The sequence below is a fragment of the Larus michahellis genome, chromosome 18 (genome assembly GCF_964199755.1).
Source record: "Larus michahellis chromosome 18, bLarMic1.1, whole genome shotgun sequence".
In the NCBI taxonomy this organism is placed as follows: Eukaryota; Metazoa; Chordata; class Aves; order Charadriiformes; family Laridae; genus Larus; species Larus michahellis.
The window spans coordinates 5807142-5862253 of NC_133913.1; the positions used below are offsets into that span (position 1 = coordinate 5807142).

The 55112-nt window shown below is 55.0% G+C and overlaps 2 protein-coding genes across 8 annotated transcripts; one reads left to right on the forward strand and one right to left on the reverse strand.

Moving 5' to 3' along the window:
* Nucleotides 1-368: 368 nt before the first annotated feature.
* On the forward strand, nt 369-27892 carry MAP3K14 (mitogen-activated protein kinase kinase kinase 14). 2 transcript variants are annotated; one of them, XM_074561647.1, is made up of 16 exons: nt 369-436; nt 7858-8122; nt 8698-8767; nt 11399-11609; nt 11725-12333; nt 13403-13540; nt 15637-15766; nt 16478-16609; nt 17217-17321; nt 18037-18200; nt 18574-18724; nt 19376-19729; nt 20904-21010; nt 22367-22511; nt 23081-23181; nt 24540-27892. In XM_074561647.1, the coding sequence occupies exons 2-16, from the start codon at nt 7870-7872 to the stop codon at nt 24702-24704; spliced, it is 2835 nt and encodes a 944-aa protein (XP_074417748.1). In that variant the 5' UTR covers nt 369-436; nt 7858-7869; the 3' UTR covers nt 24705-27892. The 2 variants fall into 2 exon arrangements, with proteins under 2 accessions (XP_074417748.1, XP_074417747.1); XM_074561646.1 differs by lacking the exon at nt 369-436 and adding an exon at nt 1052-1071.
* A 2262-nt stretch (nt 27893-30154) lies between these two features.
* Nucleotides 30155-50757, reverse strand: FMNL1 (formin like 1). Of its 6 annotated transcripts, none has more exons than XM_074561640.1 (27): nt 50400-50757; nt 43219-43302; nt 42709-42947; nt 42034-42117; nt 41614-41754; nt 40615-40740; nt 40249-40357; nt 39926-40002; nt 39748-39841; nt 39330-39404; nt 38717-38827; nt 38455-38604; nt 38260-38361; nt 37885-38146; nt 37395-37694; nt 37153-37274; nt 36461-36663; nt 35947-36181; nt 35779-35847; nt 35553-35633; nt 34131-34260; nt 33857-34020; nt 33507-33608; nt 33144-33236; nt 32873-32996; nt 32511-32602; nt 30155-31657 (listed from the first exon to the last, which is right to left on the reverse strand). In XM_074561640.1, exons 1-26 carry the CDS (start codon nt 50562-50564, stop codon nt 32511-32513), a joined length of 3534 nt encoding a protein of 1177 aa, XP_074417741.1. In that variant the 5' UTR covers nt 50565-50757; the 3' UTR covers nt 30155-31657. The 6 variants fall into 6 exon arrangements, with proteins under 6 accessions (XP_074417741.1, XP_074417742.1, XP_074417746.1 ...); XM_074561641.1 differs by lacking the exon at nt 32511-32602 and having other exon boundaries at nt 42709-42782; nt 42864-42947; nt 50400-50756; XM_074561645.1 differs by lacking the exon at nt 40615-40740 and having other exon boundaries at nt 50400-50756.
* Between the last annotated feature and the right edge of the window lie 4355 nt (nt 50758-55112).

Genomic DNA, 55112 nt, shown 5'->3' on the forward strand with positions numbered 1-55112 from the left:
CGCTCCACCGATCACGCTGGGCCACCTCCCCCAGGCCCCGCCGCCGCTCTCAGGTCCCCGGCACCGGTCGCGACAGAGACGACGATCGTGAAACGACCGGCGGCCGCCCAACGGTCGCCCGACGCGCGCGCCCCGCGCCTGCGCACGAGGTGCCCCCCGCCTCCTTCCCGGAGCCCCGCGCGCATGCGCAGTCGGGAAAAGCGTCGGCGCCGGGAGGAAGCGGGGAAAATGGCTTGTCAGGAAGCCCCGCCCACTTCTGGGAAACCCAATGGGCGGGGGACGGAGGGCGTGGTCTCACCTCAGGCGGCGCGGCGATTGGCTGAAAGGCGGTGGAAGGGGCGGGGCCAGGGCGGGGAGGGGAGGGGCCGGGCCGGCCGCAGCCTGTCAGTGAGCGGGGTGCCGCTGAGGAGGCCTGAGGGGCTGCCGGGCCGCAGCGGTAGGTGCGGGCGGGGGACGCGGAGCGGGGCCGGGATCCCGGGGGGCCGGGATCCCGGGGGGCCGGGAGCGGTTGGAGCTACGCACCGTTGGGGCCGGGAACCGTTAGGGCGCGTCGGCGCCGGTAAAGGTCTGAGGGACCCTGCCGGCTCCGCTTCCGCAGCCGCCTCAGGGTGTGAGGGAGCCCGGCTCCGGCGGGAGGGGAGGGCCCCGGGAGTACCGGGGAGCTTTGAGCGGTACCTCTCGGCTAACGGGCTGGGCTGCCGCCGCTTCCCCCACCCTGCACCCCCGTCCCGCTTCCCCGCAGGGTGCCCGGCGCTGCCCGTGCGGTGTCGGTTAAAGCCGGGCGCTCCGTTCCCGCTGGGAAGCTCCTCTCCTCCGCACCCCCGCGCTCGCCGGTGCCGCCCCGCTCCCGCAGCAGCCCCCGGAGAGACGTGGTGAAGCCGCGGAGCTTGGCCTGTGCGAGGGGTCGCTGCCCAGAGGCATCCCTGGCCCTGGAGAGGGGAGAGGGAGACGAATGGGAACATACAGCTGAAAAAGAGCCAAAGTTCGGTTCAACTCTGTCCCTCGCCTCTCGCATCCAGCCGTAGCGCTCATCTTTGATGCGACTCTTTTTTTTTCTTTTGCTGGCAAAAGGTTAAAATGCTTCTTTGCTGATTAATAAGTTGCTGCTGTGGTTGATCTCAGATGCTTCCTGTCTGCTTTAATCGGTTACATTAGAAACATGTGTTCGGTGCTTTGCACATGTAAGAAGCAGCAATCTGAAAGTAGCATCCATAAACAACCTCTAAATTTCTTTTGCATCTGGCTTTCTGAACCCTTTTATGAGTAATAACTCACGCCTTCTTTGCTGTGACATTAGCGATAAGAATAATCGAATCGGGCTTTGAAATATGTCTCTGTAGTGTGCTGCTTTATTGCATTTTAACTGAGTTAAAATCTGTTATTGGCACAGCCACTAGATTCCTTCGGAATGAGTCATTTGCTATTAACTATTAAATTTTAACTGCTATAAGGGAGTGAATATCTTTGTGTAGCATGCTGTGAAGGAGGAGTGTAACAAACAAACATATAACAACCAAAAACCTAAAAGATTTGTGGGACCTGGTGCAACATGGCTGGAGTTAATGAACTTTGTCTGTCCTGAATCTTATTTCAGTGTTAAATGTGAGAAGGTTGAGCTGAGCTTTTGTTGTAACAGTGATGCGATGCCTAATTATTACTCTGGCTGCTAAACAGGAGGCGGCAAATGTGACCGTGCTGTCTCTTTAACTTGCTTTCTGTGACTTTTGAAGTTTGCTGGCAAGTGTCAGTCAAATCTGTCAGGGGAGACAGAGGCATAGAGGTCTGGAAGACAGAAAAATCTCTAATTTCCCAGGAGAGCAGTTGGCTTGGAGTAAAAGAGACCTGGGTTAGGAAAAGGTCTGGAGATGCTGAGGAAGGGAGAGTAAGAGGACGCATGGAGGGACCAGAAGGAGGCCTATGAGGGCTAGACATGTGGGGCTTTAATCTGTAGGAATCTGGGTTTTGCTGGTCACAGTTTAGTGACATCAGGGCCCTGGGGCCTGAATAATATTGACCTCGTCTTGCCTAAAAGGCCGTTCTCTCCTGCAATTAAAACGGGAGTTTATCTCATGGGACGTTGCTCAGGCTGGACAGTTCAAACTACTCTGGTCAGTTCACATTTCTACTTTACAGTATAAAATCATTGTCATTCAATTTGCAGGACCAATCATAAATTAAGATTACATAGAAATGCTTCTGTCTGTACTAAATTTAACTAAACCTTTGGGTTTGACTAGCATTTCAGCCTTACTGCTTTCTTGTAGCCTTTCGTGGCATTTTATAAATGTAAATTTCAAGATGCGAAGCAATGTGTAGTAATAACTGGTGAAAACTCGGTCCTGCCTGCTTGGGCAGAATTGTTTTTAATATGTGTTTGTGGTTATTGCTGGAAGTTGTCCGTTTAGGTGCTTTATTATATCCTCTTGTTATAATTTAGGAAGTAGCTTCACTCCACAAGTGGGCCTTAAAAGTCAGGATGTCCTGAAAGCCTGTGTGGGAGCAGCTGAGCCAGACCGGAAAGCAAAACCTTGTCGGGTTGAAGTTTGTTCTGATGCTTTCTGTTTGCAAAGCAGTTTGGAAAAATTAGCCCCTTCTTTGAATGAATGGGGTTGCGGTGATGTTTATAAACGCTGAGCAAATGGTGCTATTCATATCTTTGTTCAACAACATGAAAAGAATTGTTGAGCGGTGAGTTGTACTTGAGGAAATGAAGATAGGTGTGTTTAGATACTTTTAGAAAGTCTGATGATGGTTAAAGCCAGGCAAATATTTTCCTCCAGACTTTGTAACCAAACTATTGGAATATACTAATGTCTGGCAACTAAAAAGACAGTTGAAGCTCATTATCCTGGTGTTTACAGTAAGCAGTACAAACGGCTGAAACGGGATTTTGAAGTATTTACTATCAAACCACTTTAAAGAAAGCGTTTACATACTTATTATCATTTATAACATAACTTACTCGGAAACATCAGGCTGATAGTGAAATCCTTCAAACGGGCAGTTCCGGGGTGGTTTAGGTAGCAGGTTTACCTTTACCTGGTGATGTTCAGGTAAAGCTGCGTGCAGCGGTACTGGTGGTCCACGAGAGACCCAGAGGAACCAGACAAAGCTGTACAGGAGCCCCTCGTCCAGACACATGGGTAACACTGGTCAAAGAAGAGGAGGTGAAGGATGTGAGCATCCTGGAATAGCAACTGGTGATCTGACTCACCGGTATTTTAATCAGTCAGGCATTCTATTTATTTTTACTTTGGAACTCTTAGATATGCAAGGAAAGTCTTTTTTTTCTCTTAATTTAAAGTGGCATTAAGTGTTTTTTTAATGTAGGGGGGTGTGTTGAGTGCTACAACTTTTTTTTTTTTTTTTTTTTTAAGTCCCTTCTGACACAAATTGAAACTTCTCCCTTGCTGACAGCACTGAGCTTGTTTAAATAACCACCCCGGGCCCATGCTACAATAATATGCCTTAAACTGACACGGCCGAAAACGGAACCGTCTGAATTTCGGTTCCATCTGAAACATGGGCAGGCGAGGGAGATTGTCGATAGCATCCAGCAGAGAAGGACTCCGGTGGGGAGGCAGGGACAGAGGGAAGTGGTGCCTGGGGTTTGAAAGGATTGTATGTGTGTATCTACTCCTTGGGCCCCAAACCAAATCATTAGTGTGATTCGTTTTTTATAACAAGTGTAATCTTTTTTTTTTTTTCCTTTCTTTGGTGAAACGTGGGTTTTTATAAAGTTTGATGCCTTTGTATGATGATTTTCTAGCTAATACTCTGGATAAGGTCTTTTGGCTGCAGACTTGGCCCTTTCTCGAATACCTACCGACAGTTGTTAGGACTGGAAGGTCCCCGAAAGGTGCATGTTCTTCTTCTCAGTTGTCATTCCCTGCTCTGGTGATGCATAAATTCCTGGCTCTTCCCAGCTGTTGCTGTGTTGTAGTGGTCAGCAAGGCAACATCGCTAAAATGCTAGTTGTGTTGTTTTAATAAACCAGTAGCAGCTGCACAAGAGAAGGCTAGCCTAAGTTAATGCACTGTTCATAAAACCCTTCTCAATAAGGAAGTGGGAAACCTCACTGAGACAACATGATTTTTTTTCTTTTTTTTTTTTTTTTTTCTTCAAACTAAATGTCAATGTGAAACTGCTGCTGAGAATTTGCACTCAGATTAGGAGAGGAAATCTGCATACTTTGAAGCTGACTTATGAAGCCTTATGTATATTTTAAAGCTCTTTCCCAAGCCTTTTTTAACCAAATCTATGAGCTGTTCCACAAACTGTTAACCGAAATTCTCCAAAAAGCCATTGGCAAAGGAGATCTGACCCAGGCAGACCGAGCAGGACCCCGTATTATGGTGTGCTGCAGAGTGTTTTAGTGCTGGAGAGGTATTTGCGTTCCTTTTTTCCAGCTATGAGTCTCTCTTTCTGTATACACAGTAACTTCATGAAACACAGAAATGTTCTTTTAAGGTCCCTGCTACAAATAGCTTCCTGTTGAGATGGAAGAGCTGAAGAGGACAAACAGGGACTTGTTTAGAGAAGGGAGGAGGTTTTAGAGGAGCAGAAAGCGCGTGGTATCTCTTATATTAATAATGCTTGAGTGTCTCCTGAATTCAGACTCCCTACAAGTCTCGGCTGAACCTATTCAGTATATTAGTTTCGCACAGAAGCACAGTCGTTATTTGAGGGAGGAGTTGCCACTGCCGGCGGACCAGTGCCTCCACCGCACGACTGGTACCGTGTTTGGCTTTCATTCTGTAAAAACGCACTTTCTTTTTTTACAGCAGTGAGAACTAACATTAGTTAACCAGAGGCGAGTGTAAAACCCTAGTGAAGATAAGGAGCAAGTAGTCTTTAATGCTGCTAGCAAAAGCCCATTGTGGGTTAGGGGTGTAATGTGCACTTTTATCTGCTGCATCGTTAACCCGACTTCCCCTTTCTTCCTTGAAAACAATGAGCCCATACACACGTCTGCAGAGGGAAGAAAGTCAGGGATATTGAAATCAAGAATTACAGTTGAGTCTAAGTGACTTGGGTGAGGGAGAGGTGGTTTTGAAAACTGGAGAAGCAGTTTGGGCTACGAAACAACCACCGTCCGGCTCAACAACGTGAAGCTCCTCGTGTTGCACGTATGTAACTTGTGTCTGTACAGGAAGCTGTGCTCATCCCAGAGCAGTGGCAAGTAAATCGGCAGCTGAAACCGCAGCTCCAGCGTGTCTCATGTGGGTAAATCCCGTTCTTAGTGGTCTTGCCGTGGAACCTCAGGGACCCATTTACTGCTCCCAAGGCTCCCTTTTATCCAGAGCTTCCCTGGGAAGGGCTGCACAGGGGACCTGGGCCGAGAGACCGAGCACCTACGTCCAAATTAACAGGGCTTATGAATGCTTTGGGTCTCTCTGGATCGCCATCCCCTCCAGATCTGAATACGTAGCTTCAAGAGAAGTTATGCTTCAAAAATTATTTAAAAGTTCTGATTTTTTTAAAATTTTTTTTAAATCACAGCTCTTGCCAGCTGCGCTTTTGTTGTTCGTACCATAAAAATAGTTGGGTTTTTGATTCTTATAAGGACCTGAAAATTGTTCGGCAACAGTTAAACTGGGCTGGGCTTGCAGCTTCTGTGCCTACACAGCCTTGTAGACCTGAGTCACACATTAAACCGTCTGAGCGCTGGCGGCTGCTGTGTTTGAGGACGTTGCTTACAATAACTACCTCTTTTTTATTTATTTTTTTTTTTAGTTGGCAAGTGAGGTATGTGCTTTGTTGACTTTAATCTCAGTAATGTTTCCTTGTTATTCTCTTCCATTTCAGAGGGCAACAAGGACTTGCAATTTTGCTTCTCCCCTCCCTCTGTTGTCCTTTAACTAAGCTGAGGAGTGACTGGTAGAATTGGGTATTTTTTGGCGATGGGGATGGGTTCGGGCTGCAGACCTTGAAGGTCCTTGAAGGTGAGGGGAGGGCAAGGAGAGACAGAGTTAATGCAAATCAGGAGAGAGTGAGTATAAAAATAGCTCTGAACTTGTCAGTTTGGTCACTGGTGGCTTGGGTTAGTCATCTGGCAAGCTCTCTTTCTGCTGCTCCAAGGGATTATTTTACAGCACTGAGATTTGACATAATTTCTGTAGAGGAGAGAGAGCGGGATGGGCGTAATGAGTGGGATACTGTCATCAGCACTTCTTTTGCACAGCAGCTGTTCTCTGTTTAGCCACTGAATGTGGTCATTGTTGACTTTCCTTGTATACCTGCCAGGTTGTTAGGTGACTCATTTACACATCACACCAAGGTTCATGCACTTGGCTCCCAAACGGCTCCCTTTCCCTTTCCTTGGTGGTCCTTTTAGGCACCGAACACCCACTTGTTTTCATTTTCCCAACTGATTTCTGTGTTGCCAGGAGCCTGTTAGAGTAAATGCCCTGTTGTCCCAGGGAGGTGTTCCAGGCGGGGGGAAAAAAGGAAAGGAAAAAAAGGAAAAGAAAATCCCTGGTGCAGATTTAAACTGATGAGCCTCAAAGATGTGCTCCTGTAATAGTTCTGAGATCTTGTTTTTGCTGGCCACTGTTCAAATGTCCCTCCTCCTCGTCTTACACTGGGTTTGTGGGACTTAACACCTGTACGTGTTTGCTAAGGTTTCTGAATTTTCATGGGTCGTTTAATGATGGAAATGTTCATTTTAAGATTTTGCACTTGAGCTGTGAGAGGACTGGCATGAGGATGTGACCTCTACAGTTAAGGGCCAGTAGACCATATTCTAGTTTAAAACATAGAAAACAACAATGTTTTAACTTTTCTGGAATCCAGAGTGAGAGGATCAGGGGCTAAACCAAAGCTGTATTTCCTGGGGGCTTGTGCTCAGTGTGGTTGTAGGAACTCCTAACTCTTCGTGTTCCTAACTTCCACCCCACAATATATCCCTGTCCCGTCCCGCGGTGCCTTGCTTCCATGCTTCTTCATGCTTCTCCCTTTCCACCCCTGGCTCCCTTCCACCTCCCTCCGCGCTGCCAATTGGCCAAGATTTGGCATGTGCTGGGACTTGTTGGGAGCTACATTTACGCTAACTGGTCAGCCAGCAGCCGTGCTGATTGACTCGCCAGCTGCTGCCAAGCCGAGGGGATCGTCTTTTCCAGCACCGTCACTGTCCTCTCGCCACCACCAACTTGCATTAATCCCATACGCCATAAGAGCTCTGCTTTTGCCGGGCTTGACCAAGTATTTCAAAAGTTATCGGTGATTAAGGGCATGGAAGGAGTTATGTATGGGCAGGCTGATTGCCTAGCCTTGTTTTATTGGAAGGAAAAATGAGAAATGGATTTGAGGGCGACTGAGTACAAGGAAGAAAGTAATTAGCAGGATTTTATGGCCTTTTTGTGGTGTGAGAGCACAATGTAATTTCTCCTAGCTGCACTCTAGGAGAAAATCTTTCATGTCTTCTCTTTTTTTCTTTTTTTTTTTTTTTTTTTTTTGGGTGAATATTCTTCCTGTTTAGCGATATGAGAGTTCCCTCTTCTTTATGGTTTCACTGTTTGTGTTTAAGCTAAGGGAATATAACAAGAAATAAATTTCCCTTTGAAACCTGTGTGGTCTCCTATTTTTAGTACTGAGAATAACATTGATTATTCAGATCTTCAGTACAAGAACAGTACAATTATTCAGAAATTCAGGTACGAGTCAGGGATGGAGAGCTGGCATTCTTGGGTTCTTTTTCAGCTCCATGCTCAGAGGTTGGGTAGGACCTTGGTTTGGTTTAAATGATTTAGTAATCCGATAACCTTCAGCAGCCTCCTGTTTCTCAGGAACTTGAAGAGGCCTGTGAAGTTAAGTATTTTAACAAGTGTTTTGCTTTGGTTTTTTGTCTTTACTCAGTGACTCTCTGAAATGGCAGTGATGGGAATTACGTGCCAAGGAGCTCCTGATGCAGCCGTCAAGCACAAGAAGGAGCACACAGCTACGAAGGGGCTGAACGAGACAGTGAGTGAAAAGCAGAGCAGTGTTTGCAAAGTAGAAGATTCAAAGAAGGTCATCTTTGACAGTCAGTGGAAAATCCTGAATGATGTAATCACCAAAGGAACAGCAAAAGAAGAAACAGAAGGAGGCTGTGCATCAATTTCTATTATTGCCCAAGCAGAATGTAAGTAGCAGGGCGGTCTGCTCTTCATTGAGAAAAAGGAATGTGCAGGGCGGTATGAGATTTCACTCACTTTGCACTCCTGGAGAGCTGAGCTGAAATCTATTTGTAATCCCAAGTGGGGTGGAGTTGGTGACACATCCCAGTCTCTATTTAGGAAGCTCATGAAATCTCCTAATAATGTGGCAGCATTCACTGAATAAAGCATAAATAACAGAACAGCATGTGGCCGTTGCACCTAGCTGCTTTGAGAATCAACCTGTGTCCTGCTGGGTCATCTGTTCTTGGCTGACTTCTGAAACGTATTTTAAAAGAGGGGACGAAAAGAGAAGAAAAACAAAATGAAGCTATCAAGTGGGAAAGAGCTAAGGGCTCAGGAGATTGCAGTGCTGGGAAGCTATCTCCTGGTGGGGGAAGGGAGAAGATAGTGTGGATGATGTGGCACGACCGTGTGGTGACCTGTCTGGATCACTGTTTGGTTTAGCAAGTTGGTAGAGTTGTTTCTTAGTCCAGTTGTTACCAGGAGGGACTTTGCCTGATCTTGAAGACATGTGATGATCCTGTTTTCTTTCACACAGGTGAAAACAGTCAGGAGTTCAGCCCCACTTTGTCAGAGAGATCCTTTATTGCTCACAGTAAGCGTTACAGGTGAGAGACTCCTTAACATGAATACCCACCTTCACTGTTGTGTGCGCTGACTTGTTCCAAATCACCCTGTGTGCTTACAGTGTTTTTTCCAAAAGCTCCTGTTTGGATTAGCTTTTCTGTCTGAGGCTCAGGAAGAGTGCGTCTTTTCCCCAAACATCTTCCTCTTTTTGTCTTACGAGAAAATATAAGTTTAAGCACAAACTACTCAAAACACTTTGCTTTGTCTTATTTTCAGTGCCTGCTGATTGTCTTCTACCTCTGTTTCTGGGTTGTCGAATTTGCTTTGGAATGACTGAGCCGTTTTTTGAGGTTGGTGGGCTTGAAGTAGAAGCATCCAAGGGGACATTTTCAGTCTCTTTGAACTGTCCTGATGCTTTTGAAACCTTGTTACACCATCCTCTTTGAAAAGTTGTGGGAAAGGTAGCTAGCAGTAGTCTTGAGAAAAAGGAACTGCTTTGTTTCTGGGGAGGTTAAACAGCAGGGGATGCGAGAAGAACCTTTGCTTAATGACCGCATCAGCAACAGAAATAGAGTTGTGAAGAGAAGCTGACAGTGGTAAAGGGCGAGTAGTGGTTGCGATAGAAAAAATGGAAGCCTGTGTCTTGTTTTTCTGAAGTCATCTGGGAGCAAGCCACTTTTTCTTCATGAAGAATATGTGCCCAATTGGGGCACACACTGGAGCTTTATCAAGCAGCTCCAGCACTGGCTGAAGTGGGTAACTGGGATACAGAACTCAGTGCTGCCTCTCTGCTGGCAGCTTTCAGACACTGGTGAGGTGTATGGCTTGACATCGCCCACTGACTTGATGACGTTGTCCCATGAACCAACTGAAGAAATGGAGAATGAACCATTTCTTAGAGGGTTTATGTGACATGGATGCCAGCTATATGGAATAGAATCATAGAATGTGTTGGGTTGGAAGGGACCTCTAAAGGCCATCTAGTCCAACCCCCTGCAGTGAGCAGGGACATCTGTAACTGGATCAGGTCGCTCAGAGCCACATCCAGCCTGACCTTGAATGTCTCCAGGGATGGGGTCTCCACCCCCTCTCTGGGCAACCTGTGCCAGTGTCTCACCACCCTCAGTGGAAAGAACTTCTTCCTAATGGCTGATCTAACCCTGCCCTGCTCTAGTTTAAACCATTGCCCCTCGGCCTATGGCTACCTGCCCTTGCAAACAGCCCCTCCCCAGCTCTCCTGTAGGCCCCCTTCAGCTACTGGAAGGTTGCTATAAGGTGTCCCCAGAGCCTTCTCTTCTCCAGGCTGAACCCCCTCAACTCTCTCAGCCTGTCCTCACAGCAGAGGGGCTCCAGCTCTCTGACCATCTTCGTGGCCTCCTCTGGCCCCACTCCAACAGGTCCATGTCCTTCTTGTGCTGAGGGCTCCAGAGCTGGACACAGTACTCCAGGTGGGGGTCTCACCAGAGCAGAGTAGAGGGGCAGAATCACCTTTCTGGATCTGCTGGCCACAGTGCTTTTGATGGAGCCCAGGATGCGGTTGACCTTCTGGGCTGCAAGTGCACATTGTTGGCTCATGTCCAGCTTTTCATCCACGAGTACCCCCAAGTCCTTTTCCGCAGGGCTGCTCTCATCACATCATCCCCTGGCCTGTATAGATAAGGAGGATTGTCCTGACCCAAGCATAGGACCTTGCACTTGGCCTTGTTGAACTTCAACAGGTTCGGGTTCAAGGCAATGCAGTAATGCCATCGCCTAGAACTCTACTTGTTGGGTCTTTTAGCACTCAGTGGTGCGCTGAAACAGCAGGAAAAGACGCAGAGAGCAATGCTGGCTGGGAACTGCATCGCTGACCAGTAAGGGCAGATGATATACTGCATGGAGCAACAGAACAATTATGGTTCTTCATTTGAAGATCAAATATCCTGTTTTCTCTTACAACTTGATTTAAAAAAAAAATCTTAACTACTCTGGTTGGTATTAACTGCAGGCAGGTGTTCCTCTTGAGAGTGTATCTCTTTGTACAGCGCCCCAGTAGGTGAGCTGGCCAGTGCTGGTTTGTCTGTGTACGCGTTCCGAGAAATCACGTTGTAGTATTGAGCTTTACACGCCAGAACGTTTTGGCTTTTTGAAGCTATTTTATTTTACTGCACTTAGTCATCCCTTTTCTTTGGCGCCAAGCCTTCTTTTTTTTTTTTTCTTTCCAATAGAGCAGATGTTTATATTATGAGTATTTTTCTTAATTTTAACAATTTTTGAAAATAGGTTGCATTTATACATAATCTTTGTGCTCACTATAAATCATAGACACAAACTGTCTCGGAGCAACCTGGAGACGTTCAGTGCTTTTCCCTCTACTTTGCTGTCTAGTCTGGCTGTTCTTTGCAGAATTTGCAAATACTGGGAGAGTTAACGCCTTGCTTCCACCACACCCTCCCTGTATTTCTTTCTTACGATGTCAAATATACTATTGTTCCTTGATATTGAAGTTACAAATGCAAAAGCTACAAATACAAAATTAGAAGGCAAGAAGTTATGTTATCGTTCTCTATTCTTTAAATCTCAGAAGGCAGAATTGCTAATTCTTGTTCTCGTGTTGTGGGTCGGAATTGTTAACTGGAGGCGTGCTTTCGCCGTCAGATCTAAGAGACTTCATGCATTTTGGTTTCCAATAGCCGGTCAGACAGTCTCGATCAAATCCCGAACAATGTGGCCCACGCAACGGAGGGGAAGATGGCACCTACCTGCTGGAGAGGGAGGCATCGTGGGAAGACGAAAAAGAAACGTCACAAGAAAAGATCCAAGCTGAAAATGCAAACAGTGGCTGCCGGTAGGCGAAGTCCCAGAACTCCGGAACAAGAGAGCTGCACCCCAATTCCCGTCCAGGTGAGAATCCTTAAGCCTTCCTTTCGTACTGTTGGAACCTCTGCAAACTCCTCCTAATTTTGGATGGCTATATTGAGGTTTCTGCTGAGCTGTTTTGTTTTGTTTTATTTTCTAGGAGGATGAATCACACACAAATAGTCTGTACAGAAACAGTTTTTGGGTTTCAGAATTTAACAAGGACTTGGTCTATGATCCGCTGCCATTTGAGAAACCTGAGAAAGGTCTGTCCACGGGCAAACTCCATTCACCGAGGAGCCCATACAAAACAGAACTGCACAAGTTGATAAGCCCTATTCAGTGCCTTAATCACGTGTGGAAACGACACTATCAGAGGGACAGTGTTCCACAGCCTGAAACTCTCCATCCTTTTCCCTACAACATAATCCCCCCCCATTTCCCACATCTGGACAGTCCTCTCCATGCCATGAAACGTAATGCTCTGGAGACGTACTTCCATGGTGATCTCAACTATCAAGACAGTGAGCATCGCTTATCTGGCCTAAATTTAGAATATAGTTTCCCCAAATGCGTCAACCAGTCCATGAAAACCAGTTCGGATAAAATTTCTGTGGAAGAATACTTGGTCGACGCCCTGAAGGGGAGCGTGAGTCTCGGTGAACCGCAGAATTTAGCCAGCTTAGCCAAGACGTGGAGAGGAGGTGGTCTGGACCCGAAGGAACAATTTCACGAAGCGGATGAAAATGAAGGCGTGCTACTTAATGAGGTGATCTTCTGACCCTACGCACTAGTGTCGTGGAAGGCAGTGTTTCTCTTGGGCTTCAGAAGAGAGAGAATCTGCGTCCACGCAATAATAATAACTTGCCTTCTGTAACGAGACTGCGTTTTCTGAATGGTTCTTGATACGGTTGAAGACTGCCAGTTAAAGAGGCGGTTTTGGTTTGTGGAGGATGTAAAGCCGTGTCTTAGCTTGGTGGCTCTAATTTGTTTGCTCATGCACAAAATATGCGTGCTTGTTTCAGAGAAGTGTTTCTGTGCTTAGTCAGTCTTCAAATACCGTTTCTCTCTTTGGCTGTGAAAGAACCCAGTCCATTCAGGTGAACAGCCTGCAATATTTTATTGGCTGTAGATGACCTGGGCTGTGACACAGACAGAAACCAGGGACGTGGAGATCGTGAAGGTGCAAAAAGCGTGTCTGCTGCCTCTGGTAGGAACCCAGCAACTCGCCCGTTGTGCCTTGCCAAACGTAGGGCTTGGGCATAGCAAATGCATGTAAATCTTAGAGGCGTGATTCATTTCTTCTGAATTCAGCTCTCTCTTGCTACCTTAAACTCCTCTTGGAGGACTCTTCTCTGGAATCAGTGTGACAGCGTCAGTATTGCCGGTGGAGTTCAGGGCGTCACTCACCCGCCTGAATATGTTTACTCTGAGATCTAAGGCAAATCTCAGTTTGCCGACTATAAAAAAAGGTTTATCTCGCGCATAAATGCCTACATTTAGTTACGTGAATCTTGCGTTATTTGTAGGATTTAGCTTTGTAGTTGTGCCCCCCATAAGAAGGGAATAGTTTGGAGCTCTGAAACTATCCAAATACTGGTAGCCTTTCTTTGTAACACTCATTTACACCAAACAGAGCCCACAGAAACCAAGTAGGTCTTCCCGCGTCGCTTCATCTCAAGCCCATGACAGAAGTAATTTGGCACAGGGACTTTTAGAGAGGTGCGGTGGTATCTATCCTTGCGCTTTTTCTGAAAATGTGGATCTCTGTCTGTGGAGCTCAACGCTTAAGTGTTTTTTTCCTTGCTTCATCTTGTTTTCTGATTTTTAATTTCCAGAAACTAAAGCCGGTGGATTATGAGTACCGAGAAGAGGTTCATTGGACCAAGTGTCACGGTTCTTTGGGCATTGGCTCTTTTGGAGAAGTATACAAAATAGAGGACAAACAGACAGGATTCCAGTGTGCTGCCAAAAAGGTAATTATGTGTGAGAAAAGGGGGGTTTTCCTGACACAAGGAGGTGTACAGAGGAAAAGTCTTCCCTTTCCAGCTACATGGAGCGTAGGTACCATGTTGTACAGTTACAGTGAAATGCTGCTCTGGTTACGTCCAAGGCAAAACTTCAAGGTGATGGCACCGAGAGAAGAAGCAGGCGGAGACCCTGTCTGTGCTTAGCAGCCAGAAATAGGTTCATTTGGCCTTCAAAGCGTGCCACGAGGCGTCTTGGGTTTTGTGCTGAGACAGGCCAAGAGAGCAGAGATTTCAGAAAGATTGTAAGTGTGTTCCTAGAGACTGCGGGGGAGAACCGGCTGCCTGAGCTGTCTGCTTATCTAACTGTTCTCATCTTCAAACACGTCTAGTGTAAATGGTGACACGGCAGGTGTTTTCTCTGTTGAAAAGGGAATAAAGTAGGAAAAAAATAAGGCAGTTGGTAGGCACTTAAAATGGAGAGAGCTTTTTTTCTGCTCAATGAGCGCTACATGCAATACTGGCACGTTGTAATGAGGTGGTTCTCTTACAGAAGCAACAAAGGATGTGTATTTTTCCAGAAGTTGGCATAATAATCTCTTGTACGTCAAGATATGCCATTGCCGTACGATGTGTGAAGCGTGTGGAACATAACTTGAATCGGGATATTGATTTGTAGGCAGCCCTGGGGGGGTGCTCCGAGGGGAAGGGAGAGCGGTGATGCAAGTAGATGATGAGAATGTAAACTAGTTTGTTGGAACTTAACACTTGAATATGCAAAAAGAATCGGAGATCGCATTTTTCAATATAAAAGAGTTTGCTTTTTCTTGTTTACATTGGTCTCAACTCGATGTATTGCCTCGTGGAAAGATGTAAGTGGCAAGACTGAGGCAGCTTGTCCAGTCTTTTAACCATTTCATTTGTCAGTTGTATAGAAACAAAAGTATTTAAAGCACGTAGAAAACTATTTCCTATTTTGCATCCTTACATTTAAGATGCGGAATTTTGTGGCAACGTGACCGACTTGTTTTCTGGCAGTATGTAACTACTTAAATTTATTATCCATTTTGCAAATACACAGTTTTAGGAGAAATAGCTGCTACTAGTGCATATTTTCAGGAAGGAGAAGTGGAGCGCTGAAAAGACAGACATGAGAGTAGGAGAAACTGAAGTCTTTCAAAATGTCAATTACGTTGTTTTTTTTTTTCCCCCCTAATTGCTGGAGGATTTCAAAGGATAATTCTGTAGATTAGAAATACGTCTCGCACCAAACTCTTAAACCAGGGAGTTCTAACGTGCAAATTGAACGCTTAGGATTTATTTTGTTTTACATTGGTAACTGTCTGGAATTACTGCTGTCTGCCGGTGCTAGAAGGGGACTGCCTGCCCTTCCTTCACCATACTTGGTGTTGTAAGCACCTGCTCGCCCAATTCTTGAGATTAAAGAAAATTTAGCTATGGCTGGATTGCTGACAGTGAAGAAACATGATACATCCTTTTCCCACCAGAATCTTAATGACTCATGTTTTCCTTCTGGTCTTTAGCAAATTCTTGTTTTATTTTGTTTGGCCGAGCTCAGCGAATAGAATTTTTCTTTAACCGTTTTTCTGTGCAGGCCGAGTACCATCTAAAAAGGTGGTGTGTCAGTCACTGCTTGTGGCCGTATTTCATATTCCCTCCTGTTTTGGGAGAGTTCCATTTTTGCCAAGTCCTGCGCCATCCTTAGATATTTTATTTTCCTCTTTCATGAAAGCGGAATGCTGGAGTTGTCAGTATTATCTTTTTAACTGAGACACAAATTACTTTCCTCCTGAAGATTACCGGTACTCAGCCGTAAGCCGGAGGTATTGCAACCTGGCATCTTTTTTTGACAAATGTTAACGTTACTCAGCCACCGAGGGCTTAGGGACTCTCATTGTCCTTGTTCAGAATCGTTCTGAGCTTTTCCACTTATTGCTGTACCCACTGATTTCTCTTAATGAAGGTTATCCTTGTGCCTCCGCTGTTAAACGCTGCGGGACGCTCTGAGCCCAGTGTCAGGGAGGGACGATTCTGTGGGGATTCGTCACAAAAATTTGTTCAGTGCTTCTTCTTTGTTTCTCTAGGTACAAGTTGAACACTTCCGTGCAGAGGAGTTAACGACGTGTGCTGCAATAACAAGTCCTAAAGTTGTCCCCTTGTACGGAGCTGTGAAGGAAGGACCTTGGGTGACCATCTTCATGAAGCTGATGGAGGGTGAGAAGGGAACAACCACAATGGAAGCACCACTGTAACTGTTGAATGCAGTGGACATTGAGCTCCTCTTCCTCCTGCCCCAGTTATAAATCTGTTAATTCTTTGGTGTATCCAGAGTGTTCCTAGCGTTAATTCCTGAGCGGGTCGGGATAGGTATGTGTAACCCCTGCTGGTGTGTAGCAATGGTCTTTCTTGGGGGGAATCGTTTCCAGTCCTGCCTCACGCCAGTTCAGGATGTGTATCTCTTCAGCAGCAGCTGCAAATTCTCACTAAAACACATACCTGGTGCTGGTTTTTGCTTTCATGTTCATTTGCACAGCACCATGTACTGGAAAAAGGGACACTGTATAAGCAAACCTAGGTGCTTCTGTTGCCTGATAGTCTTTTTCCAGCCAGGACTGTGGAAGTCACAGCCTGTGAAGAATCGGCTGGTGATAAGTAGCACCTAGAAATGTCTGATGTGATCACAGAGTAGTTGCTTTTGATACAAAGCAACACCGCTAAACTGACACTAAGCAAAAGACTTCATGAAAGAGGCCAGTTTCTCTGGGCAGAACTCCGAATAAACAAAAGGAACAGACCTACATGTGGAAGATAAGGGCTGTCAGACCTGGCAGTTCTCATTTCTACATCAGAAATGACGAGGAACGCTGATGATGCTGGGAAGACTTTAAAGATAAGCTAACATGGACTTTCTGGATTCTTTTTTAGGTGGCTCACTAGGTCAGCTAATTAAACAGAGTGGCTGCCTGCCAGAGGACCGAGCCCTCAGTTATTTGGGCCAGGCATTAGAGGGCTTGGAGTATCTTCATGCTCAAAACATTCTCCATGGAGATGTAAAAGGTGGGATAGTACTTAAGGTACCTTATTCTTCCCTTTTTCTTGCAAGAGGCAAACTGCTTGGAGATTAAGTTACCGAGTGGCAGAAGGTTATTTAGTAGATTTTCAGCTCTACATTTGAGATTAGAGCTTAACTTGGTTCTAAACAGCTGGGCGTATTATAGAATGGTTTCGTTGGAAGGGACCTTAAAGATCATCTCGTCCCGCCCCCCTGCCCTGGGCAGGGACACCTCCCACCAGCCCAGGTTGCTCCAAGCCCCGTCCAGCCTGGCCTTGAACCCCTCCAGGGATGGGGCAGCCACAGCTTCTCTGGGCAACCTGGGCCAGTGCAAGTATCGTATTTGTCACCTCTTTCTTTCTGTCATCTGGTGGGTCTGGCAGGCTGTGTGCCCAGGCTGCCTCACCACTGGGGTAGAGCAATCTCCAGGACAGATAATTGGGAACTTATAAATAGAGATAATTATAGCTGTGTACTTGCTTAAGGCAGTGACACACCATAGGAGTAATAGACCTTGGTTTGGGCTCAAAAAACTGTAGTTCTGTGGGCTTTTGCCTTTTTACCATCTCGGTGACAAAGGAGACTGACTAATTAAAAACTTCTCATTGCCAGCGGAAAATGTGCTCTTGTCTGATGATGGAAGCAGGGCTCTTCTGTGTGACTTCGGTCACTCTGCTCACCTTCATCCGGATGGCCTGGGAAAGTGCTTGGTCACAGGTAAGGATTTCCTGCTGCGATTCTGAAGAATTGCCCTACTGACTCATTCTTTCTTTTTGAACATTTACATACGGCTAATTTGCAAGCAACTGTAATTTCCAGACTTAACGTTGCTCATAGTGTCACATTTATTGATATTACTGTGATGTATCCCACTGACAGCTAAAATGAAGTTACGGTTGGAAGGTGGTCCTTAGCTCCCAGTCTAGAAGGCCGATGTATTTTTTGTAAGATTATGTCAGCATACTACATTCAGTGTTTTGTCCCTGCAAGACACCACACCGAAACTTAAAAATCTAACTCTGACTTGTCACGTAACCTCACTAAACAGCTGGGGAAGAATCCTGACCTCCACCAAAGCAAAATTCCTCGCCGACTTTTGGGCAGTTAAACTTTACAGTGCTTCTTAGTGCAGCTGTTGAAAGAGAAGGGTATGTTTTCTAATGCCGAGCTCACCGATAGAGTGTCATGTTTTGCCTCCCAAACTTGCTTGGGAGGGGAATTTAATACCTATTTTGTGTATAAGGGATGAGACTGATATGGAGATGTAGCCTTTGAGCAGCTTATAAGAGCACACAGTGCTGCTTTTTGGGTTAAGGTGACCTGTTTCTCACTTTAACTGAAAAGACCAGGAGGCTGCCATAGGCTTCCCAGCAGCTGCACTGGAACAATTCTCTACTTTACACGCGGTGAGTGTTCGTTTGAATGGTTTCAGGGAACTATGTGCCTGGCACGGAGACTCATATGGCTCCGGAGGTGGTCATGGGAAAGCGTTGTGACTCCAAAGTGGATGTCTGGAGCAGTTGCTGTATGATGCTGCACATGCTGAACGGGTGCCACCCTTGGACGCAGTATTACAATCACCCGCTCTGTCTGAAGGTGAGTGGCCCAACATTTCCCCGGTAAAAGGTACGTAAGCCTGTAAAAATCTCGTTATACCCAGCTAGAGAGCAGTCGTTTCAGGAAGGCTGGCTGAGAGCCAGCTGGGCATCTTAAGACGATGCCAACCTTGCTTCATTTCTTACGCCTCTGAGACTGCCGTGTATTACACATATGGGGGCTGTTTCTTTCCTATCCCGCTCATGACTTGGGTGTGACTTTTTAGCCATTCAGCTGTAATAAAATTACTGCTCATGTCTCTCATTTAACGCTGTAATTTCAGTTGGGAACGCTCTCGGGGTGGGAAGGACCTTTCTGAAATCAAACGAAGCCTCTCTGGTCTAACCTCTTTCGCTTCCTGTTTGTTACACAGATAGCTAAAGAGCCACCTCCTCTGAGGGAAATTCCACCTTCCTGCAACCCTCTCACTGCTGAGATTATTAAAATGGGTCTGGAGAAAGAGCCGGTTCAGAGAGCATCTGCGTCTGAACTGAAAACTAAGACCAGTGTGGCACTTGAAGAAGGTAGAAACGTCCTGTATCTAAAGTTTCTTACCCGCCCTGGTAAAGCGGCCAGTTGCTAGTTGTGTCAGAGTGGTCCCGTGGGAAATACCAGTATGTTTTACTGTTCAGTATATGCTTTGCACAGGCCTCAGCATTGATGTATATTTTGGGGTTGATAGCTTTTGCCCGCAGCCGGGTGTTTCTCACCCAAATAAATTAAAATTTCCTGTGTGCTGTCACATGCTCTTTCTCCTTTCTCTGCTCGAAGCAGCCGATGTTGTGCTTTATGTGGGTTTATTAAGGTGTGTGCTGCGGCTGGGCTGGCGCTCAGCTGAAGTATCAACTGCAGCGAGCGAGCTGGAGCCTGGCAGGCAGCAAAACTGAAAGCAGAGGTTTGTTGCATCCTGAGCTATAACTCATACTTGTGGTCCAGCCTGGCCTCTAAGCCGATCCCTAACTTATTTCAGCTTAATCCTGCTGAAAAGTTCTGTAATACGGCAAGAATTCGTAGAGGGGATCTGGTTTCGCCTTTTGAAGAAGCTGGGCATTTTACAGCGAGACACAGTTCAGAAACTCTTATTGTGAAGGAAAACTTTTACCTGTGTGTTGTTTTTGTTTTGTTTTGTTTTGTTTTTTTTATTTGATAATGTTTTATGCTTTTTGGTTTTGCAGTGGGAGGTGTGACAAGCCCCTGGAAAGGCGAATACAGAGAGCCGAGACATTTGTCTTTGAACAAAGAAAACAATCCACAGACGTCCCTGTCCCCCACAGTGAGCCCAGTTTCTGAGACTGGTCCTGACCCAAAATTGGCAGTCAAAGTTTCTGGTGCGAGCCCGGTCCCGCCACCACCGCCATCTCTGGAGCAAACGGAGGAGGTGGAGGGAACCCCTTGGAACGCGTGCAAGGAGTTATCGGAGACCTGGGATCCTCCGCCTCTCTCCTCGACTCCTCTCCCCCTGAAGAGCTGCGGCCACGTGGAGAGAGCAACAACCATTTCGGAACAAGAGCTTCAACAGCTGGAAATAGGTAAGCGATGTGCTATGGAGGGAATTCAGCTTTTCGCTTAGGAGCGTGATAAAAATACAGCTGCTTTCTTTTGGCTTCTTGACAGTTATTGCTGGGTTTTGAGCTTGGATGTCATTTTGTTCATAGTTCCTCTCTCGTTACACGAATCGCTCAGCCTTCCTTGAAATTACCAAAACTAGTAGTTCTTAACCAATTAAATATGCCGCAAAGGTAGCAGTTAGGATTTTGTCCCACTCTCTGAAGAGTGGAGCAAACTTCTGTGAGAGGCGCAGGAACCTCTCAAAAAAACCAGCCGGTTTCACACTTGTGCTTACGTGCACTGTGTAAACAGTGTCTGCAGTTCCAACTTCATCTGAAATTTGAGGTTTTCAAACATAATTCTTTTAATAAAGGGATAAGCCTATTGGGTGGGAGATGTCAAACGAAGCAGCATAGTTAAAAACAGTCTACGGCTGTTTGATTCTGGGCATCGGAAACGCTGTAGCCACCAGCCAACGAATTTGATTACCAGCAGCGATCCAGAGTTTGAAAACCAGCAGTAAGTTCAGCGTGGGAATCAGTGGAGTAACAGGGCAGTTCCATTGCCCCGGTATAACTCAGCCTTTCACTTTTTTATCCCATATTTTCTAATCTTCGTAAAATCATTGAAAACTTCAAGCTAGGAAAAAAGTCCCTTGAAAAGTAACTGTTGTCACAGAACGGAGGAGTGGCATTTTAGGGGTTGCTGAGGGCCAGCTTTCTTCTCAGGTGGCTTTGGATCTTCAGCAGCCTTGTCAGGTCTGGATCTCATCAGTGCGTGTTACGGCAAGAGTCGAGTACATAAGTTTGACCTTTCCCTGGGTGTGATGTGGATGCATCTAGAAGGAAGACTGATAGGTGACATAATGGGCAAGAACTGGGAAATTCTGGGTGCTGGTTCCGTCTCTGGCATTTTGCACGTCATTGCACAATCCATCTGTCCTTTCTGGCTCAGTTTCCCTATTCTCACAGTGGTAGCAGTAGCCCCTACTTAACAGAGGAATTGTGTGTCATGTGTTTTGCAGACGCCAGTATCCGTGTTTGTTAGATAATGCCGAAGCAGCTTTGGGTATTAATTGCAATAACTGTGATTAGAGCAGGGAGGCGTGAAAGGAATCACTGGAAATGTTTTCCTTCTCTTTCCTTTTGCTCGCAGAACTGTTTTTGAACAGCCTCTCACAGCCTTACTCGCTGGAAGAGCAAGAACAAATGCTTTCCTGTCTCAGCATCGACAGCCCATTTGTGTCAGATGCCAGTGAGAAGGTGAGTCCAACTGGATGCTAACCCTCTTGTTGTGGGGGGGGTGGCAGAGTAACCCCCGCTGGGAGACTGGAAGCGGTGACTGATCAACATCTGGAGTTTCTCATGTTTGTTGCTGCTTTTTGACACCCAATTTGCTGGAGAGTACCTTGGGAAGAAGTCTTTGTTCTTGGACAGTGGGGTGTTTAGGACTGGAGTTGTTCTTTAGCTTAGAGTGCGGCATGGGTCCCTTTCCCCCAGCTGCTCCGCTGTGCTGTGCGCTCACAGCGAGCAGCAAGTGTAGGGATCTGGAAAACATCAGCAGCTTTGACCCTCTCTGTGCAGAAGAAAGGAACTGAAGAGGCAGTGATGAGCGTAGGAGCTGGACCAAGTCGGACAAACAGCTGTGCAGCGCAGGGTCTTCTTCCCGGCAATGGCCACTAAAGGCATGTTTAGGGAAAGACCGGAAGAACAGAGACCCTAATCTTGGATATTCACTCCCAGCCTATGCTTCTGTTCTCCATGAACTACTTTTAAACCATTCATACTAATGACTTACATGGTCTAAGTTACTTAAATAAGAAATTTAATGAATTTTGTTTGCTCTGTCTCTGGTGTTCGTAGGGCAGGGAATACCAGTGAGAAACACTGAATAAGCCTTGTTGAACCAGGGAAGGACGCAAGCCCTTCAATCATTGTTTTCAAAAACTGAGTCCAAAATTGTATAGCCTGCCATCTGCAGGAGTCATTTCTAACTGTGGTCATCTTTGTTTCCTATTTCTGTTCCTCTTCTCAGCCTTCTAATGCTTTTCGAGGAGGATTGAGCAGAGTTCTGTACAGCTGTTAACACAGCGTGGGGTGCAGCATGGGATGTAACTCTGCTTTTGGGGGTTTTTTCCCCTAATATCTAACCCTAATATTTAATTTGACTTTTGAATGGTACTTACCACTATGCCGATGTTGTCAGATTGACCTTCTATGACTCTAAGATAGTATAGACTTTTCCAAGCAGTACAGCGATGTAGGGTCCGTAGTTGTTTATGTACAGTTAACAGTTTTTCCTGGGCGTTGTCACTTACTGGCATTAGAATTTTATCTGGCGCTTTATTCTCCTGTCACTCAGTACAAGAAAACCCTTCTTTTTCCTCGTCCGGCTCTTCAGCTGATTATTGATTTGACCACTGAGAATAACTTATTATGTCTGCAAACATTGCTATTCATCCTCTTTTTCTAGATGGCAGGTAAATGTTGAATAACTCAAGGTCCTGCCTAGATCCCTGTGGATTTCTGCTTTTTTCTTCCTGAGGTTATTTTAATGTTTATGTTATGTAAGATCACTTTCTTTAGGAACCTTTGACAAACTTGTGCTTACTTCTGCAGAACTCCATGAAGGCTTCTCATAGCTTGCGGGACACTATGAGCTCCGGGATTCATTCCTGGAACAGCCAGGCAGATGGGCAGAGCTTCAGTTGGAACAACCTGCTGAACCGCAGTCGGCACACAGACACTCCCAGCTACTTCAATGGTGCGTCTGAATTTCTAAAGTTTGAATAAATGGTCGGGTCGAAGTTTTTTTCCAGTATCTAGAGGGTCTGGGATGTGGAGTCTTTGAGCTCCTCTTCTCCTTTAGTTGAGCACAGACCTTCCTAAAAGGACGTGGGTTGTCGAGAGGCCAAGTCTGCCCCAGTCGTAGCTGGGCGGAAGGCGCTCACGCCTGTGTAGTCTAGTAAAAGCCAGAGAAGTTCTTGAATGCACAGACTCTGGCTCAGCTCTGTAGTGCCTTGCCTCGTGCAGCTACCATGTGCGAGGATATATGCTTTATAACCATAAACGTCTACAAAGTAATTTTGAGGGCACGTTGTGCAAATCAGTACATCTCTTCAGCTGCTTTCTTGCTAAATCCAGCTCTGCTCTGTGAGTCATCGTTGTCCTCAGCAAGACTCCACGCTCAGCGAAAGACCTACATAAATTAAACGCTTAAAGACAAAAACGAGTTCTTCTGATGTATGTGCTTCGCTACTCAATCTTTCTGTGTTGGACCGTGAAGTCATTATGCCTACAGCAGAAGTTAATGACTTCTCTTGCACATTTCAGGAGTGAAAATCCAGATCCAGTTGCTAAGCGGAGAAAATCTACACATCAGGGATTTCCACAGGACGAAGGTGGGAGACATTGCCACTGGGATAAGCAGCCAGGTGAGACGCAAAGCTGGGAGTTAAGTACAGCCTTTTGTCTGAGAAGTGATTTCTCCCACAATGCAGCCTCATAATGCCTTAAAACCAGGGACCCAGAAGTCCGTTCAAGGATCCGCATGACACATTTAGTAACATAACTTTGGTGCTGCTGTTAGGAGTGTGATACCAGAAGATGTTTTCTGAATCATAAGCCGTTGCTAACGGTCGTGGGGACTGTAGGGATCTCCATCTTAGAAAGTACCTGTGCTGCAGCTTAAAAATCCTTCTCCTCGACTATAAAGATAAATCCTTTCCCCTCTCCCTAAAGAACAATAACTGTATGACTTTTTCGTCAAGAGCAGTAATATCAGCCAAGGGAAATGGCCTGTCTTTGGCTGTGAAGCTTCTGACTTGTTAGGTTGGAGGAGATGTTGGCAGACTCCAGTGAACCTCACTGTGGGCCTCTTTGGCAGTCCCTGAAAGAAACTCCTGAGTGTTTGTGGGACTGTGACTCATCTGAGTGTAAAATGTGGCGATCATCTCTAAACAAAGAGGTTGCGGAAGTCCAGAAAATGTTTTAGTGGTGTTGGCTCTCTTTGGTGTACTTTGTTCCCTTGGCCATCACAAGGCCCAGTATCGCTAGCCTGCAGAGGAATTCACAGTGCCCAGACACAGGCAGTCCAGGAACCACCAGCAATGGTCAAAAACCTGGGTGAGGCAATTCGACAGCAGCATGAATGCTACCTAGTCTGGTTTCTGAGATACTTTCCTACGAGAGAAGGTTAGGATGTTCCTGTTGGAGCGCGTCCAGAGGAGGCCGTGAAGATGGTCAGGGGGCTGGAGCCCCTCTGCCGTGAGGACAGGCTGAGAGAGCTGGGGGGGTTCAGCCTGGGGAAGAGAAGGCTCCGGGGAGACCTTAGAGCAGCTTTCCGGCATCTGAATGGTGCCTACAAGAAAAAGGTGGGGAGGGACTTTTTACAAGGGCATGGAGTGATAGGACGAGGGGGAATGGCTTCAAACTGGAAGAGGGGAGATTGAGATGAGATCTGAGGAAGAAATTCTTTGCTGTGAGGGCGGTGAGTCCCTGGCCCAGGTTGCCCAGAGAAGCTGTGGCTGCCCCATCCCTGGAGGGGTTCAAGGCCAGGTTGGACGGGGCTTGGAGCAACCTGGGCTGGTGGGAGGTGTCCCTGCCCAGGGCAGGGGGTGGCACTGGGTGGCCTTTAAGGTCCCTTCCCGCCCAACCTATTCTACGCTAAGCAGAAGCCTCTCTCCAGGAGCTTTTCTTGGGTTGGGAAGCTATTTGCTGCGTTCGATAGAGGGATATTATGTTCTGAAAGAGAGTTGAAGCACCACTCAGATCTGTTCGTTCTGCTTCACAGATCCCAGTCCCTGCTTTCAGCCTGGTTACTAAAGAAGGCCAACCAGTCCACTACGACATGGAGGTCCCCGACTCTGGCATTGAGCTGCAGTGCACCCTTGCCCCCGACTGCAGCGTCAGCTGGACGTGGCGAGTCAAACACGGTCAACTGGAGAACAGGCCATGAAGCCGTTCCTGTTTTGGAGGTTTTTACCTTGTTGAAAGAAGGAATTGCAAAAGCTTCTGACCACCCCTGCCATGGAGCACCAAGTGCAGTTGCTGGTGTTTTGTGCTGAAGTAGGATAGCGGTTCAGCAGCTCACTGCTCTCAGGCCTCACTTCTGTTGTCTGTTCTGATCCAGTTCCAAGACATGTCCTGAGCTTAGATGTTCCCCAGAACAGTGGGAATTACTTGCTTTGGGTGTGAATGTTAGGTTGAGCTTGAGAATGGTGGGTGGAAATTCCTGCTTTTCAGAGGAATGCGATTGTGCTTTTCAGGAGAACAGGGGGATTGGATGAGAACTCCCGTTGCTCAGCCTCTGAGGTGAAGCTGGTAGTTGCTGGGCTTGCCCGAAGGAGGAGGTTGAGTATCTTCAGTGCAGCTGTGGTTGTTTGTGCCAAGGGGAGCTGGCTAACTTCCTTCTAGCTGGAGGAAAAACAACGTTTCTGTAGGCTTTGGGTAACATCATCTCTACCTCAAGCCTTTTGCACGGGGAAAATCGACAGCGGTAACTAGCTGGGTTCTTGGTTTCACCTCCCACCCTTCCCCGCAGACGCTTCCTTCTTGAATCAGAAAAGAACTTTGTTCCCAGAAAGAGCTTTGCTTGCAGCTCTCATCTTCAGGTCTCCTCCCCGACTTAGGGGCTGGTGCTCTCTCTCCGTTGTCTGGCAGGTAGGGCAGGAGGAGGGGGTATGGTGTTCCTTGGTGGGCAGGGTGGAAGGGTTGTATTTCTCCATCCTTATTTCCACCGCTGACTCGGGACTTCACGTGAACCGTCCCGTCCAGGCAGTTTCCCCTTGGAGGGCGAAGGGATGGCGGCTCAGTCAGCTCGGACAAAGTTTGAATTTTGCCGCAGCCTTTATAAAAGCAATCCGTCCAGCCGCTCGGCCCCTCCGCTGGAGATCAGTGCCCCAGTTCTGCGCCGTGTGTTAGCTCAGCCCGTCTTCACCAGCACTCACGGACTGGCACGAGGCTTCGTACTGCTCCCCTTACGTCAAAATGCGCTAAAGGAGTGGGATGGGCAGCTGGGCCCAGGGTGCCTTAAGCTTTGAAGTTGTTTGGGTTTTTTTTTTTACTGATTTGTGAGTTGTTTGGAATATACTGAAACTCTGTGGGTCAAATTCAGATGGGCAGGTGTTGATAGCCCTTTTACAACCCAGAAAAAAAAAAAAAACCAACACAGAGGGAGGTGTAAACTACGAGGCTCCTTGCTCAGGACTTGGCTCAAAGTCCTTGGACACCTGGAAGTCACGGTCACTGTGGCTCTTCCAGAGTGCTGTTAACGTCGGTGACCTCTGCGCAGGGGCTATCAACATTCAGACTGAATAAAGAAACAACTCCCAAAAAACAAGGTGGGCCCTGCCGGATCCCTGCTGGTCCTGGGGGACGCAGTGGGGCAAGGAATATTTGCATTTTTCTCAAGCGAAGTTCACTTAGAAAATAGCTGGGAAAAGTTATGTTCTGGGCCTCCCTTTCTGAGGACCGGTGCTCCTTAAGGATCCCTCTGATCCTCTTTCCCTTTGGTCTCCCAGAATATCGGCTGGTTTTGATACGCTGGGCAGTGACATCCCTCATCAGAAAACCAAAGTTGTGATGTAATAAAGAAGTGTAACTCTTGAAGAAAAATTAAAGCTGTCACCACTATGGGTATAGTTTTTATAGCACTTTTTGTTCTAAAGCACTTAAAAACGTTGTCCGAAATAGGCACGTAATTGTATCTGAAACAACCACATTAAGAGTCTTTTTAGTAAACAATTAGCACATTACGCACATCTCTTCCAGGAAGGAGTGGGGGGAATGGGTAGGTTGGCTCAATTTTTTTTTTTGTTTTTTTCAGATGCCATAAACGACTAAGAATTGTAGGCTCTGGAGCAGGAGGGGGGATCAAAATGCCTTCCCGGGAGCTCCCAAGCGCACACTCAGTGCCCCAGCCAGTCTCCCCACGCCTGGCACCCTTCCTGGGCTCCCTCTGAGAGGGGGGGAGGAGAAAAACCTGTTGGTTGTTTCTAAGAAGAGTCTGTTGGTGACGTGTCGGTGTGACACGTCGCTGTCGGTGATGCGTCAATACGAAAGCAGGGTCTGTTCCCGTCCCAAAGGCCGCGTCTCGTGGCTTTCGCTGTTGTCTGCGAAGTGCTTCGACGTACGGGTGCAGGGTTCCGAAGGTCGGTGGGAGACTCGAGTTCTGCCGAGCAGCGGGGCAGGATGCGGCAGCCCTCTGTTTGCAGGACTGCTGAGCTTTCCACCTCAGCTATAGCATTAACCTTAATCTCGGGCCACCTACACGAGTGGGTGGAAGGCAGTAAACCCTTGCGAAGCCGGAATGTCTTTGTTGGGTAGATGGAGGTGTCCGTGTTCTCCTGTACTCTCACACCAGCATTAGCCAGCATCTCCATCCTCTTTGGGTTGTCCAAAACCTTCGGTCTTGTTTTGCGGCCACCTCAAGTGAAAAGGTGAGGCTGCAGCTTTCCACCTAACAAGCCTTTTACGTGACAGCCGGCCAGACGCGCGGGCTGTGGCGTCAGCCGTCCCTGCCGGACGGGCAAGACGCTTGGGTCAATACCACAAACCACTGGTGCTTTCTTACTCTCCTGAAACGTGGTTCTGCTCTCAGGAGCATCTCCAGGGTTGTCACGCTTTTGTTACCTGCCAGCTTGGGATCTCCTCGACTCTCTCCTACTGCCGGGACACTTTCTCCTTAATTTGGCTGGTCATTTTTTTGCTACGACAGGCATAAAAAGTTCAGCTTCCAGATGAAAGCTGGCTGTGCAATACTGATAGAAGTGGAAATCAGAGAAGCTTTTCCTTGTCCACGTTAAAATTGGGCTGAAACGGTGTATAACGTAACTAATCTTTAGGACAGAACCCCAGTCCCGGGTAGGGAGGACAAATAGCGGTAGGAGTGATAAACGCAGGTGGCTCTTGTCGCGTGGCTCCTTCCGAAAGTCTGGAAAAAATCACTGTTGGCAAAGCAATGTGAAGCTGATAATCTCTTTGGGATGGGCAGTACGGGCGTGGGTGAAGGCGGCGGAATGACTAGCTTGTATTGAACGAATGACACTTTATAAAACTGTGATTTCTTGACATGAACGTTTTTTGACCTGCATTTTCACAGGGAAAAGAAAAAAATAAAGCTGGGAAAATGAAAAAAAAAAAAACAAAAAAGATTCTTCATTCTTATTGCTAGTGGTTTGATGTGTTATTCCAGAGAACAAGACAAGGGTGGGTAAATAGGGCATTTTTTTTTTTTTTTTTTTTTTCTTTCCCAAAAAGAGGAGCCTGGTTTGATTAAACTCTGCCGTATTTTACTCTAGTTCTGGGAGGGAGGCAGGGAGGAGTCATTTCTGGGTATGAATCCGGGATTTGCTAAACACACTGGCATCTCTCTCTGTTTCCCAGCGCCTCGTCCCTTTTCCTCCTCCCGTCCCATCCCGGGCGCGGGGATTTGCCCTGCTGGGAGCTGCTGAATCTCCCCCTCCATGTGCAAAAGTAGGTCCGGGCTCCAGAGGCGGTAGGTTGGGCAGGGAGAGCTTCGGAGCTTCGCCCCCTGCCTTCCCCCAAGTGCTGCTGCCGGCGCGGGAGCCCTTTGTCTCCACCGAGGTGGCGCCTTCCAGTTAAATCGTGGCAGCGGACTGGAGGCAGTGCCAGCGAGCCGGTGGGGTCGGGTATCTTCAAACATCAGCCCCAAATGGAAGCCGGGGCGAGGGGGGGGGGGGTTGTTATCGCATACCTGTCTTTGTGCTGTGAACACACAAGTCAGATCCGTTGGCCACAAAAAAAAAAATTTAAAAAAAATGGATGTTTTGGCGCTAGACTTCCCTGTCAAGATACGGATCAGCTCAGGGAAGCGCTAGACCTCTTGTCCTCTGCGGACAGCCCTGCTGGGAAGGAGCTTCTGCTGGGCCTTTGCCCCGGACTTTGCCTCCCCCCCGAGCCCTCTGCTCCTCCGCGCTGGGGCGGGCAGAAGCTGCGGCCTCCTCGCCTGGGTACATGTCTGTGAGGTGCCTGGGCTCTGGTAGCCTTCTCCTTAGGGACACTCGTGTAGTGAGAAGTGGGACTGGCCCTTGGAAGAGCCACAATTCCTGGCTTTTCATAGAATCACAGACTGGGTTGGGTGAGAGGGACCTTAAAGGCCACCCAGTGGCACCCCCTGCCCTGGGCAGGGACACCTCCCACCAGCCCAGGTTGCTCCAAGCCCCGTCCAACCTGGCCTTGAACCCCTCCAGGGATGGGGCAGCCACAGCTTCTCTGGGCAACCTGGGCCAGGGGCTCACCACCCTCACAGCAAAGAGTTTCTTCCTCAGATCTCATCTCAATCTCCCCTCTTTCAGTTTAAAACCCTTCCCCCTCATCCCATGGCTCCCCTCCCTGCTCCAGAGTCCCTCCCCAGCTTTCCTGGAGCCCCTTTAAGGGAGTGGAAGGGGCTCCAAGGCCTCCCCAGAGCCTTCTCTTCTCCAGGCTGAGGCTTTGCCCTTCTGTTGTCCCGTGGCGCTCTTTATTCGTCAGGTTTTTCACCCATTAGATCACCCCTGCCGGAGGCTGCCAGGCCCGGCCGGGGCTGCAGGGCTGAGCAGAGCCTTGTCGTTGCCCTACCCCCGGCTGCAGTCAAGGGCAGGTCAGAAATACTGAAAAAAAATGTTCAAAGCCACCGCTCCTGGTAGCTTTTCCTTACACCAGAGGGCACGCGTTGTTAATGGAGCAACAAGCTCGTGCATCCATCCCTCTCTCCCTCCCTCCATCCTTCTCTCCCTCCATCCATCCCTCTCTCCATCCCTCCCTCCCTCCCTCCATCTATCCCTCCCTCCATCCATCCCTCTCTCCCTCCATTCATCCCTCCATCCATCCCTCTCTCCCTTCATCCATCCCTCTCTCCCTCCCTCCCTCTCTCCCTCCCTCTCTCCATCCATCCCCCTCCCTCCATCCATCCCTCCATCCCTCCCTCTCTCCCTTCATCCATCCCTCCCTCCCTCCATCCCTCTCGCCATCCCACTCTCCCTCCATCCATCCCTCCCTCCCTCCATCCCTCTCTCCATCCCACTCTCCCTCCCTCCATTCATCCCTCCCTCCCTCCATCCATCCCTCCCTCCCTCCCTCCATCCCTCCCTCCCTCCATTCATCCCTCTCTCCATCCATCCATCCCTCCATCCCTCCATCCATCCCTCTCTCCCTCCCTCCATCCCTCCCTCCCTCCCTCCCTCCATCCCTCCCTCCATCCATCCATCCCTCTCTCCATCCCACTCTCCCTCCCTCCGTCCATCCCTCTCTCCATCCATCCATCCCTCCATCCATCCCTCTCTCCCTCCCTCCATCCATCCCTTCCTCCCTCCCTCCCTCCCTCCCTCCCTCCATCCCTCCATCCCTCTCTCCATCCCAGCGTCACCCCCAGCAAAGCCTCACCCCATCTCACAGACGAGTCCTCTCTCCTTAGACTCGTTTTATTACCCGTTCTGCTTTACATTAAACAGGCCTTCGGTATATAAAAATAATGTATACAAATTAGCAGTTAAATGGTTTACATTTCTGGCTTAAAGGCATTTATAAGTTACACATTCACGTCCCTTCCCTCCCCTCGGAGCGATAACGGAGCCGGTCATTGGCGCGTAGCATCTTAATTACAGCAGGAAGCAGTCGCTGCTCTGGCTCACGGCGAGGACTCGCCCCGCTCGGAAAGCTGGGGCTGGCGGGGATACACACGGCGGCCCCGCGATGGGGCGAGCGGGCGCCGTTTAACGAAGTCAATGCATTAATTGCGACAGCGCGCGGTTGGGATTGACCCAGCGGCAGCAGGGCAGGGGAGGAACCGAGTCCAGCGTGTTATTTTGGGAGGTTTGCGCAGTTCTCCGGCCTCTCTCCTCCCGCGGGATTCCCGCAGGGACCCTGCAGCGGTTTGGGAGGGGGGTTGGTGGCTGCAGGGCGCATCCTACAGCTGCAGGTACCGGGGAGCAGCCTTGTGCTCCCCAAGGGCCCGCGGCCACTGGTGACCCCGAGAGGCTCCAACCCCGCCAGCGGCGGCGGACGCCGGGGATGCAGGAGGATGCAGGAGGGTACCATCTCCCAGCGACTTGAGGACAATAAATCCCTGACCCTGCTGCTGACGGTCGGAGCTACGGAGCCTCCCCCGCGGTGAGGAGCCGCTCACCGCAGCCTGGGGAGACCCTGTACGTGGGTGTCCCGGTCCCTGCCCCCGTAGCACAGCGAAATTTTTAAGGAAGACGTATAAAATCACTGTAAAATAGCACCCCTGCCAGCTCCTGGGGGACGGCAAGTGCCCAGGCTGGGATCTTTGCAGCAGGCTCCTCGCTGGGGAGGAGGCGCAGCCTGTGCCCGCCGGGCTCCGCGGTGAGGGCACGGCTCTGGAAGGGCTGGGGGAGACGGGGGGAGATGTGTGGGGACCGCTGCGGCCCCGTTTTTTTTCACACACACACCCCCCCATCCCCTCCTGCAGCGGGAAATCAAAGGCACCAGCGAGCTGAGGAGCACAGGGCTGGCCCTGGGACGGGCGTGCGGCGGAGCAGCTCTGGGGCAGGGATGGGGCAGCCCCTCTTTTCCTTCCAGGACAATTCGGGGGGCATTCTGTGCTCCCCCCCCCGCACCGCCACTCCCTGCCCGTGCCCGGGAGGGTCCCCCAGCCCGGAGGAGAGGAGCTCAGAGACATTGCGAAGCAAGCACCGGGGGATCCCCGCGCCGGACACGCAGGGTGGGAGCTGGCACGCCAAGGAGCTGGGAGCGGGCACCGTCCCTCTGCCCCACATCGTCCCAGGCTGGCGGGTCGACGTCCTGCGGTCCCGTCTGCGTGGGGGGAGGACGGTCCTGTCCCCGGTCACAGCGAGATGTCCGGCGTGGCCTGCAGGCTCTGCCCCGCAGCCCGCTTCTTGGCGCTGCCGCGGCTCTTGTCCGCGCGCCGGTAAGGGTTGTTGCGCAGATCTGCAGCGGGGAAAAAAGCCGGAGGGTGGCTGAGCGAGGGCTGGGACCCTGGCACCCACCCCCCCACACACACACACACCACCCAGGAGTCACCCCCGCTTTGGGTACGAGGGTGCTCGGGAGGAGCCCGGCCGGCTGCAGGCAGCGACGGGAGGAGCAGCAGCTACAAACAGCCCACCCCGGGGCACCCCGTCCCTCCGCCCCGTCGGTGCCCAGCACCTTATCACGGGGCTGGGGCTAATGCCATGATGACACCACCCGCCCCCCAGCCGCCAAGGGTTGCCCCCTTTCAGCGTGGGGCAGAGTCCAGCCCGTGCTGAGGGGACTGGAACCCCTCTCTGATGGAGAAAGGCTGAGGGATTTGGGTCTCTTCAGCCTGGAAAAAAGCCGGCTGAGGGGGGATCTTATCAACGCTGATAAATACTGAAAGGGGGGGTGTCAGGAGGATGGGGCCAGGCTCTTCTCAGTGGTGCCCGGGGACAGGACAAGGGGTAACGGGCACAAACTTGCCCCTGGGAAGTTCCATCTCAACAGGAGGAGGAACTTCTTTGCTGTGAGGGTGGCAGAGCCCTGGCACAGGCTGCCCAGAGAGGTGGGGGAGTCTCCGTCTCTGGAGACATTCCAACCCCGCCTGGCCGCGTTCCTGTGCCACCTGCTCTGGGTGACCCTGCTCTGGCCGGGGGTTGGAGGGGATGATCTCCAGAGGGCCCTTCCCACCCCGGCCAGGCTGGGATTCCGTGATCCGCCACGCAGCTGGAGGGGACGATGGGCAAGAAACCCAGGAGGGTGGCAAAGCCCGGCAGCCCCCGCCTGCGCCGTGCCCTCGCCCCCGGCCCCGCTGCCCCCACGTTACCTACAGAGGACTCTCCTCGTTGAAGCTCACATCGCAGAAGAGCCGGGACGAGCGTTTGCCCGTCCGGGCCGTGAAAGGAACAGTTTTCAGAGCTGAGCAGAGCGACCCAGAGAGACAGCGAAGAGGAGGAGGACGAGGAGGAAGAAGCAGAAGAGGAGGAAGAGCAATGAGACAGGGCAGAGAGCGCTCAGCAGCTTTGCCGCGTGGGATGGGAAGGTGCTACAGGGGGGTTTGGTCCCCACCATGGGGCTTGGTGGCCCTACGGCTCCCGGTCGTGGCAGCCCCCCATCGCCGAGGGTCTCCCCGCTGGCTCCGAGCGCTGGCTCTGCTGCAGGGGGGCAGGGGGACGCCCGGCCACTCACCTGAAATAATGTCCTCGATGGCCCCGTCTTTTCCTTCGTAGATGAGCGGCTCCTTCACCATCTGCTTCTTCTTCAGCTCGGCGATCATGTCCATCTGCTGCCGCTTGGCTTTCTGGATGGGCAGCTGCGGTTGGGGACAGCACGGGGTGAATGGAGTGGCCTCCCCCCCCCCCCCCCCCCCCAACCCCCAGGACCTGCTCTGCCCTTCCCCACCACGCAGCCCCCTCGGGGCTGTCCCCCCAGGACCGAGGGACACCGGGGGCACCTTCACCTCGGGCTGCTCCTCGCTGCCGGGGGGGCTGGATTCTGCCTCTTTGGCCGCCGCCTCTTGTTTCTTCCACAGCTCGATGTCCTGCTCCGCTTTCTTGGGAGAGGCACAGGGAGGGTGCGCTGAGCCGGGGCCGGGGGGGGGGTCCTGCAGCCCCCACAACCTCCCCTCGGCAGCCCCCAGCTCACCCCAACCCAGCTCCGGCATCTCCCACCGCCCCCACGGGCAGCACCGAGCCCCCAGCTCACCTGGGGCTTCTGCTGGTTACCCCAAAGTGGGGTCAAACCCCCCCACCCCCCACCCTGCCCCGCCCCCAAATCCCCTCCCAACCCCCAGAAACAGGGCACCCCCCCCGTCCCTTCCTACCTTGTAGGCTCTGATGAAGCGCATGAACATGGGGAAGAAGGTTGTTGGGGGGCTGGTCTTGGGGTTCTCCCCGAAGTACTCCACAGCCGACTCGTACGCCTCCTGCGGGCAGAGACACCCCCACCGGGGGGGGCTGGGGCCAGGCCGCATCGCCCACTGCCTCCTTCCAGCCTCTCCCACCCCGCCGTCCCCCTCCGTGTCCCCCCCAGCTCTCCTGCTGGAGCCACATCCCAACCGGGACCTCTCCCACGGGAGCAGAGGGCCACCCTGGGGTGTCCCCACGTAGGAATTGGGGGGGGGGGGTGGGGCCCAATCCTGCCCCGTGACCCCGCACCACCCGCAGCCCCCACCTTGGCGGTTTTGCTGTCAGCCTGCAGCTTCTCCATCACCTCCGAGTTGACCTTGAGGAAGTCCTTGAGCACGGGGCTGTCGTCCTGCCGCATGAACTCCTTGCGGGTCAGCTCCATCCCCTGCTGCAGGCTCCGCACGTCCTGCAACACGCCGTCCAGGGAGACTGCGGGGAGGGCGAGCAGCGCCGGGGTCAGGGTGGGCTCGGAGACCCCCCCACACACCGGGGCTGCAGCCTGCCCTGACCCCCCCCCTGCCCGGTACCCTGGGTGCTACCTGTGCCCGCCTTGTCGAGGAAGTGCAGCTCGGTGTGGAAGCCGGTGAGCTCAGGGTACTTCTCCATGATCACCCGCACCAGGTAATGCAGCAGCGTTTGCTTGCGGTCCGTCGACTTCATCTCCAGCAGCTGGGAGAGAGCGGCGTCAGCCCCGACCCGCCTCCTGCCGCCCCACCTCACCTCTGCTCAGGGCGGGCTCTGGGCGCCCTCCATCCCCACGCTGGCTCTGCATCCCTCCATCCCCAGCTGCTCCCTCCATCCCCGCAGCTGGTTCCCACATCCCTCCATCCCCAACTGCTCCCTGCATCCCTCCATCCCCGCAGCTGGTTCCCACATCGCTTCATCCCCAACTGCTCCCTCCATCCCCACAGCTCGTTCTGCATCCTTCCATCCCCGTGGCTGGTCCCTGCATCCACCCATTCCCTGCATCTACCCATTCCCAACTGCTCCCTGCATCCCTCCGTCCCCACGGCTGGTTCTGCATCCCTCCATCTCCACAGCTGGTTCCCACATCCCTCCATCCCCATGGCTGGTCCCTGCATCTCCCGATCCCCACAGCTGCTCCCTGCATCCCTCCATCCCCATGGCTGATCCCTGCGTCCTTCCATCCCCGCAGCTGGTTCCCACATCCCTCCATCCCCAACTGCTCCCTGCATCCATCCATCCCCATGCTGGTTCTGCATCCCTTCATCCCCAACTGCTCCCTGCAGCCCTCCATCCCCAACTGCTCCCTCCATCCCCGCAGCTGGTTCCCACATCCCTCCATCCCCAACTGCTCCCTGCATCCCTCCATCCCCATGCTGGTTCTGCATCCCTTCATCCCTCAGCTGCTCCCTGCAGCCCTCCATCCCCACAGCTGGTTCCCCCATCCCTCCATCCCCGCGGCTGGTCCTTGCGTTCCTCCTTCTCTCCATATCTGGTCTCTGCATCCTTCCAACCCCACGGCTGCTTCTTGTCTATCTCCATCCCCTTAGATCCTCCCCATGTCTCTCCAACATTACAGATGGTCCCTGCATCCCCCATCCCCGCAGCTGATTCCTCTGTCCCTCCGTCCCCACGGCTGGTCCCTGCAGCCCTATAGATGCTCCCCATGCCTCTCCAGCCCTACAGATGGTCCCTGCATCCCCACAGCTGAATCCCATGTCCCTCCATCTCCACGGCTGGTCCCTGCAGCCCTATAGCTCTTCTCCATGCATCTCCAAACCCTACAGACGGTCCCTGCGTCCCTCCATCCCCACAGCTGAATCCCGTGTCCCTGCACCCCTATAGCTGCTCCTCGCATCCTTCCATCCCCACAGCAGGTTCCCAGGTTCCTTCATCTCTACAGCTGGTCCCCGTGTCCCTCCGGCCCTGAGGTGATCCCTGGGCGGTGACAGTATCCCCGTACACCAGGAGACCGGGCGGCCCCGCGCCCACCCTACCGCGTCGAGGCTCTGCAGACGGAAGCCGTAGGCTGCCCCGCGCTTGCTGCTGTTCATGTAGTTCCCGAAGGCCAGGACGATCTGTGGAGACACAACAGCTCAGGGACACAACCTGGCACGGCCGGGGCACCCCGGGGAGGGGCACGGTGCCTACACGCGCCCTGGCAGCACCCGCCCCAGCCTGACGTCCCCCCACCGTGGCCACCGCACCCCGAACGCCCCTCACCTCGAGGATGTTGCGCAGTTTGCTGGAGGACTTAAGGGACATGGAGGCGGCGATGATGGCATTGAGTTGCTGCGGGTGGGAGGAGAAGCGTGTGAGTGTCGCCGCAGGACGCCACCCCCTCGCAGCCCCCACCACCCGCAGCCACCTCCTGTCCCCTCCGACACCCACCGGCATGAGCAGCTGGGCTGTGTCGTTGAAGTTGCCCAGGAAAATCATGACGTTCATGCGCTCGGCCAGGCGCGGGATCTTGCTGAAGCGGATCATGAACTGGTCCTCGTCCGAGAGCTCCTCCAGCGGCTGCTGCTCCCGCTCAAACTTCCCGATGAGCGTCCGCTCGTACTCGGTGGGCAGGAAGCGCAGCAGCAGCTCCAGGAAGTCGAGGCTCAGGGCTTGCTGGTCATACCTGCGGGTGGTGGGAAGCCCCGGCACAGCCAGACCCTCAGCAGGTCCCTCACCACCCTCTGTCGCCCATGGCTGGTTCCCATCTTCCTTCCATCCCTCCATCACTGGTCCCTGCATCCCTCCATCCCTCCATCACTGGTCCCTGCATCCCTCCATCCCCACAGCTGATGCCACCACTCCTCCAACTCCAGCACACCCCACACCATCCCAACCCCTCGGTGTAACTGGGCTTGCGCCCAACCTTCTCCTGACCTTCTCCCATCAAGGAGGGGACACTCACGTCTCGATGGCTGTGCAGATGTCCTGGATGCTGCGGCCGCCCTTGCGCAGGGTGATGGCCAGGTTCTTGGCTCGGTTGGACTCCATGAGGGTGACCTTGCTGGGAGCCTTCTGTGTGGCCTTCACCTTGAGGGCACTGATGTCCAAGGCGGGGCCCTGCGCCTTGGTCTTGAACTGCTCCTCAAAGTCACTCATGTCCAGCTCCTGTGGGGAGACAGGGCTGAGGGCACGGTGGCGAGGTGACGCAGGACATCTGGGACGAAGATGGGGCCAGAGGACCGGGACAAGGGGGAGAGGAGTAAGAGGACGAAGGTAGAGCAAGGGGATGAGGTCAACTTGAAGGGGTGAGGATGGAGCAAGGGAACAAGGACTGGGACAGGACAACAGGACACAGGGAGGGGGTAAGGAGGGGATGAGGTGACCAGAGGATGAAGATGAAGAAGAAGACATGGACAGGATGTGAGGATGAAGCAAGGGGACAAGGACGGGGTGACAGGAGGACAGCAGATCCCATGTTGTCCCTCTCCATGGCACCAAAGAGCTGCTCCAACCCCCAGCTCCTCCAGCAGCAACGAGACACCACAGATGGGGGCAAGGTGGGCACGGGGGGCAACCTCAGCACGGCTGTGGTGTGGACCGGGGCACGGGCCCACCCTGTGCCCGGACCCCCCCCAGGCCCCCCTGTGTCCTCACCTGCAGCACCTTCTCGTCATTGAGCTCGGTGAAGACGGTGCCATCGATCTGGCTCGGCTTCAGGGCCACCCAGTTGAAGACAGGCATACGGAACTTGGTCTGGATCGGCTTCTTCACCTTCACTGCGGGGGGACGGGGACCGGGGACATGTCACAGGGTGGGGGGGGATGTCCTGAACCCACCCCAGGGTGCCCCCAGGCCCTCGCTGGGGGACATCCCCACCATCCCTGGGTCACACTCACCTGAACCGCCGGCGGCGGGGGGGGCACCGGGCCCAGCGGGGAGCTCCCCACCGAGGGGTGGGGGCGGTGGAGGCGGGGGGACGGGACCCTCCAGCGCCCCAGGCAGCGGTGGGGGGGGTGGTGGCACTTGGGCGCCCGGGAGCGGAGGGGCTGGAGGGGGGACGGTGCCGGGGGGCAGCGGGGGCGCGGGGGGCAGCGGGGGGCCGGGCTCAGCCCCCGGCAGCGGTGGGGGGGGCGGAGGCGGGGGGGGCAGGGGGGCGGCGGGTGCTGGCGGGGGAGACGGGGCCGGAGCCGGAGCATCTGCAATGGAAAGAAGAGATGGGTGAGATGGAGCCACCGCCACCTTCCCTCCGCCACTGAGTGACCCGGCGTCCCCGGGCACGTCCCCCTGCCTCAGTGTCTCTGCCCAGACACACGCTGCCACCCCTCCTCTGTGCCGGGTGTCCCCGTCGGGAAAGGGACATCACGGGCTGTCACCGTCCCCCCGCACCTGTGGTATCTGTGCCAGTGGCAGCGGTGGCGGTGGCGGCGGTGGTGGTGGCGGCGGTGGCCTCTCCGGTAACCACGGGGGCTGCTGGGGTTTCTATGACAACGGGGACAATTTCGATGGCGACGTCTCCGTCGGGCCCACGCAGGATCTGCACCAGCCCCTTCTCCTCCAGCTCCGCCAGCCGCCGCTCCAGCGCCAGCCGGTAGCACTCCTGGGGCTGCGGGGCCGGCGGGCTGGGTGGCCGCGGTGGGCTCAGCTGCTCCTGCAGCGGTGACAAACCCCGGCACGTCACCGGTGTCCCACCGCACCCCTTAAACCCCGGCCCCCCAGGCACCCGTCCCTTCCCACGGCGCCGTAGCCCCCATGGCTGCTCACCCGCAGCGCCTCCAGCTCCCGCCGCGCCTGGCTCAGCTGCTTCTCCAGCTCCGCTATCTTGGCCATGGAGTCGTTCTCCGCATCCTGCAGCTTCTCCGTCAACTGCAGGGGACGAGGCAGCGGCGCTCAGCCCCATCCCCGTCCCCTCCCTCAGGGCTTGCGTCAGTAGCTCCTGCCCACGCGCCCACGTCCCACCTGGTTGACGTGCTCCTGCAGCTCCTCCATGTGCTCCAGCACGGCCGTCTTGGTCTCTGAGTCCTCCAGCATGGCCCCCACGTCGAAGACGTTGTCCAGGTAGGCTTGGATCTGCACCTGCAGCTTGTCGCTCTCGGTGAGACGGAGGGTCTGCCATGGGACAGCCGGTGGCACCGTCACGGCCGGCGGTACCCCCTCCAGCGCCCTCCCCCACGCCTCCGGCATCAGGGGCTCAGCGCCGGGGTGGCGCAGGATGACCCACCTCCAGGTAGTGGTCCAGCCCCAGGTGGGTGAACTCGTACTGCAGGAAGACGCGGAAGTTCATGTTCTCCACCGAGTGCACCACGATGTTGATGAACTGCATGCAGGCCACCTGCGGGACGGGCACAGGCTCAGCGCGCGGCCGCCGGCATGGCTCGGTGGCCCAGTAGTCCATGGGGACACGGTTCCCTGGGGACTGCACAGTGGATCGGTGGCCCTCGGGGACACGGCGCCCCTGGGGAATTCATGGTGGTTTCACAGCCCTGGGGACTTGGGGAAGGACCAGCGGCTCAGCAGCCCCTGGGGACATGGTGCCCTGGGGACAGTGTGATGGCTCAGCAGCCCTTGGGGACACAACGGTTTGGGGACAGCACGGTGGCTCAGCAGCACCTGGGGACACAACGCCCCGGGGACAGCACAGTGGCTTGACAGCCCTTGGGACGCGGCACCCCGGGGGTGGACGAGCAGCCCTTGGGGACACAACTTATTGGGGACAGCACTATGGCTTGGCAGCCCTTGGGACATGGCACCTCCAGGACAGCATGGTGGCTCGGCAGCCCTTGGGGACACAGTGCCCCGGGGACGGCAGAGCACCAGCCCCACCAGCCGCTCACCATGAAGTCGATGTTGGTGTCCTCGTTTCGGAAATACTCCATCAGCTTCTCGAAGCGGTTCTTCTCCCCGCAGACCTGGGGTGGGAGCAGGGGGCTGAGGGCCGGGAGGGACACGGCCAGGGTGGGCACCCAGGGGAGTGGCATGGCAGAAGGCACCCACCGGTGACACCATCCCAGCCCTGCCAGGTGCTGCCTAGCTCCTGGTCCGGCTGGGACATGGCCCTGGGGACGCATGCTGGCACAGGGACATCAAGCCCAACAGCTGGAGCATCCCCAAGCGAGTCATGGGATGGGCATTTTCAGGATGGAGGACGCCCCGGTGACGCAGGGCTCTGCCACACATGGGGAAACCGAGGCGCAAATCCAGCCGGAACACGGGTGACAGCGTGGGGACCATGCGTCCCTGCTGGGGACTCACCTCCTTGAAGTTGTCGAAGGCGGCCAGGATGATGTCGTGGCCACCTCGGACCAGGCAGACGGCGGCCAACAGCTCCAGCACCAGCGCCTTGGTCCTGCGGAGACACGGGGTGCGAGGGGGTCAGGGCCGCAGGGTGGGCGAGGGGACAGGGACACGGGTGACAGGGGACAGGTCCTACCTGGCGTTCTTGTTGTTGAGGCTCAGGGTGATCTCGTTGACGCAGGCTGGGTGGTTCATCACCAGGCTGAAGCCAGACTTGGGGAGGGGAGGGAAAGGAGCGTTAACGGGGTCACGCGTCCTCCCGTCCCACCCCAGGGATGCTCTGGGACACCCCCGTGCCGCGTTCCCACCAGACGTGAGGTTGAGCGAGGACATCTCAGACAGAGCAAGGGCTTGGAGAACGGGTCCCAGCCCAAACCCCGTCCCCGAAGATGGCACCGCAAGGGCCGGAGACTTTGCGGGAGCCCCGGGTGGGTCCCCGAGGACGCTGCCCTCTCCCACCTGGTAGTTCATGATGGCGCGGAGACACATGATGCAGACGTGGACATCGTCCTTCTGGCTGACGAGGCGGGAGTTCCTCAGCGCCTTCCTGCTGTGCGAGGGGTTCAGCCTGGGCGGGCGAGAGGGCGGCTGAGCCGGGGCCGGGGCTGGGGCAGGGGGGGGTGGCCGGCGGGGATGCAGCGCAAGCGGGGAGGTGGCAGCGCATGGGGTGGGTGGCAGCGGGGGCAAGGGGACACCAGGAGACCCATGGGAGAGACCCCGATATCCGCGCCCGTCTGCAAGCCCTGGGGCTGGGGGGACGATGGCGCGGGGGTGGGATGGAGATCGGGGGGCCCTTCGTGCGCACGGGTGGTCTCGGAGGCTCACCGGGGCGGGCAGGAGCTGCCGGGTGACCTGGGGCAACTGTCCCCATCGCTGCCCGGGGCGCTGCAGGGGACGCTGGGGTGGACGTGGCGGAGGAGGGTGTGGATGTGCTGGTTCGAGAGGCAGCAGCTGGAGGCGCGTTAGAGCCTGCAGGACAGGAGGGAGAAAGGGGGCTCCCGCGTGGCCCCTGGGACACCCCGGCTTGGGGACACGGCTGGGGGGGGGGACGACAGCTGGGACACCCCCCCCCCTGCTCCTCGCGGGTGCCACATCACTCCTGACCTGCCCCTGGGGCTCGGGCTGGGGGGACACCTCGGCTCCTCCGGAGCTGCTGGCAGGCGGAGAGGGACCCCCGCGGTCCCCGAGGTGCCACGTTACGACTCCCGGGGTGACCGCGGCGGGGTGTCCCCTGGGACCTCCCCTGCCCGCCTGGGACGTCCCGCAGGCACCGTCCCCAACGCCGGTGACCGGCAGCGGGGTCCCGCCGGGGCGTCCCCGTCCCGCCAGCACCCCGTCCCCGTCACCTACCGTCAGCGCGTCCCCCGGCAGCGTGCAAGAGAAGAGCGGGGTTAGAAGGGGGCTGCGGGGGCGAGCGGCACCAAAAGCGAGAGCCACCGGCCACCGGGACCGGCTCCGAGGCGGGGGCGCAGGCCCGTTCCTCCACCCCGGTTTTCAACCAGGGAGGGGTGTGATTTGCTCCCCCCAAAATCTCCAATTTTTGCTTATTGATGGGTCGCGGTGCTGGGCTGGGGGGACGGATCCAGCCCAGCCCCCGGCAGGGTTTATCCCTTGCGCGCACGCACGCACACGGGGACGTGGCTTTGTCCCCGTCCCCCCCCCAAAAAAACCCCAGCGCTGGGGACCTATTTTTTTGGAGCGGGCCTGCGTCTCGCCCCTCTCCGAGCACGGCGCGGCCGGGGGTGCAGCGAGGCAGAGAGCGGGGGGACACGGCGCAGGGACGGGGGCGGGGGGGGACAGAGGGGACACGGGACTGTGTGTTACCTGACGGTGAGGTGCCGCACTTTGGAGGAGCCCTGGGTGGGGGACGAGGAGCTGCTTTTGTTCAGGTCCTCCAGCGACCGCTCCAGGACCTTGCCCTTGTCGGAGCCCGGGCTGCCGTTCTCGGCACTCTCCATGTCATACCTGGTGGCCCGTGGGGACACAGGGATGGGTGAGATGTGGCACCTCGAGACGGGCAGGGACAGCCCCCCCTGGAGTCCCCAGGGCTGGGGACGTGGGCACGGTGGTGTTGGGGACGCTCCGCTCCACCTCAGCCATGGGAGCGTCCTTAGCTCCATCACTCCGGTGATGGGGGAGAGCAACCCCAGGGACCCCCCCCGGCCCCTCGGAGCCCCCGGGGGAGGCTGATCCCAGCCTTAGGGACGAAGCGCCTTGGGGAAGGGGGACGTGGTGGGGACGTACGCGACAGAGCACTGGGCGAAGGCGAGATACTCCAGCAGCACGTCCAGCCCCTTGTTCTCCTCGTTGAGGAACTCCTGGACCCAGCTGGGGGGGGTGCAGGGGGTTAGTGGGCTCCCCCAGCCCTCCTCATCCTCCCTCCTGCCCGCCCCCAGCAGAGCCACCCCCAGGCCAGAGGTCCCCAGCGAGGGGGGGACATGAGGTGGCACCGTGAGCTGGCACCTCTCCGAGGCAGGCAGGTGCCATGGTGACCCCCTGACGCACGGGGGGGACAGCCCGAGGGCTCTGCTGCCACCACCGTCACCATGACGGGACAGCCCAGCCCTGGGTGGTGGGACCGTGGGCACCCGTGGCTCAGCCCCCACCACACCGCGAGGGTCCAGGGCCAGGTGGTGGTGGAGGCCAGGATCCATCCCGGCACCTGGGGGGACCAGGGTGGCACCCACCCGGCAGAGCCAAAATGGGGTCCTACGGCACCCACGGCACAGCCGGGTGCTTCAGCACCTCCGTCCCCCCCTCAGAGCCACCCCAGAGGGGCAGGACGAGGCCACCAGCCCCCACATCCCGCTGTCACCCCCACGGCCAGTAGCCACCATCACGCCAGTCCCCGTCGCAGCAATGCTGGGGACGGCAGCGGCCGGGTGACAACGAGGACACCCCCAGCTCCCCCTTCCTCACCCGATGTAGTTGGTCCTCAGGGAAATCTCCAGCTCCCGGAGCACCTGCGTCGACTCCTGCACTCGCCTCTTGAACTGCGGGACGGGGAGAGCCGTTGGCACCGTCCCCGCGCCCGACCCGGCATGGGGACAAGGGGTGGAAGGGGGAGCCCTCACCTTCCTGCTTACGCCACCCGTGTCCAAGTAGCTCTTCAGCTTCTGGATGTAGGCGGAGGGTGGGTTTTTCACCTGGAAACGTTCCTACGAGCCCCGGAGAGAGGCTGAAACCGGGCCACTCACCCACGGCACAGGGACGTGCCACCGTCCCCGCGGCAGCCACCGGCTCCCCATCCCCCGCCCCCGCCCCGTGCTGCAGATGCTCAAGCATCAATGTTTAATCAGGTCAAGAAGGTGCCGACTCATTAATGGAGATGGATGCTGGCCCTCAGCGCGTGCGGGGTTGATACCTGCGCTGCGAGTGGCACTCGGGGACAGGGACGGCACCGGGGACGCCGTGATGCCCAGACCTCACCTGGTCACAGATGAGCTCCCACTTCTTCTCGTTGTCGTACTGGTTGAGCAGCTTCATCTTGTCCGGGGGCAGGTTCATGGAGTTCTGCGGGGTGATGGGTGTCAGGGCTGGGGGGGGGTCACCCCCAAAAACACCCCCCGGGGCTGCGGCACCCACAGCTCACCCAGCGCCGGGTGTCCCTGCTCAGCGGTGGGAGGATGGGGACACCAGTAGAACGATGGGGACACCAGTGGGAGGATATGGGCACCGGTGGGAGGATGGGGACACCGGTGGGGTGATGGGGACCCCGATGGGACGATGGGGACACCAGTACCACAACACGGACACCGGTGGAAGGATGGGGACACTGGTGGGACGATGGGGACACCGGCGGGACGACGGGGACACCACCATTCCCAGGATGTCAGCATCCCACCAGCCATGGACCCATCAGCAACGTCACCAGCTGGGGGTAGGGCAGGGGGGGTTAGTGGGGGGACAGGTGGGAAAACTGGACCCGTCCACCCATGTCATGAGTGCACAATGCCCCTGGCCTCAGCCAGCCCCGTCCTGGCACAGCCACTGGGGGTGAGGGACAGGGACACGGGCTGGTGACACAGATGAGGAACCCGAGAGTCTGGGCCCCGCTCGAGGGTGATGGTCACCTCCAAGTGCCCCCACCGCAGGCGCGTGACGAGCCCGGCCGGTGAAATCAGTGTTTCTTTGGAGACATGATGTCAGGGCAGGGTCTGGTGTGTCACCACAGCCCTCTGTGCCCCTGTTGCACAACAGGGGCCCCCGCCGCCCTCCCCGGGGCCGCCCCGGCAGGACATGACGTGGTTTCCGCTCCCCGAACGGCACCAGGCGGCTGCCGAAACCGCTCCGCGCCACGGCCGGGGGCTGCGGGGGGCCCCGGGTGCAGCTCCTGCCTCTGGGTTGCTCGGGAACACAGCGGGTCCCTGAGGGACACCATGGGGTGACCAGCAGAGCCTTTAATGGGCCACCGCGGCCTGGGTCACGCTGGGAGCTCAGCCCATTTCATTGCCCAAAAGACCCATTTCTTGGCAATCCGACCCCGAGGGAAAAGCAGGAGTGGAGGCAGCTGCTGGCCCAGAGCGCCCAGACGGCACGTGGAGGAGACGCACAGCCCCAAATCACCCTTAACCTCCAGTTTTGGGGTCCCCTGATGTTGAGGATGGGGACGTGGGGTGCACGTGCCCCTGGAACACCCCATGTCCTTGGGGAAAAGGCATCTCGCGGGGGTTTGGTTGCCCACAGAGGAGCAGGTCCAAGAGGAGAGGTGCCACGGTGGCAGGCAGGAGCGGAAACCTCACCGCCCACCTCCGCCAGGGACCTGTCGAGCTGCTTTCGCAAGAAGCCAAAACCAGGGGACGTGGGCGGAGAGGAGCCGGCGCTGGGCTGGAGGTGGCCAGGGGACGGCTCGCACGGAGAGCTGGGCAGGGAGGGTGAAATTTGGCTGCGGGGTCAGAAATAGCCTCGTCACAAAGCTGCCGGGGCTGCGCCGGAGCTGCCGGTGGGTCCCAGGATGGGCAAGGTGGCAACAGCACCCAGATGTCCCCTTCGCTGGGGAGGCCCGTCCTCGTGGTCCCCAAGGTGCCACCATTGGGATGGATGAGACCCTCCAGGAGGGTCAGACAGAGGGACAGGGATGTGCCGAGAGGGACCGCACACCCACGCACCCTACCCAGGGCTCTGGCAGCACCCGTGGGACACTCTGTCGGGTGCCCTCAGCAGAGAGGGGATGGTGGCACCCACCCCATGGACCACCTCCTCCAGTGACCACGTGTAGGACCTTGAAAAACCAGGACCAACCATCACCGGTGGGACAGGACCTCCCATGGTCACCCTGCCGCAGGGACACTGGTGGGGCGGGGGGGATGCTGGGGATGTCCCTCTGGAGGTAGCTCTGCCACCGAGCCCCACAGTCCTGTCCTCGCAAGCAGGGCTGGGCCGGGTGTCAGGATGTGGCACAGTTTGGGTACAAACTGGGTGGTGGCTGCGTCCCACCATGGCCCCAGTTGGGCATGTTGTTCGGGGAGGGGAGGAAGTGGCTCCATTGTGGTCCCCGGCATCAGCCGGCAAAGCAAAGAAACCGGTTCTCGTTTCCTGCCGGGGACGGGGGGGACCGATGTGGGGCTGGGCGGGAGATGTGGGGCTGGGCACCCTGGAGGTGGCAGAGGAAGGACTTGGTCTTCCACCTCCTTGGGGGACAAGGACGGAGAGGCCATGGGGACTTGCCCCCAGCAGCCTCATCCCACCTGCCTGTGCCGGGATGCTCTCCCAAGCCAGCATCCAGGGATGGATCTGGGCATCCAGGGGCATCCCTGCACTGGGATGCTCCCCTGAGCCAGCACCCAGGGACGGATCCAGGGGCATCCCCGCGCCAGGATGCTCCCCTGAGCCAGCATCCAAGGATGGATCCGGGCATCCAGGGGCATCCCCACGCCGGGATGCTCCCCTGAGCCAGCATCCAAGGATGGATCCGGGCATCCAGGGGCATCCCCACGCCGGGATGCTCCCCTGAGCCAGCATCCAAGGATGGATCCGGGCATCCAGGGGCATCCCCACGCCGGGATGCTCCCCTGAGCCAGCATCCAAGGATGGATCCGGGCATCCAGGGGCATCCCCGCGCCAGGATGCTCCCCTGAGCCAGCATCCAAGGATGGATCTGGGCATCCAGGGGCATCCCTGTGCTGGGATGCTCTCCTGAGCCAGCATCCAGGGCCGGATCCAGGCATGGGGGGCTGATCCAGCCACGGAGGGAGACCCCCGCAGCAGGACACCCTCCTCATCCGGCAGGGGCCGGATCCAGTCACCCAGGGTGGAACACATCCCCAGCACCTTCATCCCACCCTAGCACGGGGCTTCCTCATCCTCCCCCCAACCCTGCCAGCAGCGTCACAGCGTTACTGAACGGATGCCACCAAATATCATCCATCGAGGTGCCACGGAGACCACGGTGCCACCCCACCCACGCCCGGCGCCGGGACCCCCCCCCCCATCTCCGCCGAAAGCGGCCGTGGGGCTGAGCCGAGCTTCACCCTACACCTAAACCTGAGACCGGGGGGAGGCAAAGCAGCGCCTACATCATTTTCCGGTACGAGAAAAAAAAAAAACCTTTTCGTATCGCAGCACCCGCAGCGCCGGGGGCTGCCGATGGGAGGGGACGGAGCTATTTTGGGTGTCAGGCACCTTCTTTTTGTTCCGCACGCGAGCGGAGCCGGGCTCTGCACCAAACCCCAGTGCAAAAAAAAAAAAAAAAAAAATTCAAAGCGGCCTTTGCGGAAGTGTTTGCTCTGCAAAAACACCGACCGACGCGGGCTGGAGCGAAAAGCAAGGCTGAGCCCAGGGAGCAGCGTTTCTGGGGCACGTGGCGGGGATGCGCATCCACGGAGCGGGGATGGGAAGCCTCCACGTGGCACGGGAGAGCATCCCGGTCCGGATGTCGGGTACCAAACCTGCCCGCCGCAGGGAAGGGGTTGGAGCATCCCTGAGATGGCGGTTTAGGGGCTTCCACCGACCGGTTGGCTAACATCACCTGGTGCCCGGGCTAGTGGCCAAGGGACCACGGCGGTCCCGGAATGCTCCATCCCTCGTGGCCACGGAGCGCGATGCTCCCACCCAAGGGTGTTCGGGCTATGCCCAGCCCTCCCGTGGTGTCCCCTCCAGCGACCCCAACCGCCACCAGACCCGTCCTCCAGCATCTCCTCCAGGCTCAGCGCCAGGCACCCAGCAGGATCAGGCCCACCCAGGGCTCTCCCAACCAGCTGGGCGACGCTCCCGGGACCAGCTCATCCCGCCAGGGAGTCCCTGGATCCGGATGGGTCCCAACCCCACCACGTGCTAGGCAGGGACAGGCCGGTGGCAGAGCAGACACGTCCCCACCGATGGCCAGGTCCTGCCGCGGGGGTGGCGAGGAGCGGGATAAGGGATGGGCGGCCGCTGCCGCCTGCTGCTCCCGGATCTATTTTAGGAACAAGCAGAAGCTGCTCGTGGCACAGGCTGGGGGAGACCAGCCTCATCCAGCCACCGTGCCCGCATCCCCCCCGGCTGCCTGCCCACCCTGCGCCGCGCATGGGGCGATCCCTGCACCAGGGCGGTCTCCCGAGTCAGCATCCAGGGATGGATCCGGGCATCCAGGGGCATCCCTTCACCAGGATGCTCCCCTGAGCCAGCATCCAGGGACGGATCCGGGCATCCAAGGGCATCCCTGTGCTGGGATGCTCTCCCAAGCCAGCATCCTGGGACGGATCCAGCCATCCAGGGGCATCCCTTCACTGGGATGCTCCCCTGAGCCAGCATCCAGGGACAGATCCCGGCATCCAGGGGCGTCCCTGTACCGAGATGCCCTCCTGAGCCAGCATCCAAGGACAGATCCAGGCATGGGGGCCTGATCCAGCCACGTGGGGGTCGGATCCAGCCATGCAGGGGGACCCCCGCACCAGGACACCCTCCTCATCCAGCCAGGGCCGGATGCCGTCACCCGTGGTGGAACGCGTCCCTCTGCCAGGATGCTCTCCTCACACAGCCAGGGCCGGATCCAGCTCTCAGGCCGCTTCCCTTCCTATCCAGGGCACGCGTCCCCCCCTGGGGACACCCCACCGCAAGCCCCCGTGACACCCAGCTGGACCTGGCCACCGTGCTGGGACCGGCCTGGGGACGGATCCAGGGAAAGCCAGCCATCGGGTTTCTTTCCCAGTTGAGCCCAGGCCGACACCGCAGCCGGAGCTCGCTGGTGACCGGTCCCACCGCCGGGGCCAGCGGCACATCTGCAAACATCTGCAAACATCTGCAGCGGTGACGTTTGCCGCTCTCTCCTCCAGGAACCGGGAGAAGCGACGGCAAAGCCCCCGCCAGCAAAACCTCCCGGCCGGAGCAGCCCCATCCCCACCAGCTGCCGTCTCCGGGATCCAGCCGACCCCCCCGCCCCAGCTTCACCTCCACCAGTCCCCCGACCCACACGTCCATTTCTATATTCACGATTGCTCCCTCCTGACACGCGCAAGGGGGGAAAAATATCCCCATCCCAGCCCCAAAAACGCTCCCCTTCCTCCGCTCCATCCCAAAAAGCCACCTCGGCGCATCCCGAGCCGCTTGGCATTGGGACAACCCTCCCGCCGCGCTGCCAACGCGGCATCTGCCACGGTGCCCTAGCTGGGAAGAAGCCAATTTTGGGGGAATTAAACCTCAATTCCCCGTTTTCAGGCATGTGATGGGTTTATCCGTCCCCTTCCTGGTGGCAGCTTGGATCCCCCGCGCTCTGCCGTTGGCTTTTCCGCCAAGCTTTGCCCCACCGGCTCTCCCAGTTTGGGATGTCCAGCCCAAAACCGGTGTGGCCGGAGGTGCGCTGGCAGCATCGCCGTAGCCATGGCAACGTGCTGGCTCTGGATCGGGCCCCTCCGGGAGATTCCCAACCCTGTCACCTCCCGCTCCGTCACTGACCTTGGGAGATGGAAAAATGGAACCCCCCCCCAGCGGTTGGGGTGGGCGAGGGTAGAGGAACCCCCCTGCCCCCATCCCCAGGGGGGGTCCCGCTGCCCCCCTGGCCGTGACAAGGGGGAAGGGAACCCGCCGAAGGAGGAAGCGAGATTGGGACAGACGATTTCACAAGACGCCCGGTTCCCGTCTGGCCCAAACCCAGCCCCCCGCCCCCCCAGGACCTCCCCCCCGCCAGCTCCCGGGAAAAGGGCTATTCCCTGGGGATGGAGGGGGCCCGGGGTGGGGGGCGAGGACCTGGAGCAACATTTTCCCCTTTTTCGGATGGTTTTTGGGCTTAGGGTGTCCAACCTGCCGCCACCCGGCCGGGCGGAAAGCATCGTTTCCTGAGGCCTCGCAGCAGCAGCGGAAGCACCCCGAGGTCCCCGGGCGCCCGTCCCCTCCTGCCACCGCGGCACCCAGGAGCCACCCCGGTCCCCACCACCCCTCCGGCACCCCCACGGGCACCGTGGGGATTTCGGGGGGTCGCCGCCTCGCCGAGCCCTTCGCCGTTATCCCCCCCCGCCCCGGCCACAGCGATGCGAGCCAGCGATGCTCATCCCCAGAAAAAAAATCCTCCTTGGAAACACCACGAGACAAAAAAACGCTTCCGAATAATTTGCGCTCAGGGCTGGGATGCTGGATCCCACCCAGCAGATCCCGGCGTGCCGGAGCTTCACCCGCAGCCACGGGCTGGGCACCGGCTCCATCTCCCGCTGGGGGATCAAGGGATTAAAGCGGGAATTTTTTTTCCCCGCTCCCAATTATTTTTATTTTTTTTTTCCCTCCCCTCCGCTGCGGAGCGTTTTCAGGGAGGGCACGGGATGGAGCGTGTCCCCCGGCTCCCGCGGCGGGACGGCGAAGGTCACGGCCGGCCGGCCGCGCTCAAGGACGGGGACACGGGAGCGGAACCCCCGGGGTCTCGGGGAGCTGTCACCCCCCCGGGGACGTGGCACCGGCATCGCCCGCATCTCACCCCGGGAGCGATGCCGGGGAGAACGGCACCGAGGAGGATGAGGATGATGAGGACATCCGCAGCACCGGCTGCCTGCGGCGCGGCTCCCCGCCACGGCCCAGCGTCCCCCGGCAGCCGGGGTCACCCCGACACTTACGGGATGGGTGTCCCCATGTGTCCGTCCCCGTCTCCCCCCCCCGCAACGAGAGCACCCGGCGTGGGGCAGGGCCCAGCACCCCCGTGAGTAACGGGGCGTGGGGGGGGTTGGGGTGGGGGGGAAGAGGTAAAAAATTAGGAGTAGTAAGGAAAATAATTAAATAAGAAATAAAATAAGGGATAAAAGTGATCAAACAGTACACAAAACAATAAAATAAAATGATAACCGAAACAATGCGATTAAATAATGGCATAAAATCACGGATAAGATAATATAGTGAAATAATAAAAATAAGAAAATAAAATAGGGGATGTAGTGAATATAATACAATAAAATAATGATTATAATAATAAATTGAAATAATTAATGTGATAATAAATTTAAATCAGCAATATAATATAAAGAACGGGCATAATAATTAAAATAGTAAGACTATAACGATGCTGCTGCTGCTGCTGATGATGATGATGACAAAACCGCCCGTAAAAAACCCGGGCAGGGTTCCGGAGCCACCCCCCGAAGCAGGGCGCCCCCCCCCCGCACCCCTCCATCCCTCCTGCCCCCCACCCCCCCCCGTGCCCCCCCCCCGCTCACCAGGACGCGGCCGAAGCGCTCCTCCAGCTCGGCGGCGGCGGGCATGGGCTGCCGGGCGGGCGGCGGGGCGGCGGCGGCGGCGGCGGGGGGGGGCACCGGCAGCCGGTTGTCGCGGTTCTCCCGCCCCGCGGCCCCCCCCTCCATGCCCCCGGCCGCGTTGCCCATGGCGGGGAGCGGGGGGGGGCGTCGGAGCGGTGGGTCGGGGTCGGGTCTCGGAGCGGTGTGGGGGGGGGTGTGTGGGGGGGGTCCTTCCCCTCCCGCGGCGCTGCCGCTCTCCGGCGCTCACAACTTGGGCCGGGGCGTTATCGCGGCGGGAACACCGCCCCCCCCCCCGCCCCCCCCCGCCCCCGCGGGCCGGGCTCCGGCAGCGGGAGGGGCCCCGGCACCTGCCGCCCCCGCCGCGGGGGGGCCGCGGCCCGCACCTTGTCCTGTCCTGTCCTGTCCTAGCCTATTTATTTTATTTTATTTTATTTTATTTTATTTTATTTTATTTTATTTTATTTTATTTTATTTTATTTGTATTTTTATTTTTTTTTATTTTACTGTATTTTATTATTTTATTTGGGGGTCTTATTATTTTACTTTATTTTATTAGGGATTTTTTATTCTTTTGTTTATTTTATTACTTAACTATGTTATTTAAATCTTATTTATTGACAGGTTGTTATTTTTATTTTCATTTACAATTTTATTTATTTTTTATTTCATTCCATTATTTTTATCGCCATTTTTATTTCATTATTTTCCTGGTAGTTTCTTATTTGAGCTCACTTTATATGTATCTTATCTATTTATGGACTTTTAATTTTTTATTATTTTCTTTTCTTTTACTTTATTTTTTATCTTATTTAGTTTATTTTATTATTTTATTTTATTTTATTTTATTTTATTTTATTTTATTTTATTTTATTTTATTTTTTATTTTATTTAGTTTATTTTATTATTTATTTTGTTTTACTTCTTTTTTTTATCTTACTTAGTTTATTTTATTATTTATCTTATTTACCTTTAATTGTTTTTAAATTACTTTCTGTCATTTTACTTTAGTTTTTTATCTCATTTATTTCATTTTATTGCTTCTTTTCTTTTATTTACCTTTCAAATTTATTGATTATTTCATTTTCTTAAGGGGCGGGTGGGAGCGAGGAGGGCAGCCAGGGGGGGTGTCGGGCTCCCTCCCCTCGACCCCTCTCTCCCCACCTGGGCCACCGCAGCAGGGGGAGCTGAGCCTGAGCAAACTCATCACATCCCTGGGCAGGGAAGCTCCAGAGCGTGTGACACCCGGTCTGGGGGGGGGGTCCCTGGGTGGGGACACACACCCAGTGCCATGGTGGGGAGGGACAGATCCCGATGGCCGGGCCGGGATAAAGCCGAACGAGCAGAACCACCTCGCCCAAGGGTGCCACGGGCAGGGGGCACGCGGGCACGGCGCCGGCATTGGCGTCAACGCTCCCGGGGACCGCCGCGCCTGCCACCTTCAGTCGGGGACGTGGCAGCGGGTTCCACCCCGTCAACACGCATCTCCTGCCGGCTCCCTGCCCGCCCAGGTCAAGGACCCACACGTCTCCCCGTGGCTCCTGCCGCTGCCGGGACGCGAAGGGCGTTATTCTGCTGAGATTTGGCGAGATTTGTTGAAATTTACCGAGATTTGGTGGGATTTACCGAGATTCGGTGAGATTTACTGAGATTCGGCAAGATTTGGTAAGACTTGCTGAGATTTTTGCGAGATTTGACGAGATTGACTGAGAGCTGGTGAGCTTTGGTGAGCTTTGCCAAGATTTGGCGAGATCTGTCAAGATTTGATGAGATCTGACGAGATTTGATGCGATTTGCTGAGTTTTGGCAGGGCTTGATAAGTCTTACTGAGATCTGCTGAGACGGGATGCGTTCTGCCGAGATCTGGCGAGATTTGATGCGTTTTCACCAAGATTTGGCGAGATTTGAAGTGATTTGCCCAGACCTGGTGAGACTTGACGATACTTACCAAGATTTGGTGAGATTTCTGGTGAGATTCGGTGACATTTGGTGACATTTAAGGCTCGAGGAGAGACCCACTGTGGGATGGGTGGAGGTTGGATCCAGATGGGACCCCGGGACCCCCGTGATCCGCCGTGGTCCGGCACTCCCCCCGTGCCGCCCCGGGGCCAGACGCTGGCGTTACCACGTCCATCCGGCTCCGGGTGGCATCTCCGGTTCGGCAGGACCCGCCGAGGTGCCGGCGCTCGGCACCGCAGGGAGCGGGGGAACGCGCCGGACCTGTTCTACCAACCCCTCCGCCCTCCGCAAAGCCCAGCTCCCAACCCCTGGGGACGCGCCAGGCAGCCGTCACCGGCTCCCGAGCTGCCCTTGCCGCCACGCTGCCTCCTCCCCATCATCTCCGGGGCTTTGGGGAGGTCGGAGATGAGCCGCCGGCGGCTCAGCGGCGCCGAAATCGGGGTCACCCACATTTGGGTTTGTTCTCATTTGCCAAAGCTCAATTTTGCAGCTGAAATCATATCGTTTCATTAAATATCTCAGCAGCTCATTAAATATTTTGCATTTAATTCCCCGATCCTGATTTGCAAACTTCAGTGGGGATGGGGATGGCCACCACGACGCTGTCCCAGAGGTGTTCCCAGGAGGACAGATGTCACCAGGACCATGCGTGAGGACCAGGGCTTTCACCCAGAGCTGTCCCACGCCGGCAACAGGCTCTGCTATGGGGCAGGCTGTCTGTGGGGACCTCAAGGTCTGGATCCCACCATGAGCGTCCCACCCACATGCCGGGGTGAAACCTGGGTGCTGTTGGAGCACCCACGTTCATGCTGGCAACACCTTCCTGACCACAGCTGGAAAATGGTTCAAGGACCTTCCCTGCTGGGAAGCTCCAGGGATGGGATCCCAACCTGGGAATGAAGGGCAGCAGTGGAAACCCCAACCCAGAAGAGCCGGTGAGGACAAGGTGGTGGTGGTGGGACAGGCTGTGCCAGGCTTTGATCTCAAAGGCCCCACCAGGTCCCTCCTGACTTGGGGTGGGATGTCCCATGTCAAGGGCAAGAGCGATCAGCGCAGTAGGCAGGGCTGGGCAGGATGGGGTTGACCTGAAGGACAGCTGTGGCTCCCCATCCCCAGGAGAAGCAGGGATGAGGCCAATGGTACCATCTCCTGGCCATGGCAAGGGCTGCGACGGCGAGATGAAGGCCGTGAAAGCTGGGCAGAAAATGGGGGCTGTGCACCAGGGCTTGTGGCCCTTTGTGCTCAGGGAGGTGTTTCACGAGAAATTCAGGGTTGGGCTGATCCCCACAGGCAGGGCCCTGAGCTGCAAAGAGGGACCCCAGCCCTGGCGTCTGTGTTGGACCTCAGTGCTGGAGGTCCTTGGTGCAGGTAGGACATGGCAGTCCTTGCACCAGGAGGATGAGGTGGGGGGAGAATCCTGCTCACCCCTCATCTCAGCCCCACAGGCTGAGGTGCCTCTGGAGGTGGTAGACCAACCAGAGTGCCTTGGTGGGACCCTGCCCTTCTCTCGGGCCAGCCCTGCACGACCCATCCTGGGCACCACACCTTGGGGTGATGGTTGTTGAGCTCCTGTGACCACAAAGAGCCTCCTGACCTTCCCCCAGAGCCTGGCCAGGACTTGGCCATGTCCTTTGAGAGGTGAGGACACCCCACTTCCCTCAGGGAGCTTTGCTGAGGGACGAGTGTGTCACAACTCGGGTGTTCCTGGTGTTCCCTCATCACCTGCAGCTTCTGTCCTCATGTAACTGCCTTGGCATCTGTTGCTACCAAGTCCTCGTGCTCTCGTGTCTTCTCTGCGTTCACCACTTTTCCGGGGTTTGACCTGCGGTACGCGAAGGCTTTTATCTGACAACTGAAATTACCTGGTGGCTGTTCGCTCCCTGCTATAATAGTCTTTAAAAAAAAAAAAATTCTAGAAATGACGTGTTCAAATAATAGTCTTCAGGACGTGCCCAGGGCTAATTATTTTTTTTTTTTTTTTTAACATTAAGGTTGACTTCAGACTTAGGTTTGCTTTCTTAATTCATTTTAATTCACTGGAAAACACTCAAGTAGGACATCGTGCTCTTCTGTTGGTTTTTTCTCCTGAATCTTCAGGTCCACAAAAAAAAATAAAATAAAAATACTATTTCTCGATGTCAGACCTACGCAGGCAACATTTCCTCATCCAAAAAAGCATTCCTAGACCTCGATTGCACAGCCCAAAATAAACCCAAGGTTATCGTGATAACTTGGCACTGCAGGGTTCAGCTCCAGAAGTTCGAGGGTGCTTGGACAGCTGACCCCCACCTCACGCACCCCCGCGGAGCCGGACCGAGGGGTACCTGAGACAGGGAGGGAACCGTTTCTCAAGGTTCCCCAAGGTCGTAGAATCACAGAACGTGTTGGGTTGGAAGGGACCTCTAAAGGCCATCTAGTCCAACCCCCTGCAGTGAGCAGGGACATCTTCAACTAGATCAGGTCGCTCAGAGCCTCATCCAGCCTGGCCTTGAATGTCTCCAGGGACGGGGCCTCCGCCCCCTCTCTGGGCAACCTGGGCCAGTGTCTCACCACCCTCAGTGGAAAGAACTTCTTCCTAATGGCTGATCTAACCCTGCCCTGCTCTAGTTTAAACCACTGCCCCTCGTCCTGTCGCTACCTGCCCTCGCAAGCAGATCATCGCTCTTCCTCTCCACCGCCAGGGAGGATTTCCCATTTGAAGGCCTTCTCCGAAGCTGT

What these genes read in the sequence shown, in the direction of transcription:
- FMNL1 (XM_074561639.1), bottom strand. Translation starts at nt 50,564, where the DNA reads ATGGGCAACGCGGCCGGGGGCATGGAGGGGGGGGCCGCGGGGCGGGAG. An exon ending in ATCTGCACAGCCATCGAGAC is followed by an intron (nt 36,182 to 36,460) that starts GTGAGTGTCCCC and finishes CACCACCCGCAG; the next exon opens with GTATGACCAGCAAGCCCTGA. An exon ending in GCTTCATCAGAGCCTACAAG is followed by an intron (nt 33,237 to 33,506) that starts GTAGGAAGGGAC and finishes GCCTCTCCCAAG; the next exon opens with AAAGCGGAGCAGGACATCGA.
- MAP3K14 (XM_074561647.1), top strand. Translation starts at nt 7,870, where the DNA reads ATGGCAGTGATGGGAATTACGTGCCAAGGAGCTCCTGATGCAGCCGTC. An exon ending in TCCAGTGTGCTGCCAAAAAG is followed by an intron (nt 13,541 to 15,636) that starts GTAATTATGTGT and finishes TTGTTTCTCTAG; the next exon opens with GTACAAGTTGAACACTTCCG. An exon ending in CACTCCCAGCTACTTCAATG is followed by an intron (nt 22,512 to 23,080) that starts GTGCGTCTGAAT and finishes TGCACATTTCAG; the next exon opens with GAGTGAAAATCCAGATCCAG.